Source organism: Cibotium barometz, chromosome 11, assembly GCF_041138505.1.
Source record: "Cibotium barometz isolate CiBa-2024 chromosome 11, ASM4113850v1, whole genome shotgun sequence".
In the NCBI taxonomy this organism is placed as follows: Eukaryota; Viridiplantae; Streptophyta; class Polypodiopsida; order Cyatheales; family Cibotiaceae; genus Cibotium; species Cibotium barometz.
This window is the reverse complement of record NC_141056.1, coordinates 55342866-55414954: the sequence shown is the minus strand read 5'-3', so window position 1 is coordinate 55414954 and position 72089 is coordinate 55342866. Positions and strand designations below refer to the sequence as shown.

General features: G+C 44.8%; 2 protein-coding genes across 4 annotated transcripts in view; both read right to left on the bottom strand.

Annotated features, from left to right (window-relative positions):
• LOC147634348 (putative 12-oxophytodienoate reductase 11) overlaps positions 1 to 5569 on the bottom strand; it is a 7918-nt gene extending 2349 nt beyond the window's left edge. The window contains exons 1-3 of the mRNA XM_086805495.1: positions 5380 to 5569; positions 5051 to 5191; positions 4840 to 4970 (exon numbers count right to left, since the gene is read on the bottom strand). Coding sequence (XP_086661621.1) covers positions 4840 to 4970; positions 5051 to 5191; positions 5380 to 5477 — 370 coding nt within the window. The 5' untranslated portion in view covers positions 5478 to 5569. The remainder of the gene's footprint in view (positions 1 to 4839; positions 4971 to 5050; positions 5192 to 5379) is intronic.
• Positions 5570 to 24565: 18996 nt separating this feature from the next.
• LOC147634347 (uncharacterized) lies at positions 24566 to 55879 on the bottom strand. 3 transcript variants are annotated; one of them, XM_086805493.1, is made up of 20 exons: positions 55587 to 55703; positions 55454 to 55514; positions 55002 to 55343; positions 54145 to 54880; positions 53855 to 53943; positions 44304 to 44402; positions 43465 to 44197; positions 42250 to 43335; positions 42047 to 42164; positions 38671 to 40428; positions 38370 to 38553; positions 38026 to 38109; positions 36601 to 37062; positions 36374 to 36469; positions 26554 to 26731; positions 26276 to 26439; positions 25583 to 25693; positions 25283 to 25465; positions 25130 to 25174; positions 24566 to 25034 (listed from the first exon to the last, which is right to left on the bottom strand). In XM_086805493.1, exons 3-20 carry the CDS (start codon positions 55077 to 55079, stop codon positions 24903 to 24905), a joined length of 6336 nt encoding a protein of 2111 aa, XP_086661619.1. In that variant the 5' UTR covers positions 55080 to 55343; positions 55454 to 55514; positions 55587 to 55703; the 3' UTR covers positions 24566 to 24902. The 3 variants fall into 3 exon arrangements, with proteins under 3 accessions (XP_086661619.1, XP_086661618.1, XP_086661620.1); XM_086805492.1 differs by having other exon boundaries at positions 55002 to 55879; XM_086805494.1 differs by having other exon boundaries at positions 25305 to 25465; positions 55002 to 55879.
• Positions 55880 to 72089: the final 16210 nt, after the last annotated feature.

Here is a 72089-nt window from a genome sequence, read left to right as displayed (position 1 = left end):
TCCGCAAGCCACCGAGGCGTGAGGGGGTCGCCCAGGACCACACACGCCTAAGCCACCCAAGACCACACACCCGGGCTCTGACTGCAGCATCCCTCCACCGGGCTCCCATCTCCCGGTGAGCTGGCCGGAGGAGATGATTATGACAAGGTGCCACTCTAGCCTATATATGGCTCTTCAACTTCCCATGCTTCCACTGATGGGATAATCCAAGGCACCTTCTAGCCATAGATCACAAGCTCGAAATCGCCAACCTTCCAACACTCACTCCCCCCACTATAAAAGGAGTCTCTTATGTTCACTTGATGTTATCCAATCCAAGCACAAGTTCAACACTACTTGCTATCGCCATTGTAAAGCTTCTTGCTATTATAAAAGGTGATCTTGTACACAAGCTCTCTCTCCTTTGCTCTCTCTTCTCTCTCTTGTTTTGTCTATGCTTCCGCCTGTGCACACTCCATAGTATCAGTCACTGAGGTACCCAGCTGCCATCATCTGCGAGTTTAATCCTTCCCCTTTGCTGCGTTTCCTGGATTTCACAACAGTAGCTGTGTTTTTCTGGGCAGTGGCTGCGTTTTCTGGAGTTTAACCCAGTGGCTGCGTTTTCTGGAGTTTAACCCAGTAGCTGCGTTTTCTGGAGATCAAACAGTGGCTGTGTTTCCTCATCATAGCTGTGTTTTCCTTCTCCCGGAGGCTTCTCACATCTGTGTTTTTCCTCTTCAGGCTGCCCTGCTCCTGTGTTTGGTTACCAAGCATCTGTTGCAAGCTTCTATTGGCTGCGTTTTTGCTTCTACATGCATTTACAGCAGTCTTGTGTGATCTGAAGGCTGCTTTTACAGCGTGGACTGTAGTGGAAGGTGTTTTCTCACGTGTGGTGCATCCTGAAAAGCAGCCCCAACATCTCTACTTCTTCCCCAGCCTCCCCTCCGTCCGGTTGGGTGTTTTCAGTGAGTTTTGGTGGCCTGTTTTGCTGCTGTCCAGACTCTTTCTCTCTCATATTTGAGAGGGGGCTGATTGATCCCGGTGCCTCGCTTCGTTCGAGAGTGCTCGAGAGGAGTCTTAGAGTGCTGAGATTTGTGTACTTTATTGCTGTGGATATGGCTCCCCCCTGTACGAACAAGGATGACAAGTTGGACGGAACCAACTATGCCCATTGGAAGCTGAATATGCGGATCTGGTTCATTCACAAGGGTTTATGGGAGATTGTTCAAGGCACTGAGAAGAAGCCCAAGCGTCCTCACAACTCGAGGAGGTGGACCCAAGATCAAGAGGACAAATTCCTTGCAGAATTACAAGACTGGGAGAATCATGATTCGAAGGCGCATTCAGTGCTTGTGCGAACCATCACAAAGGAGGTCTCACCGACCGTGCCAACTCTTACCAGTGCTCATCAAGTATGGTCCAAATTGGAGGATTTCTTTGCTCGAGATTCGTCGATGAGGGTAGTTACTTTGCAAGGGCAACTCTACAGTTTGTTATTTCCTACTGGCAGTTCTATGCAATCGTTCCTCATGAAGGCCAAGGTTATCCATGGTCAGTTATACTGGTAGTAGGTGTTGCTTTGTCCTCTGCTCAGCTGGCTGCACTTATCGTCACCAAGCTTCCCCCAGAGTATGATGTGGTTTCTCGACATTTGAGGTAGTGGGTGCTGCTTTGTCCTCTGCTCAACTGGCTGCACTTATCGTCACCAAGCTTCCCCCAGAGTATGATGTGGTTTCTCGACATTTGAGGTGCTAGGTCACAACCACTCAGTTGGATTTTGATGATCTTAGCTTCCTTCTCTTGGAAGAAGATTCCATCCTCATTTCTCAAGGTAAGATAAAGGTGTCTCTTCACAGTTCTAATCAAGCACTTGCTTCAACCAAAAGAAAGGTCGGAGTTGTTGCTTCTCATGTGGGAAGAGAGGACATCTATCCAAGGATTGTTTGTCCAAGAAGAAGGACAAGACCAAGGGCAAGCCTTCATCTCAGAAGAAGGGTAAAGACACGACACACGACAGTGATACAAATACTTCCAGTAACACATCGAGGGCTCCCAGGGCGCTTCTAGCTCGGGAGAACCAAGATGGTGTACTTCTCTAGTATATACATGCAGTTTCCCCCATGTGCTTCCCTCCAGAGGAGGCTTGTGGATGAGAGAGGAGACTGGTAGCAGCTCCATTTGTTGGTGCATGAGAACCGTGTGTCGGAGCTCATTAAAAATCTAGTAAGACATGGTCATCTTTGATATAGCAAAGATTATGGACAGGATCTATTCCGAGTTCATTGTTCGAGGCTTTTGAGACGTGATATGTTCACAATCCACTGTTGGGAATTATGAGCGCGGTGTGTCCAACAGCTCATCTTGGAGTTCACTGCACACTTGTGTGGGAATTCGGAGCCAAGCAAAGTTCCTTGCTGTTCGTGGTGACATACTGTTTCGAGGAAACAAGTTGGCGGGTGCTCTCTCCGAGGTGATTCCGGTATCTGCTGCAGTACTGGTGTCATGTGCATGACATGCTCATGGACATTCTCAGGGCTAATCCAAAAGGGGCAGCCAAGAAAAACAGATTAAAGACTAAGACATGGAGCACAGTGTGAAGTGGGGACTTGGAGATGACCTGAAGATGCTGTCGGCTGAGTACAGGAGCTATCGGCTGAACCAAAGAAGGACACAGGAGCTGTCGGCTGAGGCGGCTGCAGGCACATCTCCATTTAGGGATTAGGTACCCACTGCTGGTCGGCCAGTTCCCCAAGGAGCCCAAAGGCCTATAAATAGGCAAAGAGGCTCATCATTAGATTCATTCATTCCTCTAGGGAATGGGTCCTTAGGGTCCAGCATTAGGACCAGATTTTGGGTGTTTATCACCTTTTGTATAAGGCACAGCCTAGGGCTGTAGAAGAGTACCTTTTTGTACTATATGATATATACTCAATTTTCTAGCATTCCTCTCTCTCTCTCTCTCTCTCTCTCTCTCTCTCTCTCTCTCTCTCTTCATGTCTGCGTTTTGCATTAGCATGTTTTCCAGTAGTGTTTAGGGCTAAAAGAAGACCTCCAGAGCCTCCGCATGTTACAACTGGAGAGTCCATGGTTGCATCTTCATCAACTTATCTTCTTCAGACTCTTGCACACTATGAGCTACAGAGGGGGTGTTAGAATTGTGCATCTCAATGTTATGAAGCTTACCCTATTTATTGGGTATTTTATCCATTTTCTCCTTGTGTAGTAAGTCGTGAGACTGTCAGCTTGTTTATAGAAGCTCACTCTCCTCACTATAAAAGGAGTCTCTCATATTCACTTGATGTTATCCAATCCAAGCACAAGTTCAACACTACTTGCTAGCTATTGCCATTGTAAAGCTTCTTGCTATTATAAAAGGTGATCTTGTCCATAAGCTCTCTCTCCTTTGCTCTCTCTTCTCTCTCTTGTTTTGTCTATGCTTGTGCCTATGCATACTCCATCATGTATATGTATATATGTATGTATGTATGTATGTGTATATGTATATGATTTTTCAAAACCTACGGTTTTTTTAATGACAGACGAAACCTTTTGAAAAAAATAATCTGCTTCAAGGCTGTCTTGCGGTAGTCATCCCAACAAGTCACGTAGTGGTGTTGAAGGTGGTCTTCCTAGCAAAAAAAAGGTGGCACCAGCCAAAACCATTCGCACCAATGGAACTGAAAAATATATGATCCATATGTTACCGCCAACGTACCAACCATCTCGCGGGTCGAGTTGGAGACGACTTCTCCATCCATCTTCCCGTTGAACTTGGGAGGCTTCAGAAGCTTCAATAATAGAGTTTGCTCCTCACAAGGCATGGAAGAAGAATCACCAAACTCGTAGTCTCCCAACATCGAGCCGGTGAAGGCCAGTGGGAACCGTCCGGAGAATTAGTAGGAGAGGGACACCGCGAAGTAGACCCTCGATAACACGAGAGGCACTCTCGCGCCATGCCAACCACATGCAGGTGTAGAATGATGCCTACCGGTCCGGGAACGAGGCTCGTCCAACACATCCATACAAACTTGTACCACACCCGGAGCCTAGGGCCTCTACCCTATCCAAGCAGTCAACGCCGCACATGGGTGCCAAAAAAGAAATAAAATATTTGCAAGTTCACCGGGCTCTAATACCAATTGTAGAACACCTGTGTCTACATGCAAGAGGAACAGAGAAGAGTACAGCAGAATCACACAAGCGTCCTAAACTACTCTCTCTATTATGTACAAGAAAAGGACGATTACAACTGAGAATGAAAACGTCAACACACAATCCGAATGACCTATTGAACACCTCCTGGCTGGCATGTCTGTAGAGAAACACTCTGTTGAGACTAGCGATGAGCAAATGCCGATGATTTTGACAATTTGGCTACCTATGTTTATATATGCCTGGTCAGTTTGTTTTACTACTGCCGGCCAGGTCCACGACCTGCCATGTGTCATCACCACCACATCATCAATACCACGTGGCACATGCACTGTCCGACTTCTCTCAAGGTTTGCTATCCTAATTATTAGCGGCCATGCAGATGTGCAGCGAACGTGATGCCACGCCCTACATCAGGGTGGCAGGGATCACTCCCTCTAGGTCTGCAGTGCCTGCAGATGTGTGGTCAACATGATGCCACATCCCAAATCAGGTCAGCACGGGTAAAGCCCTCTAGGTCTATACCCTGCAGGAAAGCAATCATAATAGACATGCAGCCTTGTGACCAACCGTTTTCATCCAATGAATGGCGTCAGGGCATTTGCTAGCGTTGATCCCAGTATGCCGAAATGCAAGGCCACAACAGGAGGGAAATTTTGAACACGGTAGGTACCCAGCATAAAGGACAACTAGCCTAACCAGTCATACCGGTACTAGAAACTCTCCCAACATGCCATAGCTGAAGAAAGAAAACGCCCCCTTTATCATGGACCGCTTGCACGATGGGTTTCCATGCCTCTACCTGCTCTTGGCTCCACACTCCTGGGGCATGGGGATACCTGCTCAAAATATAAAGGAGGGGAAATTTTATAAGTAAGAGAGCTTAAATGAAAAACTTGCACGAATGACCGATCAGTACCCATTAGCAGTATCAGAGATGACGGTAGCTTCGGCGATGAGGAGGCCGCCTGGCGAAGTTCGCTGAGCATAGTAGAGAATTGCGTGGGGCTGAGGCACGTTGTTGTAGGACCTGCATCTAGTAAGAGGAGCCAGCACCACTCTGCACACAGCAAATGACGTAAGAAAACCCTTCAATGAGCAGAGAGAGGAAACCCTAACTGAGCAGGAAGAAAACCCTCGCTGCTCAACAAAAAGAAAGTCCTGATCTAGGAAAGAAAAGCACCCCCCCCCCCCCCCCCACACACACACACACACACACACACACACATTTTTGGAGCACCTTTTTACCTGTGAGAGAGTTGAAAGGATCCCATGCGATAGGGGGTGAGCAAGGGAATGGGCACTACGTCAGGGATGCTGCTGCTGCTCATCTTGCACAGAGACATAGAGAGAGAGAGAGAGAGAGAGGCGCGTGGTGGTGGTGTTATGCAATCGCTGGAAGAGAGCAAAACGAGAGAGAGAGAGCATGTGCTCCTTATAAAAGCGAGCCTCTCACGAGACACTGCACGTTTTGTGGAGAAAAGGGCGGTCCACGTCACTGAACACTCCTGCACTTTTTCCCCTTGCCACGTCACTGAACACTGCACGTTTTGTGGAGAAAAGGGCGGTCCACGTCACTGAACACGCACTCCTGCACTTTTTCCCTTGCCACGTAGCCTTCCAAGTTCCCAGCACAGAGAAAAATTTTATAGGTTTTTGTAAAGACAAGGGTAAATTCAATTGGTTTTTTTGAATTTAAATCGTTTCAAAATACACTAAAAGATGGTTTTTTCTAGCACTAGCTCAAGGAACTTGAATTATTAGGCTGTAAAGCGTGCACAATTGCACCGAGCTTTTCTACCCTTCAGTTCATTTTGACTTGAAAGCCATTTCAGACTTTCATGGTCCGTTCAGACCTCAAAAGTAGCACCATATAAATAGTGTCTCCACTTTTTCAGTGCATGAACTATCGCTAGTAACTCTCGCTCGTAAGCCGAGTAGTTACGCTATGCACGATCTAACTTTTTACTCTCAAATATAATTGGGCGTCCCCTTTGCATAAGTACGGCCCCAATGGCCTCATTACTAGCGTCTGTTTCCAAAACAAACGGCTCATTTGGATCCACAATAGTCAAAACAGGTGCAGCTGCTACGGTCACCTTAAGCTTATCAAAGCTTTTCTGTTGGGCTTCCCCCCAACTAATGTTTTTTGTTTTTGACCGTAACTGGTCAGTCAACGGGACTGCGATCTTCGCGTAGTCCTTCACATACTGTCGGTAGAACCCCGACATGCCAAGAAAAATCTGCAGTTCCTCGAGATTCTTCGACGGTGGCCATTTAAGAATAGCCTCTACTTTTTCTGGCTCCATCCGTGTACCATCGGCGGATATAATATGGCCAAGGTAGTGAATTTCTGTTTCAAAAAATTCACATTTGCTCTTCTTCGCAAATAGTTTGTGCTCTCGCAACAACTCGAACACTAGACGCAAATCCTCTATGTGTTCTTTCTGTGTCTTACTATACACAAGAATATCATCTAGGAAAACTACTACGAATTTTCCCAGATATGGACGTAAAATACTGTCCATCAGCGTCATAAACGTCGCTGGAGCATTGGTTAGCCCAAATGGCATAACCAAAAACTCAAAATGCCCGAAACGGGTCCTAAATGCTGTCTTCGCCACATCTTCTGCTTTTATTCTAACCTGATGATACCCAGATCTCAGGTCTATTTTTGTGAAGTATCTCGATCCATAGAGTTGATCAAACAACTCATCCATGTGTGGCATCGGATACTTGTTCTTAATCGTTATCTGATTAAGAGCCCTATAGTCTATGCACATCCGCATAGATCTGTCTTTCTTCTTTACCAGAAGAATAGGCGATGCCCACGGACTTGAACTAGGCCGAATGAAGCCTTTGTTCAAATATTCCATCAATTGTTTTTCCACCTCCTCTGTCTCGGAGTGGCTTAATTTATAAGCAGGTTTGCTTATAGGTTTTGATCCTGGCATAACTTCGATGCCATGGTCTACTTCTCTAGATGGTGGTAAACCATCTGGTAAATCATTAGGAAAAACATCCTCAAATTCCTCTAATAAATTCATTAAAGTATCTACGTACTTTTTCTTTAATGTCTCATTCACCTTGGATTTTTTCTTGTTTGAATCACATGCATGCCAAACAGGGTTTTCAAACAGTGGGTCTCGTCCAAGGTTATTTTGTTTTTCTTGTTTGTCTACGCAAACATCATTTATCGTTTCATCTACGGAAACAGAATTCAATAGAGGGTAACAAGCATATACCTCTGCTATCTGGTCTCTGCAGACCGTTGGACACAGCTCCATGGAGGAAATAAGTGGTGTGGCAAGGACAGTACGGTCAACCTGCAGGGTGATGACTCTACCTCCGTGCTCAAAACATAGCGTATTATGTAAGTAATTCTGAGCTAGACTAGGGCCCAAGCCATACAGCCACTCCCTGCCTAGATATACGTTTGCTCTGGCTAAGTGCATGACCTGAAAGTCAAGCGGAGCCTCATAGTCCTGCATAGATAATGGGACCCCCAATACTACGGTATTCCATACCGTTTTGTTATATCCATTGGCTAGGCCAACAGTATATTCATGATCACTCCGGGTCTCAGTCAACCCCAACTTCTTGACTAACGAGTAGTTCAAGAAGTTGTGGCTAGCTCCATCATCAATACGGCCACCTATGGTGCCATACATGCGCACCATGTCCTGTGGACCTACAGTAGGCTGCTACATCATTGGTGTCACTGAACAAGCGTGATGCTCATCACAATGACGCACTGTCACCTCTCTGAACTCTGCGGAACTGATAGGGAGTCTCTGCACTATATGCACTGTCACCTCTCTGAACTCTACGGAACTGATAGGGAGTCTCTGCACTATATGCAACTGCCTAGAAGATTTACCATCTTTTTTGGGCTCGTTGCCACTCGTGCTGGCTTTAGGATTTGGACACTCAGCCTTCGTGTGCCCTACTTCATTGCAATTAAAGCAGCGATTTTCCTTTCGCGCTTTAATATACTGCTCTTTCTTTTGGATTTCGGTCTCTTTTCTTCTTGGATGGTCGCGGTTTTTTAGACCAATGACCACTCTGTCCTTCCTGGTCCGTCCTATCCCCTTGTTTATCACTGCGGAACCCTTTTCTTTTGAGGCCTGACCTCCTCTTTTCACTACCCTCGGCCCTGCTAGAACCACCACGCGCACTACAGCGCTTGATGTCATCAAATATCTGTGCATATTGAATTGCCTCTGCTAAGTCTTTAGGCTGTAAGGGCTCTACGTACTCAAGGTAATCATCTTTGAGGCCTCTCTTAAAGCCTCGCAATGTCTAGAATGCATCGATTCCCTTTAGCTTGAGTACTATCTCCCTGTAGTTTGAGATGTACTGAGTTAGGGATTTGTTCTTCATCGAACACTTGTCCCATAACTCCCAGCTTCTCTCTGCCTCATTAGCAGGCAAAAATTCTTTTCAAAACATTGTTTCAAATTCCGTCCAAGTGGCAGGGCGAGTTGTCAAACTCATCCACCACTTGTACGCTTTGCCGGTTAATGAGAGGCTAGCCTCTACGGGCTGTATACGGCTAGGCTGTTGTCGTAGCGCGTGTAAATCTGACCACTTCGCTAGAAACATATTGACTGAGTCCTTGTTTCTCTCCTTTTCCTCGCCACCAAAACTAGGCAGCTTTAAGTCTTTTAATAACGACGAAGCTGTCGCTACGGACAGCCCCGCAGGCGCATCGGCCTGTACTCCTGCAACCACTGGCGAGGCTACGCTCACCCGTGCTGTAGGAGCTTGGCTACCTCGAGGAGTCGGAGTACTAGCCGAGGCAGCTGTCAGTGCATCTAACCGTGTGGAGATGCTCTGTAGCATCGTGACTAAATCAGCCTCGACTTTACCCATAGTGTTCAGTTTGGCATTAAGATATTTAAATAGTCCACTAGAGAGCTCCGTCTCTGTCAGGACATCAGCAGGGTCCAATAGGTCATAGTCGTCCTCGTCATAATCCAAGAGGTCCTCCTCGGTCCCCTCGGCAACGTCGGTGTTCATGTCCTCTGGCTCATCGACCAGAAAGGGGTCATCTACCAATGCGGCCACTGCAGGCTCGCTGGGTCCTAGGGCGGGGTCAATAAACGAGGAGGGCGCTGGTGGATCACGCGTGATCGACGAGCGCACTCCGGACCGAACAACGGTCGGGCGTGTACGGCCTGACAATTCGGTCGGGGTCAAACCCGCGACGACCGAGGACAAGAGACTGGAAAAACCTAGAGACGTAGAAGGCGGTGGGGACACACTACGCCTAGCAGAAATCTTTAATTCTTGCAAAAAAATAATGCGAGAACTCGAAAATTACTAAAAAAAAATGCTAATAAAATGAGCAATGGTGGAGAGAAAATAGTCACCCCCCTTTACGGTCACTTGTCGATTTGTGTTGCGCTGCGAGCCTTTACAAGGACGCTACTCCGGGATGCTCTGATCCACGAGAAAAAAAAAATGCCTGCAACTCATATCAAAAAATAACTTTTTGTTCGGGAAGCTGTGCCTGAAAAATTCAGATTATCCCTTGCCGGGATTATCCCTCCTCCCCAGCCGAGAGAGAGGATCCGTTTAAATTTTCTCATTTTTAATTTCATAAAAAATGAATAATGAAAATATATTTAAAAAAAATATTTTATTTTTATTGTTTTTTTCCTCGTGGCTGTTTGCTGCTCTGGTCGGCTTCCTGTCGTCGCACCGGCTGCTCTGGTGGCCGCCGCGTGGCTGGCCGTTTTGCTGGCTGGCCGCCGTCGCCCCGCCGCCCCGGGCTGGCCGTCCCTGGCTGGCCGCCGCCGCCTGGGTGGCTGGCTTGGCCGCCTAGGTTGGCCTGGCCACCCTCTCGGCTGGCCGCTTGGCTAGCCGCCTGGCCCCCCTAAGACGATGCTCACACAAAGTCTTGCTGGTTTTTGCTTCAACGCAAGTCAGCCATGCCTGGTTGGCCTGGCCGCCCTCTAAGCTGGCCGCCTGGCCTTCCTCAGATGGCACTCACGCAAGTCAACCATAGAGTTCATGCAGACTTACAAATGGCGCGCAAAATGGCGCAAATGGGTGCTCTCGCCCCACATCATGCGTTTCAGCTTTCTTTCGTGGGCTGGCTGGTCTTCGCCCCTCCACGCAGAGTTCGTACAGCATTTCAGCTACTAGTCCTGGGCTGGTTTTCGCCCTGGGCTTGCTTCGCCCCCCATTCCCACACACGGTAGTGTGTTTCAATAGCTTTCGTGGGGCTGGTCTGCGCCCCCCTTCCACACAGTGGGGCGACATTATCTAGATTATCTTTGCGCAGACAATTTCAATTTCGAAAGGGAAAAAAAAACGAAATAGCTTACCTGCGTTTCGCTTGTTGTGTGTGACGGGGAGAGAGAGAGAGAGAGAGAGAGAGAGAGAGAGAGAGAGAGAGAGAGTTCTTCCCTTCCAAAAATGATTTGGTCGCCTCCCTCCACACACTCCCTTGTGGAGATAAGGGTGAGAAGATGAATGGTTGAAAACCATCGAGTGGGCTCCGGTCCCCCGTTCACGCGCGGACTCTAACGATCCCATCGAACCACGCTCTGATACCAGTGTTAGATATCCGTAACGCCGCTACGGGCGTTACCACAAGAGGGGACGGCCTCTGGCTCACCACCCAGCCATAGAGGAAGAATGAGGGTTGCCCCTCATCCCCCAGGCTATATAGTGTGTGGCCTGCCGTCCACACTAGCCTGGCCGCCCATGACTCTGCATGGGCGTCCTCTCCCACTGAACCCCGGACATGGCCATCCGGTCTGCCTGCCGTTGGTCACCACAGGCATTACAGCCTACGTGACAGCAACCTTGTGCTTTCCATGTGTCACCTTTTGACCATTGACTTCACTTTTTACAAGTGACCATATAAATCAACCTTTGATATTAGACCCTTGGTCTATTCCTTTATCTAATGTGCATGCTTCTTCCCTTGTTCATGTGACTCACTCCCTACCTCTTCCTTGTGCTCTTTGGCACCACATATCTCAATAGATTAACACACTCACACTTACGCATGTTTAAAATACTCAAAGACTTGAAGTCGTTAATCAAGTTATCACTTCAAGAATCCTAGATCGTAAACCATACTAGGTAAAGGATTTATTGAAGCTTGAATCTTTATGGTGGAATAATATGGAGCCTGATAGAGTAAAAAATATAAGAAGCAAAGGCAAAAGAAAAGGAGGAAGATGCCTCAAGTAAAGTGCCATATACCACTCCATAGGTTAACATGGTTTCACTCACCTGACCTACTGTAAGGCGATTTTCCATCTTACCTACTCAAACAGGCACTTATCTTTTGTAAGATGGCGCTGGAACATATAAAGCAGCCTTACATTAAGCTTAATGTTAAATAGGGAAAGTATAAGGATTTTGTGTGCATACTTACTTATACGACTAGTAATAGAGGCCGAACCATTTCTAAGTTTGGCAAGATTAGTAATAGAGGCCAAACCATTTTCAAGTTTGGATAGCTTAGTGTAAAAACTAGTCACTTGTATATAAGTATTTTTGACAATAAGCAATACACAGTTATTCCCTTGTAATAGAATACTTGTGAGACTTGTGAGCTCTTCTTTTCTTTATTCTTTCTTGCATGTATAGTAATGAATCTTGCTTGCTTGATGGATGCTTGATGAATGCATGCTAGATAGGTTTGTGTTTCTCTCTTGCATTATCTTCCTCTTCCCCCGGCTTTTGTGAGAGAGAACCACTGCCAAAGATAAATCTCTTTTGGCCTCCATCTAGGCATAGAGAGCTCTCCCTTCACCTATTGATAAGGAGCATTCTAGTGTGATAATTGAGTGAAGATGAAATGGACGAGCTAGCACGCCCATATCAAGAAGTTACAATTACAGCTCGAAAACAAGACCCAATGACATATGCTTTGGCAAGGCTAAGGTAAGCTCTTGACTTGAACATATTTGGTGCTCCTAGGGACTAGCCTAAGGCTTAGCTCCATTTATCTGTCCATTCTAAGTTATTAGGATTTCCCAATATTGTCCGGCATTGAAATTAGTAGGTCACACTCTGAAAACATATAGTTTTGGAGTCTTGGATGTGTTTAGGTTGTTGTTTTTTTTTTAAAAATGAACCTTGTAACAGTTACATCAGAGCATTCTATTTCAATCTCTTAAATCAGAAGTAACACCATGATTTCAATAGTGATTACATGATTTTGAAGCCCATAAGGCTTTAATCTTGTTGCATTAAGCCAAGAAATAGATTAGCAATTATGATTAGGAGTGGAATCCATACCAAAAACATGAGTATTAAGCTCTATTAGGTATGGATTAGACTGGGATGGTGAATTGTATTCATGTATATAATTTTTGCATGCATTGTTTGAATCGGTAGCTTAGAAGCATGTAAATCCAACAAAAAACAATAAAAAAACATGAGCATTAATATCCATTAGGTGTGGGATAGTTAATTGTGTTTATGCTTCATGCGTTTCATTTTTTTTCATGTGTTTTTTGAATCGTTAGCTCAAAAGCATGAAAATCGATAGCTTAGAAGCATGCAGATCCAACTAATAATAATAATAAGACACTTAATTACTTGTAGAACCACCATTAACTAGGATTAAGATTCTTAATCATCCCCCATTAAGTTTTAAAAGTCTCAAAAAACAAGTCAAACCCACTCTCGGGTTGGGAACATAAGCCCATAGTCTTTTATAAAAAAGACGTGAATCTAGACACGTGAGCCTAGAGATGTTAGGATAACATGCTACCTTGCACACAAGAAGGAAAGAGAAGAGAAGAGAGATACATGCAAGGGTCGATTCCAGAGATTTGCACTTGGCCAACCCTAAGAGGGTTAACTCCTCGATGTGAAGCCGCTAGGGACTCACTCCAACTCTTCTTGTGTCACCCAAGAAGAGATACACCATTGGTGTCAAGCTATTCTATAGTAAGTGCATGCTTTATGACTGCTCCTGCCCCATCATGTTCTGTAAGATTCCTCCCTCCAACTTTTGAGATGTAAAGGTGTAAGAACCGGCCCTTCAGTCTCTTGTAATCATCCCCCCCTCCCCCCAGAAATGGAAAAAGATCTTGTTTTACCTTGTTTTACTCTAGAGAAAGAAAATGTCTAGAGAGAGAATTCAAAATCGAGATATTTTTGGATACAAAGTGTATATTGTAACGTTTTTTTAACAAGTACCTCATGTATTATGTACTAAGATTAGTGTGCTACTATCTAAAATATACTATGACGTTTTTTGAACAAGTACCTCATGTATTATGTACTAAGATTAGTGTGGTACAATCTAAAATATACTATGAAGTTTTTTGAACAAGTACCTCATCCATGTATTGAACTATATGTAATGTATTGATGCATATCAATGTATTACATATATCTAAACTGTACTAATGTACTAATGAAGAACTATGTATGAATGTTTCATATGTATTATTCTATCTAAATGGTTCTAAGTACTAATAGAGTATAAACATAGTACTAAGCACAATTGCCTGTTGTACTATATCAAAAGTGATGCAATATTATGGAGAAATGTCTCATTCATGTCTTGCACTAGCTAAGTTTTGCATTGACATTGTTTTATATAGTGAATACTAATATAGAACCATGTACTATTATGTACTAACATAGTATTACACACAATTGAGTCACACGTGTAAAGATGTATGGACAAATGTCTCATCCACGTCTTGCACTATCTAAGTTTTGCACTGGCATTTTATTATATAGTGAATACTAATATAGAACCATGTACTATTATAGTACTATGTACTATGTACTAACAGAGTACTACACACAATTGAGTCACACATGTTTAAAGATGTATGGACAAATGTCTCATCCATGTCTTGCACTATCTAAGTTTTGCACTGGCATTGTATTATATACTAAATACTACTATAGAACCACGCACTAATATAGTATTATGCACTATGCACTAAAAGAGTTTTATACATTGTACTAACAGATTGTACTAACAGAGTACTACACACAATTGAGTCATACATATGTAAAGATGTGGTATGTACAGGTAGAGTACTATGTTCAACTACATCTTCTTTTTTTTACTAATTTCTTTACTATGACTTGCAAGAGAGAAATAGTAATAGAATACTCAAGATAAGTATTAAAATGTAAAGTACTCTAGGCTACTAATAAACAAACATGAAATCATACTTTGTCCCATGCACTTCTACTATACACAGATGATAATGAGATGCTACTATGGCATGTGAAAAAAGATTGCAAGTACAACAATCAATAAGCACACCAAGAGAAGTACTAGGGCTGAAGAACAACTCTCTCTCTTCGTGCAAAGTAGAGTAGCAATAATTTAATAAGAAATCTCTCTATCTATGAAAAGAAAAGGTAGCAGTTTCTTCATAAGTAGTCTCTGCTTGTGCATGGAAGAGTACGAATGCTTTGGTAGGAAACTAAACTTGCAGTTCTCTAACATGAAGAAAGAAAGAGCGGCCATGGACCATAGGAAGATAAGCTTCTACAGAGGAGAGGGAACATGATACGTTCAAACGGAAAAGAGCCAAAACGAGGAAGAGAATTAGGAAATTACTTCTCAACTGCCAAATGGTTGTAAGCACGGTGGCTAGCTTACTAAAAAATAATTTCGATTAAGAAGCACAAAAATACTATTTTTAGAAGTGTGAAAAGAGCATTTCAAAGGTTAATAGTATTTCAAAGTACCATTAGTACTACTCAACCTTTCTTTGCCAAAACAGTACTATTTTTTGACATCCTTTCATGCATCCACCCACATGTACTCTAGTCAGATCTTTTCAACCCCCTAAAGTGCATGGCACTACTCGGTTGTCGATGTAACCTACCTTTCTAATGTATGTAACGTTTGTTGTCTCTTACAAAACAACAGTAGTTTTCCACTCTTGTAAATTGGGTAGGTCATAATAAAAACTAAACTTTTTTCCCTTGCACCATACCATTACTCAAATCCACTTGTAACCAATACTTAAACCCACTTTTGAATCAATACTTACATCCACTTGAAAAGCTCTACTTTCATTCTCTTATAAAAGAAATTAATTGAAAATGTGTATAAGGGATCTAAGGGTCTACATTTTCAAAAAAATTTGGATTATGGTCCAATTAAGGTTCCAATGGGCCAATTGGAATAATCCAAGTGTTGGCATGACATACTCTTTTTTTATAAGTTTGACAAGAGGCCATAAGTTTACATCTCTCATAGAAGACCAGATTGAAACCTGAAAGGTCTTTAGAAATTATGAAAGAAACTGCATCAACCACATGCCTTCATATAGACATGCCCTCTATAACAATCTGGTGCTCCACTATACCAACACTTTAAAAGCACACCATTTACATCAAAAATCAGCAACTTCTTTGGCATTACCATGTTTGGTGATTGACCTGTACAAAGACCATTTATACAAAACACAAAGCAAAGTTTTATAAAATGAAGTTTTAAATTAGTGCACCATGATGAGAAAAAATGCAGCTTAATTAAAGGGGGAAAAAGAGGTACAGACTAGGAAGCATCCTACGTGACACTTGTCATGAACCCACATGGTAGTGGATATGCCCGCAGACTTTAAAAAATATGTCATGACTTTACTAGAGAGGGCCTGGGTGGTTTATTTTTGGGTGTCATTTGGTTTGGAATGCTACAAACACGTGTCATTTGGTTTGGAATGCTACAAACACGTGTCTTTAATGCAAAAAAATTACGTGACTGTTGACTTAAAGGCCGCACCACGAAACATGTGTTGGAGAGGCACGTTGTCCTCATCCCGCTTATCTTCAAGCCCACTTGACTCTCTTGGAATCTCCTTCTCGTTGTCATCATCCTAATTGTCTTCAATCCCACTTGACTCTCTTGGCATCTTCCTTGTCATTGTCCTTTGGCTCCTTGTCTACAAGCCCACTTGATCTCCTTGTCAAAAGTAGCACACATCATCTCCACTTCGCTAAAACTGTTGTAGTTCCATTGCTGTTAGAGATGCCTCAATATTGTGTTTCAAAACACCTTGCATAATAGCTGCGGCTTGCTCACCACTCAAAGGATTCAAGTAACTGCTCTCTTCCACACCTGCACTAAAATATTATTGCCCTGCTTCATGAACACCATTTGAAGCTTCGCCAATGATTCTTTGGCCTACCACTTGATCTGTTCCATTACAATCTCTAGCTACAACATTGGTTTCCCCCTCCTTGGCATAATGGTTTGCGATATTATCTAAAATAGCATCCACATCAATAGTCATGTCTTCATCAAGCTCAGCCAATGCTTCCTCCTCTTGTGCATTAGAGTAGAATCTTCATTTGGTATATTTTCCAAGGTTTGGAGTCTATTTGAGGTGAGTCTTCTAAAGTAATATTAGCTTCAACTCCTTTAGCTTTGATTTAGCATCTATCTTCCAAGTGTCCCAATTTTCCACAATACTTACATTGCAATTTAGGCTTATTTTTATACAATCCTTCATTAAATAACCAGCTTTACCACAATGATTACAACTAGGGATTTTAAGGCCATGTGGCTGTCGATGTTGATGAAAAATTCAATGAGCATTCATATCCCAAATTGGTGAAGTGCTTGTAAGTAAAAGCCCATATCCATGCTAAACCAACCACTTTAAATAAAAAGCATAAGAAAAATACCCTTATAATGGTATTTTTATGCATGTCAATTCCCATCATGTGCACTATATCTTATGAGGGAGCTTTTACACCCTTATTTTGCACCCAAGGTTTCTTTAACATTATCTTTTGTTAAGCTCACCCTAACATGGGAAGTTACCAATCCACCAAGCTTGAGCTATGCTCAAGAGCTCCACTATAGCCGCTCGTTATATCATTGCCACTATCTTCGAGCACTCATTGTCACCTCTCTCTCACGACCAAGATCGTGTGGGATCTCCGTGGAAGATGATCACGGTGATAGCCTAATCACTCAAGCAAGAGAGAACAAGTGATTAGCACCAATCACTCCCAAACCCTAGCCCTAAGCACACCACACATGCTAGATTAGAGTTGAGAGAGAGAGAGAGAGAGAGAGAGAGAGACAACACTCCACTTCTATTGCATAAATGGGAGAATGAGCTACAAACAAGATAAATTGGCTTTTATAGTTCCAAGCCTTTTCCACTAGGCCGCCCGGGAGTAAGTGATCCGAGGCACCCAAAATATAGTTACAAGGATTTTCTCTACGGTTTAGCCAACTGACCAAGATCCTCTTGTCTGTCCTTCAAAGTTCAAGACTTGGGAGAGTCTTTAGGATGTTTTCCTCACATCAAATGACATGGTTTACGATATAGTGCAAGTGCCCATTACATAAATGTGCGGACATAGTTATCGTAGGAATGTGTTAACCACAGGTTGTTAACATACTCCCCTTCCTAGACTCAATCGTGTCCTCGTGAATTGGTAAGAGGTTGTCGAGCAGGATGGGAAGTGTCGCACTTGGTTGGTTCTCTGGTCTCTTTAGAAATGAGAGGGAGTAGGGGGGTTAGTAAGATGGAAAGAAGTTAGTGGAGTACTAGCGACAATTAAGTATCCATCTAGTCATATGGGCGCTTATGAAGTTGCGTTCTTGTATGTGCCTAGTTGTGTACTCTTTATTTTTCCTCCCGCACTCGTTGTCACTTAGGTAGTTGCTAATCCTACAAGTGGTGCAACCTCTCTCACGAAGATCGTGTGGGATTTCTACAAAAGACGATCATGGTGATAGCCTAATCCCTCAAGCAAGAGGGAGAGAAGAAGCAAGAGAGAACAAGTGATTAGCACTAATCACTCCCAAACCCTAACCCTAAGCACATCACACATGCTAGATTAGAGTTGGAGAGAGAGAGAGAGAGAGAGAGAGAGAGAGAACACTTCACTTCTATTGCATAAATGGGAGACTAAGTTAGAAACAAGAGAAATTGGCTTTTATAGTTCCAAGTCTTTTCCCACTTGGTCGCTCGGGAGTAAGTGACCCGAGGCGCCCAAAACATAGTTACAAGGCTTTTCTCTATGGTTTGGCCAACACACCGAGATGCTCTTGTCTGTCCTTCGAAGCTCAAGACTTGGGAGTGTCTTTAGTGTGTTTCTCTCATCAAATGACGAGATTTACAATATAGTGCGGGTGCCCATTACATAAGTATACGGACATAATTGTCATCGTAGGAATGAGTAACCGCATCATGTGGTTAACATACTCTCCTTCCTAAACTCGATCACATCCTTGTGATGAGTAAGAGGTTGTCGAGGCACGTTGGGAAGTTGCACTTGGTTGATCCTCCTAGCTCTCCAGAAATCAAAGGGGGTGGTGGGGTTAGTAAGATGGAAAGAAGTTAGTAGAGTACTAGCGATTAAGTATTCATCTAGTCATATGGGCTCTTATGAATTTGCTTTCTTGTATATACCTAGTTGTACTCTTTATTTTTTTTTTGTTGTTTTTCTTTTTTATCGCCTTTGCGGCTTTACACCCTCATCAAAGGAGCCAGAGTACTTGAATGAGTAGACTAGCATGGAATACTGAATGACAAGTATCCAAGAGGTAGGTGGTGGTGTTAATGAGGGGTTAGTAAAACAATGGTATTAGTAAGCAAGTGGCAAGGGGAAAATTCTAGAGGAACGAGGAGGTGACTTGCATGGAAACTGCTTGCGCTCTGAGGTGTTATATTTAATGGTAATGTACATGTAGTTGTAACATCTTCTAGAGGAACGAGGAGGCGACTTGCATGGAAACTGCTTGCGCTCTGAGGTGTTATATTTAATGGTAATGTACATGTAGTTGTAACATCTTCTTCAAGACACCTTGATGGGTATCTTCGCTCCCGTGGGGTGTTGATTTATTGGGGGTCGGTTTTCTCTCTTTTGATGTTAGTGATTTGTCATCTTGTGTCGTAGCTCACGTGACTTGGATCTTATGTTGATGAGAGTGGTAGTTGTTGACGGCGAGGATCCATAGGAGTAGTATAGCATTTGAGTATGGAAGTAGAAGCTACTTTGGATTATTTGGCGTCCCAAGCTAAGGTAGCATATGAAAAAGTTATGGGTAGGATTGATTAAGCATGAAGCACAGTTATTCGGATGAAGCAGGTGTGATGAAGAAGTTCCATGTGATGGGTCGTACCATTGACCAGGCTTGCGGGGCCTCCGTGGTCCCCCCATCCAAAGATGTACATCGATGGCTATTGATGATGAAGCTTTGTGCGGTGTGTGCACAAATGATAGAGCCCAGTGAGAATTGTGAGGTGTTGTGCATGGGCGAGGGAAAAAGGTGTGCTCATGGTCCTAATCACCTAGACTCTGCTTCTTTTTTTTTGGGCCTCCTTGTGGGTGAGGATTTACATGTGTTTATTGGTTAGCACCCCAAAAGAGGGTTTTGTACTGATAAGCCCATTTGGTTAAATTTTTGAGCTTACCCTTGAGGTTTTTTTTTGAGTGGCTGTATAAGTTGTGGCATTTGTGACACTTCCCCTTGGTTTGGCGATGAAGTTGAGGAGTGGGGTGGAGCTTCGTGGACGAGGCTCTTTTGGTTTAAAGGGCTGGGAAAATTAAGCTTTTGAGTGCCCATGGTTTGTGTGTGGGCAAGTCTGTAGGGATTTAGTTGATGAAGAGGGGACTTGTTTCATCATTGGTCACTAAACCATCTGCGTCGAGTGGACAAGTACTAGCTTGGTTTATGCGGTTTGGACCAACGGTTGAGGGTTAGTCTGTGGGATCTAAATGATGGGGTTTCCATCATTGAAGCCTTGGGCTTCTAAGAGATGTTTGGGCACCCATCATTGCTGAGTGATGAGGGCCCGTGGGTTGACGAGGCTTCTTGGTTTTTTATCGACGGGGCTTTGATCTATGAGTTGGTCATCGATGCTCAGACAAGCTTTTGATTGTGGCTTTTGGAGCCACAGGTGTGTGTTGCCTTCATGGAATCCTTGAGCGTTGAGCATGTTAGCTTCGTTGTTCTTGGGGTTGCCAAAAGTAGCCAGAGACAAGTGTGGCCATCATAGTAGCCTTGTTCTCTTAGCAGGTGGTCGCGGACTAGCTAACGTTGAATCTTTGGCATAGGGTTTGTTGTTGTTGGCTGGGTTTGCTTCTTGTTCTGGGGTTTCTAAGATGGCCATTTGGGATCCAAAGTTATGTGTAGCCATCATAGAATCCTTGAGCTGCAAGAAGATTTTTGGGCACCCACCACATTGATTGCCATTATAATGTTATATTGTGGATGGTCGAGGATATAGGGTTAACGGTGATTGTTGACAACAAGGCTTGATTGTCAATGTTGGATGGTGTCGACAGTGCCCTTTCGACTAGCTTTGGTGAGGCACGAGGTGTAGACAGGTGACATTACCGGTGATGAGGATGGGACTTGAATGTGGAGGGCAGTTGAGGATGAGGCTATCTGGATGATGTCCTCTTGGGGACACAAGAGAACTATGATTTTTTTTCTGTTTTGACTGTCATGGTGGCCGTTTCTTCTCACCAATTGATGTCCTCTTGGGGACACAAGAGAACCATATCTTTTTTGTTATTGACTGTCATGGTGGTCGTTTCTTATCACCAATTGATTTGGCAGTGAGTGGCATCAATCCACTCTTTTCCCATGATAATCCGGCCTTGGAGTGCTCTTACATCTATGACATGAAATATACACTCCAATTGGTGATTTCCTATAGATATTTTAGGAATGAAATACTCAACACTCATTAGATGCATTTCATGTGAAATTTGTTTTCTTGTGTAAGTGTGGGTTTTCCAAGAGTTTTCCATGCGTCCAAGAATATGAGATTGGTGTGGACCATAGGATATATGTGGGCTTGCCACCATTGTACACCATTCTAAGTCAAGATTCCAATCCATATTCTTGGTGGGTTTAGTTCTAGTGGTAGTTCAGATTCTAAGTCAAGATTCCAATCCATATTCTTGGTGGGTTTAGTTCTGGTGGTGGAAGCCTTACCAGTTATTCAGGGTGAGAGTGTACCCTTTGTGGAAGCAGTTAGTGCGGGAAGAGGATCGGATATAGTGCACTCCCCGTCCCAGAGAATCATCTTACCTTGCCCTTGGGAAGCTCAAGGACTAGAATAAGACAATGTTCATAGCTCGTTTATTCTCTCACAAACCCTCTTTCTCCTTATGCTAATGCAAACTCTATAACCCTAACTGCAAACAATGAGGAAAACCCTAAATAGCAATAGAGACCAGATAAACAAAAAAAAATGCCTAATCACCTCCTAAACGAGGCTCTGATACCATGTTAGAATTATATAGCTATGGAGGATCAAAGGTGAAGCTAAGCATGGTGATAATAAGAAAGATTAACACTTAATCAAATGAGAAAAACATGGAGCATAATAGCAAATAACTCTTATGTTTCCATTGATGAGAGAAGCCTCTTAAATAGGCCAAGATTACAGGCTTAAGTACATAAGCAATGATGTCACTACACCACATGGGTGGTGAACTATTCTCTCCTACATTCTAGCCTAGAGAATCTCCTCCACATGCCCACTTGATCTCCAAGAGTTCCTCTAGTAGATTCTCTCATGTTTACTCACCCAAAATGACCTTAGACATATCTAATGACTCCTAATGCTCCAAATATATCAAATGTCCCAAATACAATAAATGTGTCAAATACAACCAACATCCCATGACTAATGTCAAGCTTCCTAATGCACCAAATAAATTTGATCTAATGAGTGTGGGTATGGTCATGGGTGAACCATCTTCCAATGATGTCACTACACCACATGGATGGTCAACTATTCTCTCCTACATTCTAGCCTAGAAAATCTCTTCCACATGCCCACTTGATCTCCACGAGTTTCTCTAGTAGAATGTGTCAAATACAACCAATATCCCATGGCTTATGTCAAGCTTTCTAATACACCAAATAAATTTTCTTTAATGAGTGTGGGTATGGCCATGGGTGAACTATCTTCCAACACTATCAGATATACTTTCTGCCCAATCTACATTTGTATATCCCATTAGATGCCTATCATATCCAACTATGTAATTCAACCCACATTTAACTATAGTCAGACATATCTCAAGATCCTTTTGATTGCATCCAAGTATGGTTTTTTGTACTCTTGCACCACCATCCCAAACAGCATAAATCAGGTCTCAGGATGTGTAAAGCATGTGGAAAAATGGTATTTTGCATGGCAAAGTACCTCGTGTTTAGACTCACTGTGATAGTGATTTATGTGGATGATCTAATTATGATTTATGTGGATAATTTGATTGTGATAGAGCAATGATGAGATTGGTCGTCATTGATGACAAAATTTGAGATAAAGGATTTGGGTGAGCATTGAGATCTTGAGGACCAAGCAAGGTATCTGGCTTAATGATCCAAGGTGCAACATTTGTGTAGCAAGGGGAAGCATGTACCTTCAGAAACTGAGAGTTAATTTTCATGGATTTAGAATCTTTTTGACATTTGGAATCCATCCATATCAAATGACTATGGTACATGCTCCCCCTTACGACACAAGTGTTACACCCTTTAGCACATTGATTTTCAACACTTTCCCACAATGTGATGTGGGTCTACCTTTTAGATACCCTTTTGACCTTTGGAAACTAACTATATCAAAAAACTAGTGAACTTCTAAATCCGTGAAATTTAACTCTCAATTATGCGCAGTGCGACTTGTGAGTCAATTTATGCAGGTACCATGGTAGCCTCACGTAGACGTAGTGAGCTGGATACTAGACATATTAAGGGAACCCAGGAGATCTACTATGTTTGCAGGTAGGTAAAGCAAAGGACCTAGTGTGGGTAGGGGACTTTAGTGGTTTCCTATCCATGGACACTGGCTCCTACGAATTAGACCTTGCCAAAAATCATGCAAGAGCCTAGCATGTCTCACTGACTTGGGGGACTCCAACTATGACCCCCACGATTTGTCCAAGGGCAAGCCATCTTCACACAACCTAGCTGCCCACGTGATGTTTGCTCCCCTTCCAATGTCCGTGCAAAATACCCAACTTAAACTTGTCATAAATCACACTTGTAGGTTGCCTAAAATCACAAGGTGACAAGTCGAGGTATTCAATGTGGAGGCCCTTCCAACGTCCCAATTCGGCCTAGTTATATATCACACTTGCAAGTCACCTAAAATCACAAAGCGAGAAGTCGAGGTATTCCATGTGGCGTGTCGACAATCAATTAAAATCAAATTTTATTCCCATAGTTTTAATTTGTTCCATGAAGAAGCTGTATAGTTCTACATAGATTCACACCAAGAATGATTGATCAACCTTTTCGTACCTTGTGAATATGGATTGATGCAATTTTCATACATATAATACATGTGATTCCATTGACTATTACTAATACTCAACCCGCACGTTGCTACGGTATGTAAAAGACATTAAGAAGCGAAACACAAGTATGGAAACCGAAATACAAAGGGTCAATTGAAATACAAAGGATCGATCGAATACAAAAGGTCAATCGAAAAATCAAAGGATCGAAGATTTCTTTTTTCTCTCTTTTCTTTGTGCTTGGTTGTTCATGGTTAATATGTAATAGATAGATAATAACTTCATCAGCTTCACTCCAAGCGTAGTAGCCTCAATGGTTATTTAGCTCGTCTCCAAGCAGTGTACTCCCTTTCCAACTTCCAAGCATCCATGAGCTAGCACCAGATTGTCACCTTCCGTCTTCCACAAAAATCAAACCATGCGAAAACTCAACCATGGCGATTTATTGCCCATCCTGCACCTCCCCGCAAGCAGTGAAACAGAATTGCCACGACCTTACACCACCCCGTGTCTTTAAGTGAGATTCCTTGGATATGATCAAGGAGTGCAGATCCGGAGAAGATCTTTAGAGTGGTTACAAACCAGAAAGATTTACTTGTTGCTTCTGTTACTACAATTTTATGTGGAGTGAAAGATTATGTACGAATTCTTTCAACACATATACACACATCTTTGCAATGATTTTGCAAACTAGTGTCTACTTTAGCGCACGACAAAACATACACAACACTGCATATCTTTACACTTTTACAACATAAGAAAATAGCAAATGTAGAGAGACAGTAGGGCTAGCGACGGACATTGTGCACACAGTTTGGTTGATAACAAAAGATAAGAGTGTCCATGTAAATGTAAAGATGGAGAGTTCGCCGAGATAAGTGAGACGTACTGCCTGTGGCCGAGACAATAGCTACCACATGAAGTTGTCGCAATGCAGATAGTTTGGCCCATTGACAAAGCCTAAATTTTGCTCAATGGAGGCCACAGCATACCCTTGATCCACAAAGGGAACTTGATTCTTGTTAAAAAGAGCAAACAAAGAACGACTGGGTTCTACAGCCGAACTGCAAGTTTGAACCATGTTGCCCATGGCTCTGGCTCCAAAAATGCAGATCTAACAGCCATATTCTAAAACCAAGAAATGATTGGAAAACATAAAAGTAGCAAATCAGAGCAGATCGGATAGTGTACAGTAAGCATGCATTAATCATTCCACCTTACACGACCCTATCAGGGAGATAAGCCACCTCCAATGGCATGACCTCGGTCCTAATGCAGAAACCCTCTTGATTTCTATCTTACAACCTTTGTTATGGCTTTACTTTACATGCTTGGTGCACAAAGCTATGCCACATCTCCAGTGCAACAATTGTCAGGCAATCTGGCCACCGGTCCTTTGGCAACGGAAGCAATCTGGCCTTACTATTGGCAATTTCCATCACACTCAACTGTGTTAAACAGACCTTAGTCTTGCCAAAGTCTAGAATGTAAACCACCATACATAACCTTAAGCAATCAAACTAGTTTAGATAACCCCTGCACTGAGCAGATTTACAATAGCATGGTATTCTATTGTCATTCTCAAAGTCTAACTTGTAGTCATATGTGAGCTCTTCCCCAGCCGCGATATCCTTTTCCGCAAAAAACACTACCTGCATTATCAACAGCTTATCATCAAAAACTTTTTTTTTATAATGAAATGGTTAGTATTTATTTAGTGCTAACCTTGTTCAAAAACTAAGCATACCTTCTTCTGCTTTTCTACACAAATGATCTTTGCAACACAATTTGGCTGTCAAAGACCGAATAAATTCAGTACAGAAAGACAAATCACTGCAAATGGCTATTCACAACACAAGGAACTTTGTGAAAGCTTAAGGTGAAGATACATCGTACTTACGGAACAGGAGTGATTTACAAACCGAGCAATGCCCCCCTTATGGGTTGCATCAATTATGTGCTCCTTGTCTATTCGGAAAAGATAGCATGCTCCTCTATACTGAAGCCTTCCACTGGAAAGGTAGTCAGCCTCACGCTTATCTGCCACGCGTAGACCCACGACTTCGCCTACATACTCAACCACCTGCAAAGTGTCCATGTTCATATTCAGAATATAAAGCAAGGCAAATAAGAGACGGGAGGAGAGGGATTGTGAAGAAGAGGGCTGGAGATCGGAAGCAAATTTGAGCGCTTTGCTCACCATTTCTCCCTTTGCAATAAAATCTGAAGTGTAGAGTCCAAGAGCATGAATATTGGATTTGTAAACTGCCAAACGCTTCCACCCTTGTTCTTGTTTATAACGAACATACTCCTGTCATGATTGAAAAAGAAAAAGTTTAAGAAAGGACACACACACACACACAAGGGTATGCACGCACATGCACACACACATGAGGTTATGAACGTGTGCACAGGGGGGCCACGCATACAGCACACACGCACGCATGTGTGCAGGGAGGTGATCATGGAAGCGAGGTAGAAAGCCAAAGCTTTTTTTCAACAGCAGGCATGTCTGTCTTTCATGGGCAAGAACCACAGGTGTCAGGGTTTAAACTCATGGCCTTTGGGAAGGGTGGTCATGCACTAAGCATTTTGGCAAGAGCCCGCCAACAAAGCAAGCCATAGTTTTGTCTCACAAGATTTAGAAAATAGTCTTTTTGACTAGGTTGAAATAAGGTTGAAGTTTGGCATATCACTATGGCCCTCCTTAAGCAAACACGGACTATAAAACCCTGCAAATGAACAGTATTTGTCTATCTGTCCAGATAGATGAATGTATGCCCACAGTTCAGTCTAAAAAATTGAGCAAGTCATTTGTTCAAGCAAAGCATGCAGGCATGAGCTTCGATGTCTGAAGGAGGTGTGTTGCTAGAAGCCAGGACTGTGAACATACTCTGTGATGGGTTTTTATGTCAGAGTTTGCCAGTTTTATAAACCTCCGGGTGCTCCTTTTGTGCTCTTTTATACTAAGCCAAGCAGCAACGTCTTCCTGTAATACTCCAAGCAATCTTGAATCCATCTTCTTCCTCCCAAATGATGTCTCTCCCCTTCTGTAGGCTCCCTGCACACCACATAACTGGCCTAAAATGAGATCATGTCCAAAACATTCAGGTTCAAAAAATAGACGTTCTCCCCCAAGCCATCAATACTAGAAAGGGATGATAATAAAACTTGCCTCAGTGCGCGCACAAGTGCTGTTGTCATCCTTAGACCCGGCAGCTCCAGGTAAAATATCTTCTATGCCAGCCTTCTCACAACCTTCATCCATAATCTGACCATGAAGTAGGCATCTGCCAAAGAATCCTACCTTATCTTCTTCACCACCAAAAGCCTCATTCTGTAGTAGGCCCTGCAGGACATAAACGACACAACTCAAAAGTTTGGAAAAACTTACATTGCGTAGTCCTTTGACTCACATGACCAACCAGGCATCATGCGATTCTCAAACATATATTGACAGCATGATCTATTAACAGCCACACATGAGAAGCCTACAAGTAGGAACACTCTACATAGAAGTTATTTGTGGACAAAAAGCACCAGCTACACTATGTACAAGGAAAAAAAAAATCATAAACATCATGTTAATAATACTAACCACATGCGAGTCTGGGTGAGAGTTGGCACCCACGTGCCTCCTGTTATACATGTAGGCTAAATGAGAAATGCGGAAAGGCACACATCGTGCGGTGATCTATTTTCACACCACCCGAACAATTCCATTGCTTCCGAGAAGAACCAGGCCCTACATGACTGATTACATAAAAATGTTCCTTCAGGACAAGCTCCCTCCGGCTAGACCGAAGTATCATAGGATAGATCTCCTCCCAGGCTCCGAACCACCATGCAAATTTCCGCATCACCTAAGCAAAGCTATGGAATCGGACTTGACCACCAACTCCAAGAATTGTTGCGAGCAAGATTCATACGTTCTAGTGTGTCTCCTTTTGCAACACCGCTCCTTTTACTTAAGAAAAAGGATGGCTCTTCCAAACTTTGTGGATTATTGTGCTCTGTACAAGCCAACAATCAAGGGTAACTTCCTGCAGCCTCGATTGGTTATGTTTTTCAAGCTTGACCTGAAAAGTGGGTCCCATCAGGTATAGATTTTCAATCCGAGCCAGCATTCCGCACTGAACGGGCCCACTACAAGTTTGTGGTCATGCTAGCCACATTTAACCACCTGATGATGCGTGTTTTTAGGGACTTGGAAAGTGTGTCTTCATTTTCTTGAATCATGGATGACTTGGAGAGTGTTTTTAGAGACTTGGAAAGTGTGTCTTCATTTTCTTGGATCATGGATGACATACTTGTATTTTCAGCAAGAGTAGAGCAACATGACATTGACATCGAAAAAGTGATTAAGTTGTTGGAAAGCAACGACCTTCATGTGAAAGAAACCGGAGTTTTATTTGTTCGAGGTTCATACCTTGGACATATTATTAGTGCCGATGACATCTGGCAGAAATCCTGAATTGGGAGATCCCAGAAACTACATACGATGTACGGTCATTTTCTAGAAATATTCCACCCACATCAACCAATTTTCAGACCTCTCAGCAGCTCTCACAGATCTTCTCAAGGGTGTCAAAACTCATAGACAACACATCCACGCGACTCCGTGTGGACTGCAGACTTTCAAGGACCTCAAAGCTGCTTTAGCAAAGGGTCGTTGTTTAGCACTTGCCTCATGGGATGATTCATTCCAGGTAATCACCGATGCAAGTAACATCGCCATTGGCACGGTCTTCCAACGTCCATTTGCTTATATCTCTTGTGATCCCTACAGAGAGGAATTACTCGGTCTATAATAGGGAATTCCTTGTCTTGACCCCGGCCCTAAAACATGGTGACAATCCTATATGGGCGCAACTTTGGGGTTTACATTGATCATCCAGGCATTGCTATGGCTTCAAACAATGCCAAGTGTGCAATGGAGTGACCGACAGCACCACTACAGCCAGCTCTTCCAGCAATTCCATCGGCATGATCGAATACCTTCCAAGCAAGGCGAACCGTTTGTATGAGAGAATGACTGAAGGCAGCATGCAGAAGCAGAGGAGAGACTTAGAGCAGCCAACAATGGTCCAACACTTGAGCAAAATGATGAAATGAATTATATGGCATAGAGGCTTGTCCTTATATACATCATGAAGGGGCTGGTCGGCCAGCATAAAAACCCATGACTGGGGACAAAGTCCATGACTAGGAATAACGCCTAATAAAAGGTGGGAAAAATATACATAAATATCAGATAAATATGTTGAATAAAAGGGGCCATAAAAGGAATCAAACGAGGCTAGAGATGATCATTCCAACAACTCCTTTCGCCCTAGCACAGTGGTCCGACTCCCATACATGTAAGGAGTTGATCAATAGTATCTCGAGGAAGAGGTTTGGTGAAGATATCAGCTAGGTTGTCCTGAGAGGGACAATACTCAAAGAAATGATACCAATGACTAGCTCACGAACAAAGGTAAAATGAACCTCAATGTGCTTGGTCCTCCCATGAAAAGATGAAGTATGTACGAATGCCAAGGCACTCTCGCTGTATGTAAGAATGCGAATGGGAGAGTCCAAAAGAACATCAAGATTACTCAACATCTACATCAACCATAATAGCTCGCACCAAGTATCCAAATAAGCATGGTACTTAGTCTCAGTGGAAGAAAGAGAAACTATAGTCTATCTACTTCTTGGATCTCCAAGAAATGAGGCCGGAACCTAAAGTGACGCAGTAACCAGAAGTGGACTACCTAGTATCTTGATCACCTGCCCAATCAACATCAGAGTATCCAACAAGCTTGGTGCCTCCTTTCAAAGAGAGACCATAGTCCAAGGTACCACATAAGTATCGAAGAACCCTAAGAGCGGCCTACCAATGAGAATGTCAAGGAGTGGAAGAGAACTGACTGACAACACTGACACTGTAAGAGAAATGTTAGGCCTGGTATAAGTCAAGTGAATAAGAGAACCCACAAGCCTCCGTTACTGCGTACTATCCTCAAAGATGGGAGTAGAATCTTCTCGAGACGGCTTGGAGTTAGGATCAATCGAACACGCACTCTGTAAAAGTTTCCTCATAGTCGATAACCTCAATGTGCGATGTCAAGGTTTTCTGTATTTAATATGGTACAAAAGGTGACTATGGTACAAAAGGTGACTGAATGATTGTACATGATGTAGGCCCTTGGTCAGCCCCAAAGGGGTGACCTCTGGCCCCAGATGCTGGAACTATGTCTTAGAATGCTGAATATGCTGAATATGAAATGCAATGAGGACTTCTTGCTTATATATATGCTTGAGGTTGCTGGTCGGCCAGCAAGACTGCTGTTAGCCAGTTCTTGGACAAACTATTCATGATATGATGCTTTAAATGCTGCACATTTACTCAATGCTTTGCCCACACTTTGCTGGCCTTCACAATGATGCTGCCAACTGTTGCCTGAGTCCCTTGGATGGCTGCCGACTACATGCTGGGTGCCTCTAAACCCTGCTGACTGGGTTCCCATGCCCTCCTTACTGATGATGCTATTGATGGTGATGATGATGATGATGATGCTGCTGATACTGATGTTTATGCTACTGTTGATGGTAATGATACTTTATGCTATGCCTTAATTGATGTCCTAACTTCTGTCCTAATCAAGGATTATGCTATTCATGTTGGAGATTAGCCATGGCATGGGTGTGCACGAGACATCGGTTGCTAATATGACACTAGAGGAGGCTTTTACATGACAGAAACGTTCAGTTTCACATCTTAGTGTTTTCGGCTGTGATGCCTATGCTCATATCCCTTATTCTGCCTGATCCCAAATCCAGGAAGTGCAAATTCCTGGGTTATAGATCTCACTCCAAAGCTTACAGATTATGAGATCCGGAGACGGAGTCCTTAGGGAATTCTCGTGATGTTCACTTTGTTGAACTCTAGTTCGATGATTCCCGGTCTCATCTGGAGCTTACCATAGAGGTTCCTCATCCTTCTCCTTCTCCTTCTTCCTCTTCCTCTTCCTCTTCCCTGACACCGCCGCCCCCCCCTCCTTTTCCACCCCCAGCTTCTCCATCCCAAGTTTCTCCGCCCTCAGCTTCTCCTACTCCTCTTGCGTCTGTGTGATGGAGGATTGCCCCTAGGCTTCCCTGCTGGCTGGAAACCACTGTTTTTGACTCTCATCTCCCAGATGTTCATCGTTATCAGCTTGCTGACTCCTCAGCAGCACCTTTGACACGGGCACATAGATTAAAGCAGCTTCATCATTCCTATAACCTCCCTCTCTCTCTTCTTCTCTCTCCTATGTCTTAATCATGTACAATCATTCAGTCAACTTTTGTACCATATTAAATACAGAAAGCCCTAACACTGTCTCTCTCTTCTTCTCTCTCCTATGTCTTAATCATGTTTAAATCAGTATCTTGTTCTTAATCAAGCTTAGTGTCACATGCATAAGCTCTAGGAGTGTTCTTTCAGCCCTAAACACCATCTTGGAACATGCTTGATGCAAAACGCATACAGAAGATAGAGAAGAGAGAGAGAGAGATAGTTGAGTATTCAATATATTCATAATGTACAAAAAGGTGTACAAGTCTTGCAGATATGGCTGCCTCTTCAAAAGGTAGAAATACCTAATGTAATCCTACATCTAGGACTCAATCCCAAGGAGGGACTGAATGATTGACTATGACCCAAGCCTTGCCTATTTATAGGCCTTGGAAGCATTGGTGGATTGGCCAACCTGCTGTTGGCCAGGTCCACTGGACAAAGTCCCCGACTTGCTGCAAAAGCCAACAGAGATCTCTCCTCATGCACACTGGCTAATAGCTTCCTGGGTAGTCCCACCGCCTTCCTGCCCATGCCTTAGCTGCTATAGCTCCAGAGTCAGGTCCAAAAGTGGTTCTATCCGGTTCTTTATTTTGTTGCCCTTCAAGGAAATAACTCTCAGAATAGCCTACACATGTTTTGCACATGACATTTAGGGCTGTGGATCAATACAGCAAGGCTTCTACACATGCAACATTGGTATCAGAGCATTCACGCTTAGCCACTAAGCATAGTCCCAAGGAGGTGCACAGATCCATCAGAAGAATGCAGCAGGGTAGCAGATGGAGTGGTCTGCAACTAGAGGAAATCATGCTCTCAGAGTATGTACTCAGAACCAATACATCATTAAGCTCTCAGATTAGTTCCAAAGGCCTAGCAATAGGCATGATCAGTTCCGACAGGTGACCCACCACTGTGTTAAGGGAAAGGGATAGCAGGCGTGGGGACAGCAGTGGAACAGTTGCTCAGTTCTTCAGCAAGACTTGAAGGTGGAGATCAGAAGTGGAAGGTGTTCAAACAAAAATGTCAAAGTCAGAGTCAAAGTTAAAGTAGAAGGTTAGAGTCAGTAGTCAAGGGAGGAAGCATGACAGAGTGTCCACCCCGTCATCAAGTTTAGTAGGAGGGGATACGCCCATGCCATGGCTAATCTCCAGCATGAACAGCATATTCCCTGATTAGGACATCAGTTAGGACATCAATTAAGGCATAGCATAAAGCATCATTACCACAGTAGCATCAACATCAGTATGAGCACCATCACCATCATCACCATCACCATCACCATCACCATCAATAGCATCATCAGTAAGGAGGCCATGGGAACCTAGTCGGCAGCCTTTAGAGGCACCCAGCCTGTAGTCAGCAGCATCATTGTGAAGGTCAGTCAACTGTGGGCAAAGCATTGAGTAAAGCGCAGCATTTAAAGCATTATACGATGAATAGTTTGTCCAAGAACTGGCCGACAACAGTCTTGTTGGCTGAGCAGCAACCTCAAGCATATATATAAGCAAGCAGTCCTCATTGCATTTCATATTCAGCATATTTAACATTCTAAGAAGTAGTTCCAGCATCGAGCATGTAGAAGGGGCCACAGGTCACCCCTTAGGGGCTGACCAAGGACCTACATCATGTACAATCATTCAGTCACCTTTTGTACCATATTAAATACAGAGAACCCTGACACCAACTATCTCTCTCTTCTTCTCTCTCCTGTGTCTTCATCATGTTTAAATCAGCATCTTGCTCTTAATCAAGCTTATCCGTACAGCAAGGCTTCCGCGCATGCAACAACCACCTTTGTGGGAGAATGGTTGATGATGTAAACAGCAGTGGTCACAGCTTCTCCCAAAAAAGAGGGACGAAGATCGGAAGAAGAAAGCATGGTACGGACCATCTCCTGAACAGTCGTGTTTTTGTGTTCAACCACACCATTCTGCTATGGAGTGCCAGGTGTGGAGAACTGACAGCCAATACCTTTCTCTCAACAAAAGTTGTGGAAGGCTTTAGAGATGAATTCTCCTCCATTGTCCGAAGAGACTTGTCAAACCTTCTGTGTGGTCGCATTCTCGACCAAAGCCACCCACTCTTGAAAGCTAAAGAAAGCCTGAGATTTTTCTATCGAGAGATGCACCCAAACTTTACGTGAGAAGTCATCAATAATAAGCATGAAGTACCTGGCACCACCCTAGGTAGTAGTCTGCATGGGACCACTCGAGTCCATATGGATAAGCTCCAACATGTGAGAAGCCCGATGAGTAGCCTCACGAGGGAAAGGCTATTTGTGTTGTTTGCCATGCAAACAAGCCACACAGGTGAAGTGGGAGGGTTTCAGCTGCGGAAGACCCTTGACCATCTGCTAAGAAGACAATTGTGCTGAAGAGAAGCATAGTTCAAGTGCCCATAGCGAGCATGCCACAACGTTGTATCCTCTTGAGCTACCAAGGCATGATAACTTTGAAGAAGTTGTAGCAAATGAGACTGTGACCCACCAAAGTCCTTCAACTTGTAAAGACCGCCTTCTTGTACACCTTTGGCAACAATCTACAAGGTGCTAGTGTCAATGATCTCAAGAACTGAACTCTCAACGTAGACACCGTAGCCTTTCTCTACAATCCAAAACATTAGAGCTTGGGAACATAAAGCACATCCCAGATAGTAGTAGGTTAGCCAAGAGAAGAGTTAAGTCACACGTTACCCACACAAGAGGCCTCAAGGTTGGAAGCATCACCAGAGGACACCTTCGAAGAGCTAGGCCAAATATCATGCAGAATGGACTTGTCATGAGTCATGTCACATGTGAGTAGTGCACCTACTATCAAACACCCAATCCGTAAGACATGAGGTGGCAGGAACAGGTGAGTCCGATAGAAGCTCCTCGATGCCGATGAAGACAATCTCCTCGGTGGTAGAGGAACTCTAGGATTGGTTGGTGGGCTTCTTTGCAGAACCACCTCTCTTCTTCTCGTGACAATCAGGCTGAATGTGACCTCCAAAATAATGGCAAGTAAGATCCTTATGTGCAGGATTGTTAGCAAGTTTAGAGTCAACTTCGTTGTTGGCTGATTGATAGTCTTCCTGTGGAGCCTGAGAACCTCAATGCTCTGATACCATGAGAGAATGATTGAAGGCAGCAAGCAGAAGCAGAGGAGAGACTTCGAGCACCTAGCAATGATCCAATGCTTGAGCAAAATGATGAAATGAATTATATGGCACACAAGCCTGTCCTTATATACATCATGAAGGGGCTGGACGGCCAGCATAAAAACCTATGATTGAGGACAAAGTCCACGACTAGCAAAATCGCCTAATAAAAGGTGGGAAAATATCCATAAATGCCAGATAAATATGCTGAATAAAAGTAGGCATAAAAGGGATCAAACGGGGCTGGAGATGATCATTCCAACATCCTACATCCACTCGGAAATAGACATTGGATGCCACAAGACCATACCATTTCTTGATAAGGGATGGTTGGCTTTTCTACAAAAGTCGACTCCGTTTCTTGAAGCAGTTTCAAGCAACTATTCTCCATAACGCCCATGATGCCATCATTGGCCGCTGTCATTGGGTATGAACTCGATGTTGGAGAAGATAGAGATGCAATTCTATCAACCCAGAGTGAGGTGGGACTTGTTCACTTATGTGCAACTTGTTCGACTTGTCAAAAGGTGGAAGCATCGCATGGGAAAAAAACAACTATTGCCACCTCTCAACGGCCCTCTTTAAGATATATCAATGGATTTTGTGACTCCCAATCCAAGTAAGCGTAACACACAGTGTTTGACAGATCGTTTTACCAAGTTTGTTATGCTTATTCTTGGGCTAATGTTTATGCCAAAGATGTTGCAAAACTATTTATACGGCATTGGTAGCCAATTGGTGGCATTCTTAGGACCATTGTATCAAATCACGAAGCCAAGTTCACCAGTCATTTTTGAAGGGCGTTGTTTGATAATTTTGGTACTAAGTTGAATTTTTCCAGTGCATTCCACCCACAAACAAATGGCTTACAATCAATTGGCATTCAACGTACTGAAGTGTTATGTCCATGATCAACAAGGTTTGTGGGAACAATATCTCCCTTTGATTGAAGCAATTCTTAATGACTCTTTTTCATCTTCAATGCCGGACACTAACCGATTGACAATGTCTTACCAAGAGATCTTAGAGTCTATGAAGGACATGTTGCCCAAAGCACAGGAGGCCTATACTCCGCACGCCAACAAGGACAGAAGGGATGTGAGATTGTCGCAAGGGGATTGCGAATATCTCGGGATTATGAAACAAAGGTTAAACCACGTGGACAAGCCATGTCCAAAGTTGTCGTTTCTGAGTTTCATACCTTTTTCCCCATTCTGAAGAAGATCAATGAGGTGTCCATGAAGTTGAAGTTACCTTCCAGCAAGACCATGCATGATGTGTTGAAGTTACCTTCCAACAAAACATGCATGATGTGTTTCATGTCGCTTGGCTGAAGCCCTATGTCGGACCTCCTCCCACAGATGTCCAAGATGACCTAGAACCAAATATTGTTCGACAAAGCCAAGTGATGGTTCCACAACATATCCTTTTGCACCGTTTCAAGAAGCAAGGCTCCCGCCAAAAAGAGTGTCAAGTTCTCATGGACCGAGGGATGCATGAAGCGGTTTGGCTTGACAAGAACTTCTTTGCAGACTATATGGACCAGGATTGAACTGCCCTTGGAGACCTTCACTTGGCTGAGGTGACTCTCAGCCTGAAGATGACCCTTGATCTTCACTTTCTACCTTGCCCTTGGCTTCTTCTGGCTGTCTAAGCCCTTGAGCCTTGGCACTTGCAGAGAATATGAGAATTTTTACTGAATGGCTGTATATATAACTGCTGTCGGCCTATTTTAATGCTAACGACTTGCGCAAAGTAGCATTAGATAATATTGCTATTCACACATGTGCTGTTGGACGGCCCTTGCTGCTGGCCGACAGCCTCTTCTGCTGGCCGAGAGTTCTGGGCCCATAGGGCTGGCTGACTGGATAATTCTTGGCCCATGGCTAGCCCCCATGCCCTTACTCAAGATCTTGCCCCTTTTTAGGTAGATCCTAGTGGCCCTTGTGGCCCTTCCAAGCCTATGTCTCTTGACACTAGATTGGTGCCCGTGCATCCGGTTGACAAATAAATGCCCGTACACCTCTACTGAGAGGGTTACACAGACGTGTGGGACATGCACTGACCCTCATGTGCGGAACATGCATGCTTGATCATGACCCTGTATAGTGGATCCTTGGTTGACTTGCCCTTAGTGGACAAGGGCTCACAAAGGGCCAATTACCACTCTAAGTCTTGCACCTGCTGTACATATATGTCCACATGGCATCCAAGTATGGGATGCACGTGACATCCCCTTTTGCTCAACTTCACGGAAGCTACACAGACAGACAGAGAGAGAGAGAGAGAGAGAGAGAGAGAGAGAGAGAGAGAGAGAGAGAACTTGGAATGGTATGGCCATGCTTTTAAAAACTACAGAGCTCCTGAGCCCTAGCATCTCTGAAGGATGGCTTGGCTGGTCACATAAGCATGCCCAACCACTGAGGGCCAACTGCTGAAAAATGCGTAAGCCTAGCCATTGATTTCTCAAATTGAAAAAAACAGAAGCGTTTATGAGATCTGCAAGTGACAAACATAACCAACGAGACATACCTTCCCATGTGCACACCATGGATGAAAGGGAGTAGCACATTTTGCCACACGGCACTTGACACATGCTCCACCAGGGCGCTTGCAGATAGAGCATACCTGCAACATTATCAGGTTGAAGCAACAAACAGGCAATGTATTGTTATTAGGGTGCAACTATGAAAAAGCTGTATTATACAAAGAAGCTAGGATCAACTGCTTATAGAGGTTTTCAAGAGTCCTTTACATACCCATTTTCTTCGAGCAATCGGGACTCCAGAAACATCAAAAGCTGCCATAGTGCTCACATTCACACACCGTGTTCCAGGCATCCATAGGGCACAGACAACATGTACCCACTGTGTCACTTTTGGATCATTAACAGCACTAGAAACACTATTTACAGCACTTAATCCTTCCTTTTTGCAAGCCTCGGGCTCCTCTTGTAAAAGTCCACTGACACCACCATCCTTAAGCATGCCACGAACTTTGCAGTCATATTGCCCGTTTTTGCACTCACAAGCACTAGTGCTGCTACCTGAAGGCAGAACGAAATCTAGAGTAGTACTCTTACTACAGATGTTGGGCTCAAGTACTGTAGTTTCTTTCTTATTATCTTCTTCTTGCCAGGCTTGCAGCAATCCTTTTGCGAGCAGTTCGCTTTTCTTTGCTCTGGTCATAGCCCCCTCTCCGTATCCACACAAGACACAGACCTGTGTCCAAGGCAAGAAATTCATAAATCCAGAAACTAGACCTTATATGCACAAAAAAGCAGAAATACAAGAATTAGATAATTGGAGCACTGCAACCTAGCATACCATACAAACACTGTAAAAATCCTAATCACAGAACAAGTGTTCGAGAATGCAAGGAGGTAGCATCAGACTTGCACTCCACTGTACTACTTGATAGACTAAGCATGGGGTCTCTTCAGTACAGCCATAACAAAAGAAGTCAATCCTTCTATACCGCTTCCTTTAGAAGGACAATAACCTCCTTAATAGCTATGCTTGTGCTACAAATCTTGATACAAAAACATAAAAGTATAATCATTTCTTTAAAAAGCACGCCATAGAGATGTCCATTGTGACAGCCCACCAGGTACCCACACACCCCTAGCTTCCAACATTCCAACTTTCATGGAAAATTGGTCAGCAGTATGGCGGCATGGCAGAGTTCGAACGAGACCATAGAGGACTCAAAACACAAATCTTGCAGAGGTCATTCCAGCTCTCTAGACCAATTTCATCCACACTTTCACCATCAATGGGAGCACATTCAGGGCAGCTCCAGGTCCATGTGAGAGAGCCATAACACTTTCCTTTGCAACAGGAGCCCCCCACTTCTTGTCAAGCAGCAAGAGTAGTATCTTTTGGCACTGTCAGCCCCAGTGTAGCTGACTGAACCCCCCCCCCCCCAAAAAAGGGCGAACGGCGAGAGCAGAACCTTTTGGGACTACCAGCTCCCAGTGTAGCTCTACCCACACCCCAAAAAGAGAGAAAAAATGTAGTCTCACTCCAAGAGCGGCCAGCCATCAAGGAAGCTCACTCCACTTTTTTAATGCGATATGAGGTATGCAATCTGGTTTACCAAACATTTTTCTTTAATGGTAGAAGAATCTTGTTCTCCTTTTTTTTTTAGACAGCCCATGTTTTTCCAGCAAAGATGAAGCTCACAATATTAGTTGCATGAGCTTTGCATGGTCGGCAGATCCAAGACTTTCTAGTAACTTCAGTAACACCATAGCATGCTTGATGAACCTGCCCAAAAAACACGTCCATTTAAGCAGCATTCAAGCTAAAGAAATATGCTTTTAAAAAAATGCAGTGTGTTTTGGTTGGTCGATGGGTAACAGAAGGTGGTGCAATAGACAAAAACCTCAAAATGGCAGGTTGCAAACATTAATGTTATGAACAAACCCAAGAAAGCAAGCAATTTTTTCAATTCCGACGAATATCCCATGGTAGTTCACGACAGCCTACATCAGTGATCACAGTACATGCCCTTCCATATCACTTACCGCTAGACTACAGCGACAGCATTTAACAAGCACGTTGTTACTCTTCACGGAAGACTCTCCACATATACAGCATGCCATTGGCTGCTTATTTTTTGATCTAGCATTAGAAGATTTTGAACGTCTTTTCCGTTTTCTCCTTTTTTTGGTTTGCCTGACCTCGTGTTGCTCAGGAGTAGGCACAGACCTGACACACACAAACACGAGCTTCTTCCACATCAACAATGGGACATGATCTATGTTCAAAAGCTGAAAGTTCAACTTGATAGCCTCAGTGATAGGATACATTAGAGATCTAGATTACCCTTTTCTATCTGAGTGCAAAATGTGGCCATATGACCCCATTTTCGCATGGCCACCTTGAGATCTTAGCCTTTTGACTAGCCTTCCCGAAGGATTGCTATGATCCACAACATCAACCAATAAACCTTTGGTTTCTTTTTGTAGAACTTCAGTTGCCAATCGCTTTTCTGCTATAAACTTAATGGGAACAGAAACCATTTTTCCCTGAAATTCAGAGGTTTGAAAAGCAATCGCCCTCTTCCCAACATGAACCATCGTTTGAGAGCCAGAAACTTTGTTCTGACAATTTGGTCTGAAACCGAATGTAATGTGTTTTGTATCCTTTGCGTAAGCCACTGGGATAACTGTAGCATGATGTAATGATTTGGCTGCCATCTCCCACAAGCTTCGTTTTCGACCTTCCTTTCTATTTAGACCATGATCATTAACACTCTCTTTGGGATGAACAAGAACGCTCGGTGTTTTCCCGAACGGCAACCCCTTTGTTTGTCTTGCCTTGATCTCTGAATCATTTGCCCCTAGAAGCTTGGAGAATGAGTCACAATGTGTATCAATACCCCTTTTACCCTGAAAACCCGTGCCTGTCTTCGGAAATTCTAGTATAGAGCTTAACGACACCATCTTCACAGCCCTGAAGTCCTGCCGTTCTGCAGTGCTTCTTCCACTCACTCCAGAGATTGAAGCGTTCTTCACTTTCTCCTTTCCTGATGCCAAACTTGTTTTCAGACTGGAGCTTGCTTTTGCAATGCATGTTGGTGAAGTCAAGTCCTGATATTTGATCCGTTTAGATCTAACAATCAGCTTTTCAGTATTAAAAATGTTGTTTCTGACAAACTGCTTTGCTCTTGTGTCTTCAGGCAGTTTTGCAGCAGGTTTCGGACCTTTCCGTTTCACACTGTGTTCTGCATCTTTTACATCCAAAGAGATACCCTCGTTAAAAACTGTTCTTAGCCTTAAGGTTTTCAAATCTGGGCCAAAATTGGGCACGCTTCTTTTCCGTTTGAGGCCTTTTGCAGTTGGCATCCGACAAGAATTATCTGAAACAAGAGCCTTCCTCGAAGCCACCACAGTACCTTTGTCCTCCGCCCTTGAAAATTTGCCTTGCCCTACACCCTCTAAAGAAGAAGTAACCTCTAGACACTTCCATTTCAATGCTTTTCTTCCCCTCTTGTCAGTTTTTTGATTTGGTTGCCCAGCTCTGAAGTCTACTTCTTCCTGTGTTGCCCTGGCAATCTTGTCTGCCTCCAAAAACAGCTTCCGAACTCTGACACTATTTGATAATGTATCACTAATGACCGCATTGCTTGATGACGAGTTTGCCATGGAGGTTTGCGAGTCCAACACTTGGGCATATGCATGTGAAGATACAGGTCCCACACTCGTCATTGCCTCCATATCTGCTTCAATCGAAGAACAACATTTCCCAATACCTGAACCCTCATCAAGCACATCGTTGCGTATGAGCTCTTTAGCTCCAGAGTCATCTCTGCCACATATAGTCCTTTTTCTCCTCTTTTCCTCCAGTTTGAGATTTTCTGAACCAGCATTGAATGAGGGTTTATCATGTCTGGCAGAAGGACACCTGAAGGATGAAGGTGACTCTTGTGTCATGGCCTCAACACCAGCAGAATCAGCACGAGCGTCTACGTTACTTCTCATAAGTGCTTCATCAGACAAACAGCACTTGCCAGTGCTACAGCTTTGATTGATCATGTCATGGGGAAACACCTCCCTGCGTTTGGATTCCCGCACAAATGCCCTGCAAACAAAATTGGGATGCAAAGGTCAAAAAAAGGAACACACTCTTCAAATATCAGAGCATGATGTAAAGAGCAAACAAACCGCAAGCCACGGGGCAAAGAAATTTTCATGGTCATTGGCTGTCTTCCAAGACTGATGATTTATTGTCTAATGGTGGATGCACACCTTGCTATAGATAGAGCTACATGTATCATCTAATTCACGGTGACAATAGTTTCAAGTCTGACATTTCAAGGAAAAGCGTGAGCATGGTGTCTACTACATGGTGACTTTGTAGGCACAGCAGTTCAAACTTTTTGCTCCTATTGGCATTTCTCTAGAAAGAAAAATATACCAACAGAAAGTTCAATTATTTTCCGAACTAGACAAAAACCAAAGTGCAATCTTGACCCCATGAGAATCTACTCACATGCATAGCATAGACTATGTGCTATGGCATCCCCACTCACATCAGTGGTACCCAAGAGTGTAGGTTCATGCATAAAGAGATGTCACCTTAGTAGACAAATCTTCATAGATAAACCATCAAACTGAGTTTCTATCACTTCTTCGAGGTGAAGAGCAGACTCGACCATGATGAAGGCTAGCACTAAAGAGAGCATACACGCGCGCATAGCTGGTTGGACAATTGCACCACTTTGGATAGAAAGAACTAATATAAACCAGCTGGCTGCAACTTGGACGAAGACTTCAAAAGAAATCTGCATGTTCGCTATTATGGAAAAAAGAAATAGCAATGAACAGTTTAGGCTATTTTCTAAACTTAACAAAATGAATATATTATGCAACCCCCATTTCTATGTGGGACCAAGCTATTACATTTCACTAACTTCAAAGACTACTTTTACTAGCATGCTCTATATAAATCAATGGATCCTTATGAAAGAATGCGGAACCGCAGAGTACTTCGCATAGAGTGTAGGCATGGCGTGCAGATGGAGGCCAACCACCCCACCCGAAGATCCCATGAACCACCATAAAGGTGGGGGATAAGGGGAAACTAATAGGCATTTTGCCCTATATAGAGAAGTCAATTTGACCCCAACCCACTATGTGGAATAATAAACTGCCACATGGCCCCACCTGAAGATCCCATGAACCACCATAAAGGTGAGGGATGGGAGACCAATGGGCATTTTGCCCTATATAGGGGAGTCAATTTGACCGCAACCCACTATGTGGGATAATACACTGCCACATGGCAGCGTGAGAAGCAGGAGGGCAAGAATTCATTCCAACACCTTACACTTGGACGGTAGTCAAGCATTTATGAAACATTGTAGAAACATTTCAGAAAGATACAAAACATATGAAACATTTCTAAAACATGTTTCATACAAGGCGTTTCAGAAAATCCTAGCAACTATGCTCTGGGATGCTCCCAAGGGAAGCTATGGCTGGGCTAGTCCCTTTGAGAAGGTCCATTAAACTCAGATATATTTGAGTTTTGCAAGTTAATGTTGGTTCTTCTTAGAACACTGGGTACACAGGTAATCCCTGATATGTATTAATCAGAAACATTGAATTGTCTACACTCTGCATCTTACAAAAAGATCATGAAAATACAACTTTCAGCTTGCAGCAACTGTTTTCCCTGCTAGTATACATTAGCCCACCTGGTTGCAACTCTCCCAGAGCTGTCCGTTTTACGAAGACCTGGACAGTTGCAATCTTTGTTCTGCAGCTCTCCCTCTGAACCTTTCTCTTCCAATACCAAGCTTTCATCATTTGGTACTACATCCACAGAATACAACTTCAGTTCTGTGAAAAAAAAAAAACTATACCAACAGCTCACCCCTTAGTCAGGGAGCAAGTGTACCTGACTGCAATTGGTTCTGTTCTGTGGCGTTCTCTACCAGATGCTCACAACTGCTTAGAGTAACATCCTTACACTTAGGGCCACTTTCAGTTTGAATGCATGAAGGCTTCTTGCACACAAGGTCAGCAACAGGATCATCAGACGTTTTGGAGGAATCCTTCTGTTGATTGAAACCCTGATTCTCAGAATCCTCAGAACATTCATTTGCCTGCACCAGAGTTGTGCAAGCATCTGCAGTAGATAAGCCCAGACAACACTGAGCAGCTTCCTCCACAACACTGCCATTATTCCGGATCAACATCCCTTGCCGGGTACCCACTTCTTCCACCATTGGGCATACAATGGTACTACTTGTATGTTCCTGCGGCTGAGTAGGGCTACAAGAGGAAAGGCCTTCTGAAGTAGCAATACAGGAGCCCTGTTTTGTCCAGGATGTTAGATGACTCTCACAAGCTCCAAACCTTACAGAAGCCGTTTGGATGACATTACTTTTTATCATAGTTGATTCTGAAGTAGAAAAAGTTATCTCAGGTGGACCCATAACAGGTATGGGTCTTTCAGGGGTAGTCAAAAACAAATCCTCTACATTTCTGATACCATCAGAATTCTTCACCATTGGCCTTACGAGCAATGTAGATTGTTGATGACACTGAGAATCACTTCCAGCCTCTCTTGATGTGTCATTTTGGATTGCATTCAAGGGTATGGAATAGCTCAAGCTAGACAGCTCTACCCTCCTCTGTTCATTACTGTTTCTGTTTTCCATAGATTGCAAGGTTACGTTGGATTGAAAAGAACCTGCTACACCAGTTGCATCATTATCTTCCACACGCTTATGCAAACTTGGAAAGCTCGGTGCATTGTGAACATCAGGGAACATGCAAGACTGCATCAGATGAGAACCGCCAAGTAGAATATCCCTTTCTGAATTTATCTGTGGCATGCAAAGTTCTCTATTTCTTTGATCATTACGAAGCCAATTCATGGTGTAGATCCCCTCCTTGGTTTGACCCATGGCGCCACCAAAAGTAGCCAATCTTCCCAAATTAAAATGGTCCACATTTGGTTGTGTATTCTGCTCCCATGCTAACCATCACATGCAAAAAAGCAAAGAGTTAAGGCCCCATAACAAGCAAGCAACATCAATAGCGTCAAAACCCATAATTCACCTTATATGCTCAAGAAATACAGCAGATAAATGGCCAGCAAAGCAACCTGTTTGACCGGCCCTTTCATAAGCAGATGGCTTGGCTTGTGTGATTGTGTCACCAGAAAGCCTAGATTGCAAAGAGTTCGAGTATGCCGATCCCAAGGACAAATTATGTTGAGAAGGCTGTCCTAGCCTTAATTCAAAGTTCGAGGTCAGCATGTCTTTCTCCACTTGAGCCATATCTTGGGCGGTATTACTCAAACTACACAACCTGGCACCTTTTTGAAGACTTTTACCATTGAAAGATGAAGCTTTCTCTGTCACAGGCTTAAATGGCTGACTTCCAATTTTGGAAAGGTTTACATGTTCAGTAACAGGAGAAGCTCCGACTTCATTACCCCAAAACAAGCGAGTAGCATCTTGGTTCTTGGTTGTGTTATCATAAGAATTCTGAAGAAATGCCAGGTTTACATTGAAGTCATTTCCAGCAATTCCTTTATAAGGCTTATCCAAATTTATCGGCTCGATGTCATCCAAATTTTGGGATCCTAATCCACAAGCATTGCCATGGACAAGACCCATTCTTGCAGTTCTGCTTCCTGAAAGATTGGAATTCCCCAGACCAATCGAAGAATGCCAATTGACTTGGTTTTTCAATGTGGAACAGTCCCCCTGGAAGAATGAATCAGCCCCTTTGTGAGAGCTCTGGCCGTGGTCTTCTCTGTGTTTGGCATGATCACCCTCTGGGCCATTCGATTCATCCCACTCCCAGCCCACATGGTCCTCCGGAACCTTCACCTGGGAAATTTCAACAAAGAAATTACAGGGTGGCACTTAGAATCTTATGATACAGTGACCCCACACTCTCCACTTCCGTTCCTTAAGGCATTTCTGTAGAACTCACCCCAAACTGAGAAAAAAATGTTTTGCGCCACTGTACAAGGCTCTCACCACCTTCCATTAGAACAGTGCTCCCTGGGTTGACGGTGAAGAGACCAGCATGCTGCAATCACGAAAAAAGTGTCAATTTATCTACATCAACTGGCATACAAATCATATAAAAATGTGTGATCCGTTTCTAAAAGTTTCAGGCCAAATGATCTTTGTAAGGATAAAAGCTTACAAAATAGCCATCAAGAAATCCACATCAAAGAAAAAACTTTGTCAAGGTGGGAGGAAATAGAGAGAGATGATGATGATGATAGCAAGCATTGAATGAAGGCCAAATGTGGCTTTGATAAAGTATCAAACCACATCACACCCAGAGATGGCTCCCTCTTATCATCCTTTTAAGAAAAATCAGTTTGAGGGAGTCCTTAACTTTAGGGTCACTTTACATTGGACTTGTGCCTATTACTTAGTAACTTCCTTCAATCAATTAGCTAAGTATCTATCACCAAAACCACTAATTGTGGGCAATAGTCTAACATCATCAATATTGTCATTCTAGTAATTTTTTTGGAGATATCTTTCCTTTAACAGAGGACCCCCCATCAAACATGTAAGTTAGCAGGTAAGGAAATCTCCAAATTGGCCGTCAATGCTTCACTTTGCTGCTGGTCACCATCATAATCACCAGGTGCTATGGGTCGCCAACATCATCACCAACAGCGCCCTCCCCCATACCCCCCCCCCTCCCCCCTCCTTCTGGCGAGATCCTGCAATCCATCTCAACACTAAAGTGCTCAGTTGTTTAAGCAACGGTACAAAGGGAGGCGCATGCATCATCTGTACCTGCTGTCTCAGCAACAGTCAAAGCCCATCTGCACAGAAGGCATCGAAAAAAACTGTAATCCAAGACGACAAGCAAAGTTGCAAACAAGCTGCTGGAGCTCCCCCCGTGTGCGCAACTGCACCAGCCCTCCATCGCAATCGCCTTCCAGCTTCTGCACACTACCCCTGCCCCCCTTCCTATGTGCTGCCCCCCAACCCTTGCCCTCTCCTCCCCGCTGCCTTCCGCCTTGCTGCCCGCCACCTCCCCCTGTGGTGCCTCCCGCCTGAGCCCTCCCCCTCCACCTTCCTTCGCGCTGCCCTGCCCTTCGCCCCCCGCCTGTGCTCACCCTTCGCCTTCTTCCTTCTCGGGCCGCCTCCTCGCCTTCCCCATTGCCGCCCCCTTCTCCCGTCCGTGCGCAACCCAGCTCCCTTACCCCCTTTCATTCAGTGCCTCTACCTACCCTGTTCCTTCTTCACCTCAGCCCTCCCTCTTGGAGGTGGCAATTCGCGTAGCTACTCTCGGGTTGTCGCATGACTCAAAGTTGTGGTGGATTATCCCATATGCAAGAGCATGGGAAGACAAAGAGCCATATATCGGGTGTGGTGGCACCTTGTTATAGATATCTCCTCTGGCCAGGTTTTTGGGGGGAGCAACGGCTGGGAGATGGAAGCCCAACCACCAACGTCACTCAATGCCCTGAGGTGGTGTGTGTGCTATTGTTGTGTGGCTCTAACATGGTATCAAAGCTCAAGCCTGTCTGTGTGCTCCTGGGCAGTCTTAGCCTCTATTGAAGATGCTCATATATAGGGTGTGGTGGCACCTTGTCATAGATATCTCCTCCGGCCAGGTTTTTGGGGGAAGCAATGGCGGGGAGATGGAAGTCCAGCCACTGAAGTTGCTTAGTGCCCTGGGGTGGTGTGCATGTTGCTGCTGCGTAACACTCCCCTCGCCTGCTCCTTTTCTACCTCAACCCCTCGCACAGCCTGCTAGACGGTGTTCCGTCACCCCTTTCCTTTAGTCCTACACCCACCCCCCCCCTTCTCCTTAGTCAGGAGCTTACAGCTTTCGGAGTTAGTTTAGGTGTGGCAAGTTTCGCATTCTTTGGTCTTGAACCCCCAGGACTCCATGGTAGTCGCTCCGTTATCCCCGACCAAGGCCACCATGCCTTGCCTCTCCTTTTCCGAAGAAGATCTCCAACTCCTCACTTTGGCAGTTGCCTCTTTGGAGGCCTCCACCTTGGTATGCAAGAATGTGGGTAGCCGCCCAGCGAGCGGACAATTCAGTAATCTATTATAGGCACACCTGGAAAGATCACAGACATTCATCCTCTTGGACATGGCTACTACCAGGTTGAGTTCGATTCACCTGCAACTTCAAACAGCGTCATGCAGCTAAGCCCTGTCACACTCCATACGGCCCAAGCCTTCTTTGCAAGGTGACAGCACGGCTTCGACCCGGCATCTGATCCTCTAGCTAGTGTAATGGTCCTTCTCCCGGGCATGTATTGGTCAGGTTCAACGTTTGATCCGGAACTTTCCATGGGCTGGCAGTGATGGGAGACCGGCCAAGGCCAAGGTGGCTTGGAGAGTGATCATTCAACTGCGACGCAAAGGGGGCATGGCATCATCAACCCCTCCATCTATTGGGCAAGTTGATTGGCGGTGAGCCTTGGAAGGACTTCCTCCTGGAGAATCTCTGCCCGCACTCCGACCTTGGGAACCCCTTGGCCTCAAAGCACGAGATGGATCTTTACAGAGTGTGGGCCATAGTTGCATGAAACGGCAACGGCAACGGCAACGGCCGGCTCTAGGAAACGGCAATGGTTCAAAACTAGGAAACGGAAATGGCTAGGAAACGGTGGATGTATGATACATAATATAAAAATAATGAGAAAATTATAATAGGGAAAAGTTTGAGGAGTACACCATCATAATTTGAAATAAATAGTGAGCAAAATTTGTAGGAAATCACTAAGCAAGCATTAGATGAGACAAATCAATGGGCGATTTTTTATTAGATATTAGGAAACGGAGAAACAAAAACAGTGACTCTCGGGAAACGGCATTTCCGCGTTTTCGAGCTAGGAAACAGCCGTTTCCTATTACTCTGATGCGGGCACATGGCTTTAGCCCAGCATTTGAGGACAAATTTGCAACCAATCTCTTGCGTGCTTGGGATCACCTCAAGCTGGCCTTGCAACAGTCAACCAACTAGCACATCGAAGCTTAGCAGTTGGCATTTGGCTGGCTATTGGGGGCAGACAAGCATTAGGTCAGAGGTGTGGCCATCCCCAAGAGTCTGGGCGTCACTGTCGTTGGGATTGCCCAAAGGCTTCGCAGGTCTCGCAGAGGATCCTACACATTTTCACTATGGATCGGGCTCCCGCCCATATTGTTACGTGGGGCACTATTTCCTGGGCCACTAAGGCCGCGATCATCATGCCGTATGAGGAGGAAGGTGGGGGACTAGCCCTTCAGATCTCTCACCTTCGTATTTTCATTGTGCCAATTCCAACTCCGTCTACTAGTTGATGGACCCAAGTTCTTGCCAAAGATGGGAGTTTTGCAATGGTATAGCCGCGTGGCATATATGGAGAGCTCGATGCAATGAAGCCATCGAAGGCACCCTCACGCCGCCAGCAGAGTCTATCCGAAGCATCTGGCTCAATATCATTCATACCCTCCATGGTCAGTGGGGGCAGCTTCAGGGCGGCTCAGACCGCATGAGGAAGCATCGGGAGGCCTTCCTCCGGATCTGGCGGCACGGTTCCTTTCTTACAAATAGGGGTGGCGAGCCCACTTGGCATTACAGACCACCTGTGTGGTTATCCCCCCTCCCCCCCCCCCAAATTGTATGAGATAGCCTTCTCCTCCTAGAGTGACCAGTCGGAGGAGAACTGCATCCTCCCCTTTGTTCATCTTGACTAGTGTTTCCCCCTTGGGGACAGATTTGTACTTAGCCATTTTAGTTGTTTTCTTGGTAACTAATAAAAGGATCTTTTTTCCATTTAAAAAAAAAACCCATCTGCACAGTTCTGTCTCAATTAGCAGACACATCGAAGGGGTCAACGTAGTACTCTGCAAACAACACTCACGAAGGTAACAGATATCATTTTCTAAAAATCTATCTTAATCAAAGCATTAATCCCAAATCTTCCATCATTTCATAAAATTAAGGGTACATACATGACATTAAGATGTTGCTATAGCCTCCTATAACATCATTTTCAAAAACCCCCAAATTTGGAAACCCTAATTTATCTATACAAGGGTAGACACTAGCTCAAATATTATAAGAGCTAAGACCCCCTTCTCATAGCATGGCCTCTCATCTATTCATTGTGTGGAAGGTCATAAGAAACTATATAGTAGCCATATAGACGAAGCTCTTCAATGCTTTCTTGAAACACACTCAAGAAAACATACCATTTTCTCCTTGCAAAGATAAAAGGGTAAGGCATTCAAAAATCCCAAGTAACAATCTTGCAAGAAAAAGAAAGAAATACTTAGCTTTTCTTGGCCAGTTTGTCATAAAGATGTATCTCCATACAAGTTGTCTTGAGCTTGATGAAATGATCCATGATACTAATATAGAAGAGAATACACACCAAGCTTAATAAAGCCAATTCAATGCTTCCAAGATAGATTTCACGAATCCATAGACCATGTTGACTTATGCTCGTGCCCTTGACGCATGATTGCTCCCATAAGTGGATAGGCTGACCGTATTTAACTACACTAATAGTCAGTGTTTATACCCCCACATGATCGTCTTCACACAAGAGTGTGATTATTGCAATTAAATACTTAAATTGGCCATAGCCTTAAACATCCACTTAAGTCCACAAAACTGTAAAAGAGAGATATGCACATTTGACACCACACAGAGGTCAAAACGGGCCGAACCCCCCCTTTGGAGAATTTTATTACCCAAGGAGAATAATATCATGTACAAGCTTTCTCTCCCCACGGGAGATGCCACATTATCCATATATGACCATCCTTTGACCATACACACAGGCTCATCAAAAAAAGCCCCAAAATACATGAATGTGTGGAAACCACCTCTTCCCATGAGGGAACTTACTACTAATCTTTCCCATGACCACGGGTCTTCAGGATGCCATATGTGATAGAAAAACTCAGCAATAGAACTGGTATAACAAGCACAATGACGGCACAATAAGTACACTAATTGGTATAGCAAGTACAATGGATGGTACAACAAGTACACAGCAGATACAAGGGTTGGTACAGCAAGCATAGCAAGTACATTGGTCGGAAATCATAATACAAGGATTAAATACATAGTCACAGGGGACGGAGGGGACGGAGGCTTGGAACACCGGGACGGCGCAGGGACGGGGACGGCGCAGGGACGGGGACGGCAGGGGACGGACGGACGTCCCCCTGGAGGCGTCCCTCACAAGGGACGGTGAAGGGGACGGCAGTAGGAACGGGGACGGCTGTGGGGGACGGCCCTGTGGGGGGACGGCAGGGAGCTATTCCGTGGTTTTTTTTTCCCGTTTCTAGCCGTTTGCGGGGCCGTTTCTAGCCGTTTGGGGAGGCCTTGAGCCTTTGAGGCTTGGGCCTTGAGGCTTGGGCCTTGGGCCTTGGCCCTTGCTCTCTAGGTTTGGCCTTTAGGCTTGAGCCTTGGGGCCTTGGGCCTTGGCCCTTGAGGCTTGGCCCTTGCCTCTCTCTCTCTCTCACTTGCCTATCTAATATCTATATAAGAACAAGGCTACAAGGCTACAAGCATGGAGTTTAGGCTTTAGCGTAAACGGCCCTTCGGGCCGGGGGGGAGTCATCTCCCCCCCGGACCCCCTGCAGAGAGGGGCTCACGCCCCCCTCCGCACCTTCCCCCAAGTAGGCTGGTGTGAAACTGCGCGCCGCAATGGATCCAAAATTTACAACCCATATGCAGTAGGTGTATAATAACTCACCGCATATGCATGTAGCCTGGTTGGCAGTGTGCCAACCTTCTCCAGAATCGTCTCAGACTCTCATGCTATCTGGCCACAATCGGCCACCATCCGGTGTTAATATGACTCAAAAGCTTACCATTTTATGTAAATTTGTGCTCATTTTGATGTACTTCCAAAGTAGAATAAGTGTAGAGTAGAAAAACTCTAAAAAAAAGTATTTTTTGAGTGCCGTTCCCTGCCCCGTCCCCGTTCCCTACTTATGGCCGTCCCCCGTCCCGTCCCCGTCCCCGTCCCCCGTTACCGTCCCCCGTTCCTTGTGACTATGATTAAATACCCTTGCCTTTAATATTTCTTCGTGATGGAAGCCTTCAAAACAGTCCCCAACAGTTGGTATACTTCATGGGCAACCTTCAAGAGAGAGAGAAAGAGAACAGCCAACATTAGGGCAGCCTATAACGGTGGTAGAGAGCCATAACCTTGGAGTAGAGAATCACCAAGAATAAAGAGGAGTTGCCAACATGGTAAAGGCTAGTTTGCAGCAATAGAGACTGAGAGAGGGCTCCAATTTATAGATTTGGGGCTCTCATGAGCTAGAATGGCAAGTAAAAGCTATAATGACAAGTGTAGAGCTAAGATGACAAGTGTGAGGACACTTGCCTCACTTTGATCCACTATCTTGCCACATGTCCCAATTTAAGAGATGGTTCCTCCCATACACTTCATCTCTAAAAATATCTCAACTCATAGACAATCTGTCAAGGGTGCTTAAACAAGCCCACCCATTTGCCTAGCTTACGGACGTAATGACGCGGGGTTGTGTGATCATTTGTATTCGAGGATAAACCCCCATTCCCAAAGCTTATATTTAGACATCGTGGAGTCCACCATACTACTTTCATAGCGGGAAATGTCTAGGTTGGTGACAAAGAACCTAGAAGGCACTGTTTCATGTGTCGGACAATGCACACCTGACCTTGGACACATGTGCAGGACAATGCACACCTGACCTCGGACGACTAGAGTGGAACCCTGGCTGACTCGTCCCAGACTGGGCTCACATGGGACCAGTTTTCCAACCCAAGTCCTGCACCTTCTGTGCAGATATGTCTACGTGGCATCCAAGTGCGGGATGCACGTGATAGGTAGAGCACTAGAATGCCCAAGCGGAGGTGCCATGTGTGTCTCCACCACTGCATGTACTGGGGCGTCATCGCAGAAGCTTGTGAGGAGCCAGGGATAGGGCCCACCCACAGGTGTGTAGTCTAGGAAATCTCCCCAAAAAAAAAAAGTGTTCTTATTGTGCCCAAGTATGTCCCACCTATTGGTGCATGTCCTCAGCACATATGAATGCCTATTGGGCAATCAAATGCTGCCCAATCACTCCATAATCTGCCTCTAACTTTACCTGCTGGGTCTATGAGCATCAGGATTAGCACATGCACATGACAGTTTCATACCCTGTATAAGGGTACCTTGGCACATTAGTAGGCCATCTCATCATTGGTAAGTGTTGCCAAGCTTGCGAGCCAGCCTCCTCCCTCAGCCCCATGGGCCATCAGGAGGAAGAAAACAGAAGCAAGGACAAGACCACCAGGTCATGGGCAAAAGCAACTTGTTCTTCCAGCAGTGCTGAAAAAAAAATGCAAGGTTTTGTAACTCCAGGAGGCTGCCAGTACACAGCGACCAACAGCAGCAGGTCCCAGGCAGCCTTCAGTCCCAAACACAAGTAAGAATGGGGTGTTTTCCCTGTGGGAAAACCCTCAGCTCAGGTCAGATTCAGTTCAGGACAGATTTGTCCACAAATACTCCCTTCGGAGGGGGGGCCCTTAAGTGGGTGGTTGGGACCCCGTCGGTGTATTGTGTATGTTTCTATGTTTCTTGTTTCTCTCTATCTCCTCTTCCATAATCAGCAAATTAACGCACACCTTAACCACAATAAAGAGCTTCTGCTACACCACATGTAACACAATTGGCCGCAGCTTAGACAAAGACTTCAAAAAGAAATCTGCATGTCTGCTTATACAGCAAAAAGATAAACCAATGGAAAGTTCAAATTATTTTCCAAACTTAATAAAAAGACTCAACCATGATGAAGGCTAGCACTAAAGAGCATGCGGCACATAGCAACAAAGGCATACACACACGCGCCATGGCTGGGTGGGCAAATTGCACTGCTTTAGATAGAAAGGATTAAAATAAACCAGTTAGCCACACCTTGGATGAAGACTTCCAAAAAAAAATGCATGTTTGCTGATATAGCAAAAAGATAAACCAATGGAAAGTTCGCATTATTTCCCAAGGTTATCACAAGAAGACCAGAAAGAGTGGGTGCACTCTGGGAGCACTTTACAGTGAGGTGGTGCTCCTAAAACAGAAGTATACTGACCTCTCCTTCCGGTAAATCTCATTGGCGCTCCTCTCATGGAATCATCTTCCAGTAATGGCTGCGGGCACCTCTAATCTATGCACATTCCAAGAGATGATGCGCATGAATAGGGGGAGAGATTACAGACTCTGCTAGAGTCTCCCTCCATGGGAGCACTGATCATCACTGCAGGGTAAAGGCAATGATGGTGGAAACCAATACACTTGGACAAGCAAAACCACTGGGCTCTGGGCCACACTGCAAGTGGATGATCCAACTCATAATGTTGATACTTGTAGTAAACTCCCCACTCTGCAACAAAGTTGATGTAAATGAAAATGAATAAGGGACCCTTCACCTCCTCAAGCGAGCCATCGGCTGAACCATGGGCCATGCATGTCAGATAAGGTCTATGACCCAGAGATCAGCAAGGAACTTAAGTCGTAGAAGGAAACGCTTGCCCAAAGTGTGTTGTCTGCAGAGGAATGATCACACTTGTTGTGATCTCACACCACGCTGGGAAGGAAGGAAAATACTGCAGCCCTAAATCCCTAAGGATAGAGCAAGCATGCTGGAGAACCACACAGATGCCATTGTAAGTACACATGGAAGAAAAGTATACCCTACTACCAATCACACTCGTGATCTCACACCAGGCTCAGAAGGAAGGAAAATACTGCAGCCCTAATCCCTAAGGATGGAGCAAGCATGCTGAAGAACCACACAGATGGCATTGTAAGTACACATGGAAGAAAAGCATACACTACTACCAATGTTGGCTCGCAACCGCCAGATCCCTCCTGCACTCCCCCCCCCCCCCCCTTCTGCCAATCCCAAAAAGAAAAAAAGAAAAAACAACACCTTGTGTTTGAACAAAAAAACAGCTTGAAGGCTAATATGGGTCTGCTACCATAGGCCAGAGCTATGGCATCCCCATCCTTAAGAGGTACATATCCTACCATTGACCATTGTACATTCCGAACTCATGCTCTCATGGCCTCTTTTCTCTATTTTATGAGGCCTCAAAATTCAGGCTTCATCTCGTCTACCTACCCTGCAACTCATAGTCTTGTCAACCCCACTTTGCATTCATGGGATGCATGTGACGCCCAATGCAAGTTCTTGCAATTTCAGCAATTCTCTTTTCATTTGCTTGATGGTAGAGCTATAGTCTATGTAAGATTGTTTGTGCCAATGAAGCAAGTGGAGCCCAAGAAATTCAAACCTCCAAGGTGTCCTCTACCTGGTTACTAACCAATCCCAACCCTCTTTCACATTTCTTTTCTTCTTGCAGCAAGCAATGGCGATTTCTATTTACACTGTCAGCAAATGCAGATGTAGTTGAAAAAGACCACATGGCTCATAAGCAAAAGATGAGAGCAAACAAATGGCTTCAAAATAGAAGATGCAAGCATGCCAATTTAAACATAAACGCAGAATTCCAAGCCTTACCTCACTAAATTTAGCAACCGACATATGCCAATTGTGGCAAGAGCACATCACACCGAACCGTCCCGTTTCTGCCAGAATTAGCTCACCACCTGTATACAGTAAAAGAGTCTGCTATTAGAGACACAGCAAACATCAAGCACTGCAGTAGCCAAAAAACACCTGACTCCTTGTGGACAGCCAATAATGGCTTCTCTTGTTCTTTAGAACCATTACCATCACTATAAATCTGCTAAAAGCTGAAGATAATAACTTTTTGGTACAAAAGCCTGACCAATGTTTCAGAGCAATACCTAATAAAGAACCAGAAATGCTGGAACAAAAGACCCGTGGCCTCAAATGAGGTTTTCGGTAAGCCTGTTCATTGATGAATCTGATAGAGGCATCCAACACTGGCTGTGTTGCATTTCTATGCATAGAAGGAAAGTGCTTCTCGGTATGTATGCTTTGAACATGCTGAATTTTGTTGTCAGTTTGCCAGGGTGTTACTTGGTACGGAGGTTGCAACTCCATCTCAGCCAAATGAGAGCTCGCAGACAGGGCTTGTTTGTACATCTCCAAGCCGCCTGGCCTCGGAATAGCAGAGTCAAATTTACCAGCATTTCCTGTTCTAGAGGGTTGAATCAAATCTCGCCCTTGAGCACCTTGTGGATAATCAGTGACTGTTCCCGGAGTTCCCAGAGCCCCTACTCTCCCCACAAAGGGAAGGCTTCCAGAGGCCATCAGGGGCCATCCTCCTGCATCTAAAGCATTGGTAGAGCTAGCTGTATACCAAGGTTGATTTGATGCCACATAAGAGGAGCGGGCTATGGCCTTTTGTTGAAAATCTGATTGAAACTGCTGTGGGTTCTCTGACAACATGGCTAGCAAGGGGTATGGAGCCTGTGGCTTTCCCACTTTTGGATGTAAACTTTGTGAGTTAAGATTTAACATGTTCGGAAATGTTGGCTCTTGTCGAATAGTCCTCTCGATGACACAGATCTCTTGAGCAATGTACGGATTCGGGTATCGTCCTGTCCCAGTGTCAACCTGCATGATAAGCAATAAGGAGCATGAGAAAAAAAAAAGCCTAACACAGTGTCGGTAAGGCAGTAAGATGCACTCAGCACTTCAAGCATAAACGTTCAGCAGCCAGAAACAGTTACATTACCTGGTTCAGTGGTCCTGGCCAATGGACCCATTGAGAAGAAGGCCGGTTGGTGCCCTTGAGCTGCCAAAAATCATCCATAGCTGCAGAGAGAGGGCTTTAGCCACAGAGCAGCAGTTCTCACCCCACCTCTTGCATTCCGAAACCCTGATTGCACAGAATGGTTGCTTGCTTCAGCTCCCTATGATCGTTCTGTAACTGCCTTTCACATCCACCCCTGCATCCTGAAACCCAATCTGCAGAAAGCACCTGTTTCGCTGGCCCGGGGTTACCCCAGCCCAACCCCAACTGGTGACAGTGCCTGTCGCAGACTGTTTATTACCTCGTTCCCTGCATCCCGAAACCCTAATCGCAGATGGTGACTGCTTTAGTCGACCAGTAGCTCCCCAACCCCTCGTTTTGGAACCCTAATTGCAGACAATGTCCAATTGGGCAGCACATTGCACAAAGCTTACCTGATGGGCAGTACTGTAAAAGCTGATTTTGACTATCCTTAGCTCAGCCAGTCACGCTCAGCTGCAGCGTCCACAGCCCGTCATTCACTGCCCCATTACCCGACCCAATTGACCATTCAAAGGGACAACTCACCTGCAGTGAGCAAATCTGGGAGCCTGCAGTGCGTAAATCTGAGAGCCTGGAAAAAAATGAGCTGTAGGGCTTTCGACCTTTCGCGTGTGTGTGTAGGAGACGCTGTCCATTACATCTTTGTTTAACAGACAGGGCCACAGGGGGGGGTGCAGCACTGCAGCACAGATGAGACAGCGGGGGCATGGAATGGGTGCACCAAACATGGGTTTGCGTGTCAACGCCTCCCAATTTCCTGTGGATATTTTAAAGCACGAATTTCTCGTTTCAATGTCTACAAGTAGGTGGCCTGCGCGCGGCATGAAGTTTTTGCTTGTATTCATACATATGTATATGCGTATGCAAGTGTACGACTGTATATATCTATACATATGTATATGCGTATGCAAGTGTACGACTCAGTGTGTATATATCTATACATGTATATGTGTCTGCGAGTATGTGTAACTGTGTATTTGCATGTATGTGTGTATTTATGTATATGCTTGTGTGTATGTGTTTATTTGTGAGTCTCGTATAAACGCATATATGCGTCTCTCTCACATGCATTCTCTTTATGTCTGTCACGTAGACAGACACACATACACGCCCCCGAGCTCTCTTCTCACACACATAGAAACCCCCTCTCTCTTTTACCCACCCTCCACACATACGTATGTGATTGTGTATGCGCATATGTGTGTGAATGTGTTTATATATAAATGAATATACGTTAGTAAATATATATTTGTGTGTGTCCCTCTCACATGCATTATCTCTATGTCTCTCTTATGTGCACAAACACAACCCTCTCTCACACACATACACGTGCACATTCTCACACCCGTCTCGCACACTCTCTCATACACATATAGAAACTCTCTCTCTCTCTCTCTCTCTCTCTCTCACACACACACACACCCTTCATATGCACATACACACACACACACCCTTTACATGCACGTATGTGACTATGTACATGCATGTGTATATGATTGTGTTTAAATATAATAGTATGAATATAATATTATTATTTATTTACTATATGTATATTGATTTATATATCAATATTATACTATTATATATTTTCTATATACATTTTTTTATTTTGTATTTATTTATTTATTATATATTTATATTAAATTATCATACACACACAAAGAGCAACTCTCTCTCTCTCTCTCTCTCTCTCTCTCTCTCTCTCATACATACACATACACCCTCCATACGCACGTATGTGACTGTGTATATGCGTGTATGTGTGTGAATGTGTGAATGTATATTGATTTATATACCAGTATTATATTATTATATATTTTTAATTTTCTTATTTTGTATTTATTTACTTATTATATATTTGTATTAAATTATCATACACACACAGAGAACAACTCTCTCTCTCTCTCTCTCTCTCTCTCTCTCTCTCTCTCTCATACATACACATACATCCTCCATACGCACGTATGTGATTGTGTATATGCGTGTATGTGTGTGAATGTGTTTATATATAATATTATTGTATATTTACTATATGTATATTGATTTGTATATCATTATTATATTATATTATTATATATGTTTTATTAAAAATTGAATTTTCTTATTTTATATATTTTATATATTTATATTAAATGGATAATAATGTTATACGCATGTGTGTACATGTATGTACGCGTGTATGCATGTGTGTGAATGTGTTTATCTGTGACTCTCTTACACTCATGTTACGGAGGCTTGTCAATAGAATGGCAAAGTGCATCATCCGCATAGCATTAGAGGTGGAGAAAACCCATGCAGCAGTTCTAGTCCAACATATAGCACTAACCAACCACATCACTATAGGCATACTGCACGCTCATACTTATGGACGAGGTCATGGTGGTGCAACAGGTGTACCTTTCTAGTGTTATTACTATTACTACAAAGCAATCGGTCTCATCCTTATAGACGAGGTCATGGTGGTGTGTAGCAGGTGTACCTTTCCAATGTTATTACTACAAAGCAATCTGTCCCATAAGATGGAGCGCCCAATGTGGTAGTAGCATTAGCACGAACTCCAGAAAACACAAGCGGAGAGGTCCACTTTGGCCCAACCTTAGTAGTCTCAACCTCATGCAAATTTAGCCATATTTGGAGGCGTTTGAGCCTTCGCAGATTATCTGGTAGTCACAAGGGCACAAGGCCCATTAGCTGATTTAGAGAATCGGGATGGACCAAGGACCAAGGAAAAATACTAAACTTGTGAGGACCAATGGTGTGTCTGGGACAACAAAGTCACCAAGATGGTGCAAGAAGCACAGGGCAAGGTCCCGAATGCTCAGAAAGCTCCTCTGCCAAGGACAGTGGTAGCAGATAGCTTAAAGGCCATTCAATCAAAGAAATTAGTCTGAAAGAACCAAAAAGGATCCAAGGTGCAATGTAGAGCTAGAAAATGTTGGACGCATCAGGATCAAGTAACAAAGGTGTAGTGTAGAGCTAGAAAGTGCCAGAAGCATTAGGGTCAAGCAGCAGTGGTGCAATGCAGGGCCAAAAAAGTGTCAAAAACACCAAAATTAGGCTGCAGAGCCAGCACAGCTACTATAGAGGAACTGTCTTACACAATAAATCATATTGTTGAAGTTTAGAAGGAAGGAGGAAATGAAAAAGTTAGCCTAGTTAAAGACAGTGGAATAATCCAAGATCAGTGCTCAGCCAAGAGAGGGTATATATTTTGCCTCAGAAATTTGGAAGCAAGGGATAGACAACTAAAGAATCGTGTGAATATGATCTATGGGAGGACTTGTAAAAGATGAAGCTCAACATTACATTGGATCTATTCTTGTGTTTAGTGCCTAATTATGAGCAACAACCACTGAAAAGGATAGTACCTATGGAGAAATTGGTGGAAGTTCAAACCAGCAGCTATTAGGTAAATGCAGTACAATGTGAATCAATAATAGAACTAGTTTCGAACTATGATGAATTAGTCCCGGAGGTCACAGTAACATTCAAAGGTCAGACAATGTCTGGAATTCTTATAAACAGAGGATCTAGAGTCAACGTCTTGTCAAAAGAAATGGCCCACAAATTAGGCATCACAACGGCACCCTTTGCCATCATCATTTACCATTAGAGGATGTCAACACCTGTTTCAATCGCACTTAGTTAGAGATGGTAGGGTTCTCTCCCATGGAACCCTGAGACCATCAGCCCAAATGTATGGGAACAGTTGCATCAAGTGCAGAAGGATGGGGTGATAAAGACAGCTACACAAAGATCTCATTTATTCATTTGCTGAGAATATGTGGCCAAGCTGTTTCATTTGCCGTTGGAGGGAGCTATAAAGTTTCGTCGATCATCACAAAAGAGGACATGGAGTTCTACTTTGGCTCCAAAGGGTTTGGCAGGGAGTATAAACTCAACAATCACAAAGAAGCTCAAAATAGATTGCACTTTAGGGTTATCATTGAAATGATCATCCTCACCCCACAAGCTCCCTTACATGTCAAAGAAGGCACTGGGTTTATATCTGTATGCATCTACTGGTTAGGTTGTTACATGGGCACATATTTTGTTTAATCATTTGCAAAGTAGAGCTTAAGAGTATAGCCCCTAACTCATTTGCAAGTAGAGCTTAAGAGTATAGCCCCTAACTCAAAGATCAAGATTGCTTAGTATCTACATTTGCAAGTAGAGCTTAAGAGTATAGCCCCTAACTCAAAGATCAAGATTGCTTAGTATCTACATTTGCAAGTAGAGCTTAAGAGTATAGCCCCTAACTCAAAGATCAAGATTGCTTAATCATTTTGTTTAATCATTTGCAAGTAGAGCTTAAGAGTATAGCCCCTAACTCAAAGATCAAGATTGCTTAGTATCTACACTTTCTCCATTAGGGGATCTCAACCACTCTGTAGATCCCTTACAACTGCCTCCTCTCAGGAGCAAAGAGTACACCATACTTTTAGAAGAAAGTGAAGAAGTTTCAAGATAAGGAGGAGGAGGGGTCCCATAAGGAAACAATTAAAGAGAAAACCCTAGAGAAAGAGTTGGAAGTAGAAGTGTAGATAGAGAAATCAACACCCAAGGAATTCAGAGCATTAGAGAGGTAGAAACTAGCAAAGATAACTCTAGAGAATCCTGATGTGTCGCAGAATCTAACCACCATCCACTAAACTCCTGATGTGGCAGGTAGTTCAATTCCACTAGCATTTCTGGATGAGGAATATGAGGATAAGCCATTGGTGAACATGTCTTAGGTGGGAACCGCAGCTTAGACACCGATGGGGTTGTTATAAAGATGGTCAGGGGTGTAAGTGCTAGTAGTTGGGGCCCAGGGCAGTGCCCCGGTTGGGGGTCCCTAGCGGGGCTTGTAGTTCCCTTGGTGGGGTGGGAGAGCCCCTAGCTCGACGATATTGAGAATATTCTTGGAATATTTCCTAGGATACCTAAGTTCATTATTAGTGGGCAGGACGGTTGGCTACGTTCTTGATATGTGGACGGTTGGCTACGTTCTTGATATGTGGACGGTGAACTGTGCCCATACCACATAACTACGTTCTTGATATGTGGACGGCTGGCTACGTTCTTGATATGTGGACGGTTGGCTACGTTCTTGATATGTGGATGGTGAACTGTGCCCATACCACATAACTATCTACATTGTATATGCGTCTCTATCTCACCATTTGCAACACTATATATGGACATAGTTATATTATCACAAGCTAAGGTATCCAATGATTGTAAGTATCCACACCCTTTACACTTAGTACTTCCTCCATCCAATTCCTCCATCCAAAGTCTGTATTTAATGAGGAATTGGCAAGGGAGAAGAGTACTTATTCTCCAACACTATCTAGTGGGTTCATGGGCTTAGCCCAAGGAATCCTAGGATACAATTATGAGCCTAAAAGAGATGCTCCATAGGCTACCAAGGGACAGCCATCGAGCTTAGAAAGGGAAGTAGTAGACATTAGAAGACCCAAGAGTAGAGGGCAACAACAATTCATGGAGGAATGATAGTTACCAGGGGGCATCAATCCTTAACCCATGGTACAACTTACTCCTAGAATTAGAAGGGATTCTATAAGTGCCCAAATGTTAAAACCCTAAGATCTCTCTAGATAATCATCATGCATAAACATGCATAAACTAGGCATAAACTCATCCACCCAACCACCCCGAGCCCAAGGGATGCACACATGAATTATAATGAAGTACCTCATACCTTAACCTTGATGTCCCATACCACCAAGAGGTATGACTCCAATCCAGCAACACTTAGCTTTAGTATGAATGGCAAGAGAGTAGATACAATCCTCTACACCAGAGAGCGTCCCTTGAGTGTGCCCCATGCCCCTATTATATAGGAGGGCCCTCAAGTGACTCTTAACTCTCCATTTCCCATGTGTGACCCTTGGATGCTCGACCCTAACCTCAACCCTTAAGGTTAGCCCTAACCCGTGCTCCACTAGAGCTTGTTCCCATGCTCCCATGCTCACAAGCCTAATGTGGGTTAGTCTCCTAATATATGCACATATAATGTGCACATAACATACTTCCCCTCTCTCAAAACATTGCACTCTTGCAATGAAAAGAAGAAAATATGCGCTGAATATTCTCAACCAACTCCCAAGTCGAATCCTCTGTTTCCCTATCTTTCCACTTAATTTTAACCTCAGGGATTAATCAACTACGAAGTTTCCTTTCCTTGAATTCAAGTACCTTTTTAGGTTCATGTGGAACATAGGATAAATCTTCAACTTCAACGAGTTCTTGAGGAGTAACTGTGTTATCCTCACCTCCTAGATTCTCTTTCAATCTACTGACATTAAAGACTGGATGAACTCTAGCATGTGGAGGCAGTTTTAGTTCATACACAATCGTGCCAATCCAACATATAACTCAAAATGGACCACAATATCTAAGAGATAATTTCAAGCATTTTCATGTTGATAAAGTTTGAGAGTCTTTAGGAACTTTTAAATAAACCAACGCTCCTGGTTTAAAAGACCGAGGTGAGCGTCCTTTATCAGCATAAAATCATGCCCTATCCTGAGCACTCTTAATAGAATCCCGAGCTTCGGTCAGCATTTCCAGCATATCACGCAAGAAATCCCTCGATGCATCAAGCTCAATGTCCTTAAGACCGATGTCGGGAGGCTGGGAAAAGAAGAAATGCCTATACAGCTACCTACCCAGCAGCCTTGGAAGACACAACAAACACAAGGGGCACCACCAGCACACTGCTGGAAACAGAAATCTCTCACTCTTCGGGAATGGCCAGGTCATCGAGGCCGGAGCTCGGCGGCTCAACGTATCCTCTCCTGCAGCCGAAACCATAGACCGCTCTTTTTAACTCAGTTGTCCAGTTCTTTGGCTTGCTCGGTGTCTTCAAGTACATTATGGACCAAACCAACTCAAACCCGACAGCCTAGTAATGCAGCTGCCAGCATCTTAAAGAGGTTGCTCTCTAATGAGAGGGTAACTGTAGAAGCTAAAGGCAGGCCAGCCATGTCAGTTAAGCCCGGCACCCACTCCTTGTTTACAGCCAACTGGAAGTGGCCTGACGTGGACCGATCCAGCGGGGGAAGGAGGCGCTTTCTCTTTATACACACCCCCAGGACAGTAACGCGTCGCAACCCGTTCCTGATTGAGAGGCTCAAGGTGGATGCCAGCGGGATAGTGAACTGGGCCTTGGGAATGCCGCCCGAGAAGACCCGGATAGGTCACTGTGTCGAGGCCCTGAACGAGTTAACCGGTGGCGGGGCGGACTGCTCGGGGCTGATAGAGTGGGTGACCAAGAGGGTAAGATATTGCCCGGGGTTCGAGATCCCGCTAGGTGCCAAGAGAGTGCCGCTCCCCGGATCTCTCTACGAGGATTATACCCTATATGCAGACGCTAACGGGATAGAGCCTTTCCCGTTTAACCAATTCGGGGAAGCGCTGGATGATGTGATAAGGTCGCAGGGGTATCGCGATGTTCTGATCAAGAGGCGGGCACTAGGAAGAATTGTCCAAGGCTTAAGCCTCAGCGGGGGGGAGCCCATAAGGAAGAACAGGGTAACGGGGTCCATGCGATACCTAATGGAGACAAGTCCTTGGCCCGGGTTTGAGAAGGAGAGAGAGGAATGGGAGCGAGATGGCTGTGAGACGATAGACTGTTCCAACGATGTAGGAAGTGCCGATGATGTTAATAGTCTCGATAGTGTCGATAGTGTCGATGATGTCGATAGTGTCGATAGTGTCGATGATGTCGATAGTGTCGATGATGTCGATAGTGTCGATACAGTCGATCCTGTCGATCACTTCGATACTGTTGAAGAGGTAGAGAGTGCCGATGATGTCGATAGTGTCGATAGTGTCGATAGTGTCGATAGTGTCGATAGTGTCGATACTTTCAAGACTGTCGATACTGTCAATACTGTTGAAGAGGTAGAGAGTGTCGATAGTGTCGATAGTGTCGATAGTGTCGATACTTTTCCAACTTGCAACAATCTCAAGCAGGGTCTTTGCAAGAGGGACGGCACGGCTGCAAAAGGAAGAGAGAGTGTCGATAGTGTCGATAGTGTCGATAGTGTCGATACTTTTCCAACTTGCAACAATCTCAAGCAGGATCTTTGCAAGAGGGACGGCACGGCTGCAAAAGGAAGAGAGAGTGGAGGCTGGGGGGATCAGTTTACAGCCCCTGAGGAGGAGAGAACCAGGGACTTCCTAAAGCGGTATCCTGAGCTAGAGGAGGCCCGCCGCAGGGAGGAGACGTGGACGGTTGAACAGATAGTGCGGTGGGCAGTCTCTAACCTCAAGGTCAGGGCAGGTCTCAAAGGGCTGGTGGGGAGCCTCTATCTAAAGGCGGAGACAGCATCAACGCGTGGCGCACACAAGCTCCCCCCTTTATTGCCAAGCACCACCCTGGCCGGCATGCCTTATCCTCTATCAGGCCTCTTGAGTTCAGGTCTCTCGAGGCTGGCTGCTCTTCCCTCTCGATACAAAGAACTCGTAGATCTCCTTAATGAGGAGAGCGTGGTCATTACCAGCACGTGCTACCTCCTCTTCCGTCTCTTTGGGCCAGGAGCCCGGCCTTACTTCCACCGTCGGTGCCCTGTACAGCAACCTTTTGCCACCTCCTACAGGTTTCTACCCAGTTACGCACGGCTCGTGCCGAAGAGCGGCCATGGATCGGCCACCCTGGCCAACCTGAGGCGCGACCTAAAGGGGGTTATCTACCAGGTTATCAACCAACTCGTCCTTCCCGATGAGCTCGTCCTGGAAGAGATTGACATGGTGGCGTGCCACACGGGCATCTATGCAGGGCTGATGGGCTACACCAAAGCACCTAACACATGGGAGGCCTACCAATCAGGGTCCTTCTGGGCCTTTGTTATGGAGAAGTGGGGAGACGGATGTCCCAAGCCACTCCTTAAGCGAATACTCTACTCGGGCTTAAATGGGGCCAGCCTGACCAGTCAGGCCGGCGCCATCTCAGCGTGCATTAAGGAGGCGCATCAAGAGCACCAATCTACGGGGCTCGCTGACTTCCAGAAGAAGGTTTTGGGTAATCCCATCCTACAAGAGCTCGCCCTTTTCCACGAAATGGTGGGTTCAAGAGGCATGATCTATCTTCCCTCCCAGATAAGGCCCTACTATGGGAGGCCAGAGGAGGCATCTTTGCCGGGGAGGCCCCGCAGCCTCTACCACAACGGATTGCTCACCTCTCGCATACTTGCGTCCCATGAGGTGATCCTCCTTATGTACCTCGTGTCTCATTTAGAGGAATCCCGTATGGGCATCCCCGTTAGCCTAGAGAACGACGGGCTGGTCCACCTTACCCGGCGTTCTCACCACTCTCCCACCACCCGTTTGCTTGATGTCGCCCGCCACGCCATCGACGTCTGTGGCTCCCTCCGTGGTAAAGACGCCACCCCCAGACTCCACTACGATCTATGAATACCCACCCCGGCGGGTTCTTTAAGGAGGTGGACAAGGATGCCAATAGATCGATTTGACGAGGTATCGCTTAGACTGCAGAAGGGAGAGGTGCTTTCCTTAAATTGATCGGCCAGCAAGGCCCCTACGTGGGCGTCCAGCTCGAGGTCCGTCCCGGCAGTGCCCTCGCCTGCTTGTCCCTCCGTACCCTCGTCGTCCTGGGCTTCTGCTCGCTTCTCTAGTATTCGCAATAGGTCACGCTCTTTATCCCCCTCAAGAGGGGGGTCACAGAGATAGCGCGCTTGGAATAGGAGCGTTTCACTCTGTGTAGACTGGTTGGTCATCACCCGCTCATAGAGCGTGTTCCATCGGGTCCCTTTAGTAATAGGCACCCTGGCCTCGACCACGTGGCCCCCTCGGGCGGGCCGTAGCGGTGGTGGGAAAGCGCCAACCTCAGCCAGAGGGGTCCTCTGGTACACACTGCGATTCGGCCTTCTGCATGGGTTTCCATTAATGGGACGACCGGGCAGAGGTGGCTCACAGAGGGAACTTAAGGAGGTGACTTGCGGAGTCAGATTATGATGAAGAGTGTAATAAAGGGAGATCAGCCGGCATCGTACCTAATACCGCTGTCGGCTCTCGAGTTTGAGTTGGTTTGCGACCTCCTGAGCTGCGGGTGCCACCTGTTTTTTCAGAAGGGAAAACAGCGCCTCCCAGTGGACAAGGAGCAGAGGGTTCTTCTTGGCGACTTAGTGGACGATGGTGCACGCGCGGTGAGGTCCCCACATCCCAGAGGATCCATAGGGCTAGAGGTGGAATCCCTTCCCTCAGGGATCAGTCTGATTGATGTAGACGATACCTTCGCGGCGCAAGCCCTCATAACCCAGGTCGCATGTTTGAGGTCAGCCTAATTCCTCACCTGGGTTCTAAAGCGACGAAGACCTTCCGCCTTCGAGGCGTCGCGGAGGCCTATGATCAGTTTGACCGCCCGGACCTCAAGTCGCCCGAGATACTCCGCCAGGCCCAGCTCCTGGAGAGGGCCCTGGTTAACCCAATGATCTTTTCAACGGCCGACCCCGGTGAGGATGACTCTGCAGCTATGGTACTGCAATACGTGAGAATACCCGAGGCTGATAGAAAGGCGCGGCAGCGGGACCCTAAGTGGCGTGGGAAGCAGGCCACTTCCAGTTGGCTGTAAACAAGGAGTGAGGTCGCAAACCAACTCAAACTCGAGAGCCGACAGCGGTATTAGGTACGATGCAGGCTCTGTAAACAAGGAGTGGGTGCCGGGCTTAACTGACATGGCTGGCCTGCCTTTAGCTTCTACAGTTACCCTCTCATTAGAGAGCAACCTCTTTAAGATGCTGGCAGCTGCATTACTAGGCTGTCGCGTTGACTGATGCCTGGTCCATAATGTACTTGAAGACACCGAGCAAGCCAAAGAACTGGACAACTGAGTTAAAAAGAGCGACCAAGGCAACTCTCTTTTCTACAAACTCCTCTATTTTTCCTACCAAAGGCCGCCCTCTCACACGTGGCGGCCACCACTTCTTGCTTCAGCTCCTCTGTCTTCGCCTGCAAGTTGCCTCCTCTTTTACTGACGACCCCAAAGGCACCACCTCTTCATCTCGCTGAATCACCAGGGCAATCTCCTTCCTCAACGAGGCGGCCTCTCGATTCTTCACACCTCCTCGCCTGTCTCTGTAGTATCACCAGAGAGCCTCTATCATCAACGAGGCGGCTCCAGTTCTACACGATCACTCCAGCGCTTATTTTCCAAAGCGGCCACCTTTTCAACTCGTTGACGCTTTCTCCCACAAAGCAGCAACCTTCTCTTCGCTGCTCCTTTTGTCGAATTACCAGCCAGGCCTTCACTTACCCGAGCATTGGCTCTCCCCACAGTCCCTCGCCGTCCGTGTCTGCAGAATCCCCAGCAAGCATCTCCTGGCGACTGTCCCTCTGGTCGCTAACCACCGCGGCTCCCTCCAGTTTGTACAGATAGCCTGTCTCTGTCACTGATGACCAGCCTTCGTACCAAGGCGGCTACTCACCTGTACTGCCTTCCTGCAGCAACGATACACGCCAGCCTGCCTAGCTTCCCACTCTTGCAGCCCTTTGCACCATCCACGCGGCCCACTCTTGCAGCCCTCTGCACTTCATGCTGCACTCCAGAGCCCCTCTGGTTGACCCAAGCCGGCCACACCTTCGCTGGCCCCATCAGACTCACAAAGCCTACCCCTTGTATCGCCTCTGCACCAGCTCGCCAACTTCCAGAAGCGGCTTCTCTTTCACGTGCTTGCGAATTGCGTTGGCTGCAGTAGAAACCTCCACGTGGACCCTATACTAGCTGGCCACATAATATATATATATTTTTTATTCTTATTTTCCTAAAGCCTCAACGATGGCTACATCATTCTTCATTTCACACTATGCTCAAGGCTACATTAGCCACACCAATATTTTATGGCTCTCTTGCTTCCACATCTTCCAACATAACTTTCGAGTGCCCACTCATATCTTGGTCGCGCATACACCCTGAGCCATCAAACGGCTGATATCACCTGCAGCAAAGCACACTTCGAACAGGCCTGCAACAAGCCCACAGTGAAACCATTCTCTTTGTACAATTGCCAACGCGTTCCCGAGCAAAACTCTTCACACACGCCATGCACACATATATACACGAGCCCAAAAGATCTTTCAGAAAAACTCCTAACATACTTTGCCAACCACCTAGCCTGCAGGACATTCATGTCCTGCAGCAAAAAGCATAAAGTCTAGTAGCTATCCACCAGGATCAAAAGGAAATCTCGGCGCATCTACCTTCCAATCCTTCAAGTATTTTCCTCTGTCAAATAACCATTGATATATCCTGTTATGGTCTTCCACTTTCAGCAACACCTGGGTTCTTCATATATGGCTTCATCAATATATACTGCTGCACTTCCTCCTCCATACCAGCTCACACAGTTTTGTGATGGAAACATCCATTACTCACCTCTACTCCCCTCTGACACATCTGAATCCCACTCATAATCATATACTGATTTAACAAACACCTGATCTTCAACTCCCACCTCATGATCATCCAATTTGCAACCTGCATCATTGGCTTCCAACTCTTCCTCTGGACAAACTGCCTATAGCCAAACCACTCGTCCATATGCTGAGCATCAACATGTGGTGTGTCCACCATATAGCATTTCCCTTCAACCCATCAACACCAAACACAGCAACTTCATGCACTGTAGACTCATCATTGTCACTTCCCTGTAGTTTCTCTAGCTTCAAGACCATTGGTGATCCTTCAAGATTCTCCACATCTTGCATAGGCATCTCTACCAAGTCCAAGCTCCCCAAACTGCCAGGCAAAGCATCCTGGTCCCCCCTAACCAACAACAATAGCCTCACATGCATTCTCACAACTGACAACCGACTCATTCTCTTGGGCATGACAAGGAACACACACCTTATGATCAGCATCCGCACATGCAAAATCCATCACGTCATCATCCAGAATAGCATCTAATTCATCATCAGTCACACCACCACTCTCTTCCTGCACAATTGGTATGCAAGCATTTGTTACCTTCTCCAAGGAAACCAATTCCAACAGATCATCCAGTGCATTATCAAGAACACAGTCCAGCTCATCATCCACATCTTCTTCTCCTTGGTTCAATCCCAAACATACTTGGGCCTCACTTGCCCACTGCACAGCCACAGTTAAAAGCATATGCATTAACATTTTGCAACCCAAATCCTTGGGCTTCTGATTACCTTGCTCATAAGCATTCACTGTTGTGGAAAAATTCCTGTCTTTTTCCAGCATAGCATTCCCAGACCTCATAACTCCAATCTCACCTGACTCTGGCTCCCACATGCCGGGTTTCTCAAGCATTAGTTCTTCTTCAACCGGTTCAATAAGAGAATTCCTAGAATCCAGCACATAAACATTGCTCTCACTCACAGGATCATCCGTGACCAGCTTTCCACTTCCACTGTCCTCTTCGGAAGAGAGACTCATTTCCGAAGGTGCTTCAAGCATCATCTTGCCCTCTACTTCCTCATTGCCAACCACCTTTGGTTCTTCTTCAGGCTCAAGATTTTCCCTTGTCTCATCCCTCGTGTCAAATCCTGCTAGATCCTCCATTTGCAATCCATCTCCTTCAATCTCTTCGTCTATTTGCTCTTCCATTGCATCCTCTTCTTGTAGACTATCTTCTGTCTCTCCCCTCCTCCCCTTAGGTTCCTAAACTGGCTCTTTAAGCCAAGAGAAGCATCTGTCGACATCTAAATCCCTGCCTATGATTGGCAAAACCTTATCCTCTGCAAGAATTTTCTCTGCTTGAACTTTAGAAGCATAAATAACATCACTTAACACACCCTGACTAGTGGAAACATTATCAGAAATCTGGTAATTCTCATAACCATAAGCTGGCATAACATCCACCACTATAGACTTCACAGTGCTCTCATTAAACTGCCCAAAATCCTTGGCGACTACCTTAGGATTTACCTGGTACATTCCCCTGCCAATTTGTTGGTACATAGTAGGTGTTTGTTGCACAAAATCAACCTGGACCATATTCACATCAAGACAACCATTCTTGACCACTTCGTCTTCCTTGATCATCCCATAATCCGCCATTTTCTTTAGCTTCCATTCTTTCTCTTCCGCAATCCTCACCGCCTCTTCATAAGTAGAAGGTTGCTTCAAGTCCACTTTCACCAACAAACTTTGCTATGAATTGCTTCTTCTTCACAAACATGGGGGGAACTTCTGTTTCAAGAGCTAAACACCATCTTGTCCATAGCTTACTGAAAATTGTAACATAACTTGCCACACTCTGGCTTTCACCTTGCTTCAGCTGTTGGAGCTCCTGCCAAACGTCATTGGGATCTTCTCTTCTCTGAAACTCCTTTGTAAGGGCTTCTCTTAGGTTTTCCACCATCGTCATTCGAGATGAGCTACCAATCGTTCTTTTTGCTTCAAACCCTCGAAGCCATGTACCCGCTGTGCCCTTTAAAAAGATCTGGAAGAGCCGTAAGATTTGATCCGGATTATCCACATGGTTGGTAATACATGCCACTTCCATTTTCTCCAAAAAATCCTCTACATCCTCATTCTTATCACCGTGAAATTCAGGATAAGCAAACGCCATGGTTGCAACCTGTAAACTGAAGGAACCTGAAGAAAGATCCTCAGTGGGGGCACCAAAAAACTGTCGGGAGGCTGGGAAAAGAAGAAATGCCTCTACAGCTACCTACCCACCAGCAGCCTTGGAAGACACAACAAACACAAGGGGCACCACCAGCACACTGCTGGAAACAGAAATCTCTCACTCTTTGGGAATGGCCAGGTCATCGAGGCCGGAGCTCGGCGGCTCAACGTATCCTCACCTGCAGCCGAAACCATAGACAATGGGGCACCACAATCCCCAACACAACACAGTTAAATCTTCACACTTCATCCTTCCCAAACCACCCATACAAAAACACTCTTTCATCACATCAAATATACGGACAAGTCTTTATTCGTGGCTTTCCAGAGCTTAAAGACATCACAGACACATCATAGAGAAATTCCCTCTCTTTTCATCATCAAAACACTCTAGCATGCACCCCCCAGGCAACTCTCTTTTCTACAAACTCCTCTATTTTTCCTACCAAAGGCCGCCCTCTCACACGTGGCGGCCACCACTTCTTGCTTCAGCTCCTCTGTCTTCGCCTGCAAGTTGCCTCCTCTTTTACTGACGACCCCAAAGGCACCACCTCTTTATCTCGCTGAATCACCAGGGCAATCTCCTTCCTCAACGAGGCGGCCTCTCGATTCTTCACACCTCCTCGCCTGTCTCTGTAGTATCACCAGAGAGCCTCTATCATCAACGAGGCGGCTCCAGTTCTACACGATCACTCCAGCGCTTATTTTCCAAAGCGGCCACCTTTTTAGCTCGCTGACGCTTTCTCCCACAAAGCAGCAACCTTCTCTTCGCTGCTCCTTTTGTCGAATTACCAGCCAGGCCTTCACTTACCCGAGCGTTGGCTCTCCCCACAGTCCCTCGCCATCCGTGTCTGCAAAATCCCCAGCAAGCATCTCCTGGCGATTGTCCCTCTGGTCGCTAACCACCGCGGCTCCCTCCAGTTTGTACAGACAGCCTGTCTCTGTCATCACTGATTGATGACCAGCCTTCGTACCAAGGCGGCTACTCACCTGTACTGCCTTCCTGCAGCAACGATACACGCCAGCCTGCCTAGCTTCCCACTCTTGCAGCCCTTTGCACCATCCACGCAGCCCACTCTTGCAGCCCTTCTGCACTTCATGCTGCACTCCAGAGCCCCTCTGGTCGACCCAAGCCGGCCACACCTTCGCTGGCCCCATCAGACTCACAAAGCCTACCCCTTGTATCGCCTCTGCGCCGCCAGCTCGCCAACTTCCAGAAGCGGCTTCACTTTCACGTGCTTGCGAATTGCATTGGCTGCAGTAGAAACCTCCACGTGGACCATATACTAGCTGGCCACATAATATATATATATTTTTTATTCTTATTTTCCTAAAGCCTCAACAATGGCTACATCATTCTTCATTTCACACTATGCTCAAGGCTACATTAGCCACACCAATATTTTATGGCTCTCATGCTTCCACATCTTCCAACATAACTTTCCACCAGTGCCCACTCATCTCTTGGTCGCGCATACACCCTGAGCCATCGAACAGCTGATATCACCTGCAGCAAAGCACACTTCGAACAGGCCTGCAACAAGCCCACAGCGAAACCATTCTCTTTGTACAACTGCCAACGCGTTCCCAAGCAAAACTCTTCACACATGCCATGCACACATATATACACGAGCCCAAAAGATCTTTCAGAAAAATTCCTAACAACCGACATCAATATGTGCCCTGGGTTGATACCCATACATAAGCATGAACAGACTAAAACCAGTAGCCGTATGTTTAGAATTGTTATAGGCAAATTCCATCATTGAAAGATACTTTTTCCAATTTGATGGTTTTCTAGAGACATATGCACAAAGCATATCCTCTACAATCTGATTCACACGTTCTGTTTGCCCATCAAACTGTGGATGATCAAAGAAACTCATACTCAAAGTTGTTTCCAATTTCTTGAAAACTTCTTGCCAAAAATTAGCCGTGAACATAGAGTCCCGATCGCTCACAATATCATAAGGTAGACCATATAGTCTAAACAGTTGCTCGACAAATTGGTAAGCCGATTCTGAAGCTTTAACTATTGTCTTTGTGAGTAAAAACCTAGCCATCTTTGTCAGTAAAAACCTAGCCGATTCCGAAGCTTTAACTATTGTCTTTGTGAGTAAAAACCTAGCCATCTTTGTCAGTCTATTCACGACTACCCAAATGGCATTCTGACCCCTACTAGTACATGGAAGTCCCATAATGAAATCCATGGAAATACTTTCCCACTTTCTAGACAGAATATCCAAAGGATGTAATAACCCAACAGATTTAAGGCATTCAGCCTTGTTTATTAGACATTGGACCACATAACTCTGAATAAAATCTTTCATTTTTGGCCAATAAAATGTCCTTCTAACTAAAGCCAAGGTACGCTATATGCCAAGATGTCCTGCCATGGT

Bases quoted from the DNA above. Each gene is read 5' to 3' on its own strand.
- LOC147634347 (XM_086805492.1), bottom strand. From the start codon at position 55,079: ATGGATGATTTTTGGCAGCTCAAGGGCACCAACCGGCCTTCTTCTCAA. The intron at 36,470-36,600 runs GTATGTAAAGGA...ATAATGTTGCAG, and splicing joins CGATTGCTCGAAGAAAATGG to GTATGCTCTATCTGCAAGCG. The intron at 25,175-25,282 runs GTAAGTACGATG...GGTCTTTGACAG, and splicing joins TTGTAAATCACTCCTGTTCC to CCAAATTGTGTTGCAAAGAT.